The sequence below is a fragment of the Mobula hypostoma genome, chromosome 22, assembly GCF_963921235.1.
Source record: "Mobula hypostoma chromosome 22, sMobHyp1.1, whole genome shotgun sequence".
In the NCBI taxonomy this organism is placed as follows: domain Eukaryota; kingdom Metazoa; phylum Chordata; class Chondrichthyes; order Myliobatiformes; family Myliobatidae; genus Mobula; species Mobula hypostoma.
In genome coordinates, this window is record NC_086118.1 from 37,233,260 (window position 1) to 37,303,043 (window position 69,784).

The 69,784-nt window shown below is 40.6% G+C and overlaps 1 protein-coding gene across 1 annotated transcript; it reads left to right on the forward strand.

Annotated features, from left to right (window-relative positions):
* Window positions 1-30,441: 30,441 nt before the first annotated feature.
* LOC134336479 (putative cleavage and polyadenylation specificity factor subunit 4-like protein) lies at window positions 30,442-52,178 on the forward strand. The gene is made up of 8 exons (XM_063030744.1): window positions 30,442-30,544; window positions 31,773-31,823; window positions 35,062-35,214; window positions 35,873-35,968; window positions 39,920-40,013; window positions 47,386-47,425; window positions 51,525-51,620; window positions 52,107-52,178. Exons 1-8 carry the CDS (start codon window positions 30,442-30,444, stop codon window positions 52,176-52,178), a joined length of 705 nt encoding a protein of 234 aa, XP_062886814.1.
* The last annotated feature ends 17,606 nt before the right edge of the window (window positions 52,179-69,784 follow it).

Sequence of the window (69,784 nt, forward strand, 5' to 3'; positions counted from 1 at the left end):
AGCCTTGGTAATGCCCCTTTTCGATCTGAGAACTGGTATCGCTGACTCCATCACTGCAGTTTTAAACAAGTTTTGTCTTGTGCTTCCAGTGAGAGGTTCATAGAACGTCAGCTTGTCATCGAGGCTGGCTGCAAATTGCTCACAGTGTTCAATTTCCTTCAGCTTCCCGATGTTAAAAGATTTTCTGATTACTTTTGGCTTCCTGTGATGCAATGGAATCATCTGTAGTTTGAGAACTGATCTGTCTGGTCGATGATCAGACCTGCACTCCCCACCATGCTGATCCCTGGTGATCTTGAGGTCATGGATGCCCTGCCTACGACTGGTGATAAAGTTGATCGAGTGCCATTGTGTTGACCTGCGGTGCATCCACGTTATTTTGTATTTGTCAGTTTGCCTGAAAAGTGTGATCATGATGGAGAGGCTATTTTCAGAACTAAAGCTCAGCAATATTCCTGAATGTTAAAAGGCCTGAACAGATTAGATATGGCAAAGTTATTTCCCATGGTAGGGGAGTCTAGGACAAGAGGGCACGACTTCGGGATTGAAGGATGTCCATTCAGAATAGAGGTGCGGAGAAATTACTTTAGTCAGAGGGTGGCAAGTCCATGGAATTTGTTGCCACGAGCAGCTGTGGAGGCCAAGTCATTGGGTGCATTTAAGGCAGAGATAGATAGGTTCTTGATTAGCCAGGACATCAAAGGGTATGGGGAGAAGGCAGGGGAGTGGGGATGACTGGAAGAATTGGATCAACCATGATTGAATGGCAGAGCAGACTCAATGGGCCAAATAGCCTACTTCTGCACCTATATCTTATGGTTTTATGATCAATAGCATTCAGTAGGTGTTCGTCTTACCAGCACCATGATGTCCTGGTGCCCCACTCCAATCTCTGAAGTTATTTCCAACTCTGGCATTAAAGTCATCTGCAAGGAGATGTTTGTCACCAGGAGGTATTGCTTTCACAATGCTATCAAGATCGCTGTAGAAGTTTTCTTTAGCTTCATCGCAGCAGGTCATAGTAGGTGCTTAAGCACTGATGATTGTCTTTTGGTGAGAGGAATTGAGGGGAGTGTGAAGATTAGTTAGCCATTCATAAATGCAGGCTGGAAGGTATTGAAGAAGTAGCAAGTTTTTTTTATAGCAGGATCTACTCTATCAGTTCAGACCTCGTTCTTTGTTTTGCCCTTCGAGAAAAAGAGTACGGGCACCTTCTGGCTCAGAAATGGATCCTCCTTCTGCGAGTCTGGTCTCACACAGTGCAGCAATGTCCATGTTGTGTCCTGCTAGTGCTCATTACCAGAGAGCTGTTCTTCCTAAGGTCTCGTACTGTTATCACTGTCCATGAGGATTTGAATGTTCCACGCTCCAAAAAAAATAATTTTCACAAGTGTTCAACCGCTGGAGGGGGAACCAGCAGCTGCAGCACGCTGGCCAGTTGTTCCAGGTAACGCAATGGTTAATATACCTTTTCTCATCCTTGGCCTGGACAGAGAGCAAGAGTGCTGATCCTAAAAGGTATTGCTCAGTCTCCTGGGATATGCTGAACACGTCTGGTGTCGTGGGATCAGAGTTAGATGGCCGATGTCTACAGACCACGCATGTGCAGGTTTGCAGCTGCAACTGCCTGTGGTCACCTCCACCTGTTGTTCCACCCCTCTCCCACCACTGCAGGACTTGAGGAAATTAGGTGATGGCTACACAAGACCACCTATGCTGGAGAGCTTTTAAAGTGGTGTAGCCCCCCAGTAAGCCTCAGGCTCGCTCAACTCGCTGTCGTCTAGGGGGAGCAGCCTTCGGCCCCGCCAAACTGGGTAATCAAGTTTGTGTGGATGCTGTGTGATGTACCCCACCCCGCCAAATAACAGACAAAACTCCATATACGATTAATTGATTACAATTTGTAGATATTACTGGAACTATATAATAGAGATAAAATATAAAAGGAAAATAAAAGGCGCCAAACCTATCAAAGTTCAATCTCTTCATGCGCAAACAGTTGGAGCTCTAGTAACGATCCTCTCTTCACCATTCGATCCCCTCTGACCATGTTGACCGGCCGCCTGGGACCAACCACGGTGGTCGACCAGACGCTCCATGTGAGTCTGTCTCCGTCTCCTCTCCTCACTGAAAACCCTGGACCTCAGACTCCTGCTCGGGGTCCGACCCCGTTAGCCAGCTCACAGCACTGCATCGACTCTCTCTCTCCCCATCGTGCCTTCTGCCCAAAAACCCACGCATCACAATAGCTTACAGACACACTAGAAAGAATAACATCTATCCCAATTGGTTCGTTGGTCCTCTTATCAATAATATAACCCAAACAAAATACTAGCGAGAGAACTTTCTCAGCAGTCAACATAACAAAGAAGCCATTTTAATTAACCGACACAGTAACATAGAAGAAGAAACCCCTTACAGTGGAAATACCTTTGCTCCGGGACAGTCCTGCTCTGTTGAGCTCAGAAGCCATGATCCAGTGGTACAAAGAGCCATTAATGTAAAGGGACTACAAATGAGTGAAGTACAGAGGGATCCAAGTGCTCTGATGCTGGAATCACAAGTTAACAGTGCAGCAACTGGAGAAGGTGGAAAAGGGAAAAGTATCCCTTCATGCAAAAGGGTTTAAGTTTTGTTATAGTTGTAGAGGTGTTGAAGTCACAGTTGGAATACCGTGCACAGTTCTGTTCCCCTTCCTCAAGGAAGGGTATGGTCACATTAGATTAGATTAGATTATGAGGACACGCAGTCCTCTTTTATTGTCATTTAGTAATGCATGCATTAAGAAATGATACAATGTTCCTCCAGAATGATAGCACAGAAACACAAGTCAAACCAAGATTTAAAAAAACTGACAAAAACCACATAATTGTAACATATAGTTAAAACAGTGCAAAGCAATACCGTAATTTGATAAAGAACAGACCATGGGCACGGTAAAAAAAAGTCTCAAAGTCTCTCGAAAGTCCCATCATCTCACGCAGACGGTAGAAGGAAGAAAAACTCTCCCTGTCATGAGCTTCCAGCGCCGCAAACTTGCCGATGCAGCACCCTGGAAGCACTTGACCACAGCTGACTCTTGAGTCCATCCGAAAACTTCAAGCCTCCGACCAGCCCTCTGACACTGAGCACCATCTCTGCTGAGTGCTTCGACCCCGGCCCTGGCAACAGGCAGTAGGCAAGGCCAAGGATTTGGGGCCTTACCTTCCAGAGATTCTCGATCGCACAGTAGCAGCGGCAGCAAAGCAGGCATTTCAGAAGTTTCTCCAGGTGTTCCTCTGTGCTTCTCACGTCTGTCTCCATCAAATCAGGATTGTGTACGGCATCCTACTTACAAATACGATATCATTATCCAAAGAAGATTCACCAGGACAATTCCAGGGATGAGAGAATTGTCCTAATAAGAAATGGCCAGATGGGGTGGGTCTGTACTCCTTGGAATTTAGAAGAATTGGAGGTAATTTTGTTGAAACATTCAGAATCCCAAGATGGTATAACTGGGTAGATGTTGAGACATTGTCATTGACAGGAGAATCTTAAAAGAGGGGCCAGTTTCAAGATAAGAGACTGGTCACTTAATATTGAGTTGCATAGAATTTTACCTCCTACACCCCCCCCCCCCCCACCACATTGTGGAGAGTTAAAAGCCTCCGGAATTCTCTTCGCCAAGGGGCTCGCACATTATAAGTATTTTTAAAAGTATTTAAAAGATAGAAGCAGATACTGTTTTCAAAGATCAGGGAATTGATAGATAAGGGGATCTGATACAGAGAAGCTGTAGCCTATGGAAGTGAAGCCACAATGATATCAAATGTGTGAAGCAGACTCAATTTTCTTGTGTTCTTGGATCATTTGCTCTGCTCTGGGGAGTTCGACCTACTGAAATCCTTGATTAATGTAACTCAACTGCTATGTCAAAGTGAGGCAGCGTAAGTTTCCTGTATTTACGCTGGTTCTGACTGGATGCAAACTTGCAGACAGGCTTTAAGTACAGTGGAACCTAAAGAGACTATTTCACAGCAAAAGAATATTCTGACTAAAAGGAAAATATTTTTTAAATCATCAATCAACTAGGCTAATGAGCATTTGAAAATTTTAATTTCCATATTAATAATATAGAGGGCCCTAAAGGCATATTGTGCATGTTTTACATATACATGGTTGGTTGCTATAGTAGTCTCATTTGATTGACAGGATACCTCAGAACAATAGTCAAGGTCAGAGTGGAAATTCAGGCCAGTTTAGACATAATGTTGGCTCAAATCAGTACAAAGTCACTATTCCACCATTTCCGTCACAACAGCAATATTCCGAAAATCTGAAATAAATCTAGAAAATGTTGGAATTGCTCAGCAGGTCAGGCAGCAACCACTGGAGCGAGAAGCAATTTAAGATTCAAGATTCAAGTTTATTAATTACATGTACGTTAAAACATACTGTGGAATGCATCATTTATGTTAACAATCACAACATACTAGGGCGTACAGGAGGCAGCTGCAAGTGTTGCCACACATTCTGGCACCAACATAGCAAGCCCACAATGCTTGGGCAGAATAAAACAAGCAACAAAACAGCAGCAAAACAAGTCCCATTCTTCCCTACCTCCCATGAACGTAACCCCGAGACAGGCCCTCTTCGTCAGCCTCCAGCAAGGTCTGATTTGGACTCGGATGTAGACACCGGGCTTTGGACTGCCCCAGCAGTGTCGCAGACATTCGCAGGTTGGTGACCTTGAATTGAGCTAAAAAGTAAATAAAGATAACATGAATGAAGATGAGGTGAAAGAATGGGGATGATGAAGCATAAAGAGCAAAAGGAATAGACCATGACAACCAGGACAATGCAGTAAGAATAGTGAAGAGAGGAATAAAGGTTGGGCACGAAACATCTCCAGATGGGATTTGCAGAATTAGTACCAAAAACCAATGGTTGTGTGTTGCAAGCTATAACTCATCAAGTCCAAAATGAACTGCAGTTACTCAAGGACAGCTATATTAGAATGGGACAAAGAAATAAAAGTGACAGAGGTTTAGTGCCATCCCTGTAGACCAATCTGTAGGGATTGTGCAAATTGGTCACCTCATTTGTGTTTGTTGTTCAGTGTAAGGGGATCATATACAAGTGGTGAAAACAATTAAATTGGAAGGAATACAAGTGTATTGCATGCTTGGGAAATGAGGCTCTGACTAATTGGAAGGGAGGAGATAAAAGTAGAGCTATTCAGGAAACGGCCAAGGGATGGAGAAAGGAATTAGTTGTGAAAGAGTGAGGCAAAAGAAACAGAAAACTATGTTGGAGATACAGGGCTCAGCGAAGGATGATTCCCAGGAGGTGGAAACAAGTAGGGAGAAAGGAATTACAAAGAGCTCTCACCTATTCCCTTCCCTCACTGAAGGGTGAGCATAGGAATTAGAAGACAGAATGGTGTTTCTGAATGAGACATCGGAATTTACACTGCTGGTCGCCTTAGAAGAGAATAAAACTTTCTTTAATTGCTGTAATGTAGTGATACTTTTTGACATTGACCTTTCACAGCTCTTGTAAGAACTGTTAACAATACAAACTGCTATTGAATGGAACAGATGTAGCAACACACGGGAAGACATTTTAATCAATTGCATTGATTTTTATTCTGGAATTTAGTCAATGATCTACACCACTGATTTGACAAGCAAGATATGGGAGCTGCCAACTGACCTTGCAACAATGAGTGCATTTATAGTATAGAGGTGCTAAATATGGTTGCATCGTCATGAAATTGCCTTCTGGTAACATCTCTTGCATCTTTGTCAGGATAAACAATCACATAAGGTGTCCAATTGATTCTGACTAATTACCTTTTACAAGTGTGCTTCTTAGTAATATAGTTAAATTGCTAAAGTTTAACTCTAGAAGGTTATTGTCACTTCCTGTAAATTCATGGCATTGAAATGGTCTTGATTCTTGATCAAATAACCAATTTCAAAAAATTGTGAAGTACAGTACTGTGCTAAAATCTAAGTGATGATAAACATGATTCTGATATAGTTCTCTACTGTAGACAGAGTAGGAAGGGTCCAGGGAGAGGTAAATCATGGTTGGGAAAAGGGGAAGGGAGAGTGGAGGGAGCAGGATGCACCAGAGAGACATTCTGTAATGATTAATAAACCAATTGTTTGTAATCAAATGACCTTGCCTGGTGTCTCAGCGCTGGGTGTGTCTGCACCCACACCAACCTCTGCCCCAGCACGCCTTCTCTGAGACCCGTCCCACACCCCTCCCGTGGTGGTCTATCCTTGCCATTCCCAACATCCTTTGCTAAATTGCAAACTTTATCGCCATTCCATACTGACAAATACAGTACTGTGTAAAAGTCTTAGTCATCCTATCTATATATATGTATGTCCAAGACTTTTGCACAATGCTGTACATCTCAGCCCCATTCAGTTTCCATTCAAACTATATTTGCTAGATTTTCATTCATCTTCCTTTGAAAAACAAAGGCTGACTGAGGGGTGACATAATGGAGGTGTTTAAGATATTGCAAGGATTTCATGGGTGGATGCAGATAATTTTTCTCACTTTGAAGAACTCTAATCAAAAGGACAATTAATATTAAAACTTTTGGCAAGTTCAGGAAAGATTTTTGAAAATATAGGAAGAACGTAGGAGCCTTTTCAACATTTGTCCACAGAACAAGAACACAGACAAGGATGAGATTTATTGTCCATGTTCTATTGTGCCTGAACTCGTGTGTCACTAGGGAATCTCAGAGGGAAGAGTCAATTATATTAGTGTGGATCTGGAGCCATAACATGCATAGAAATGCAGTAAATAATCAAAAGACATGTCTAGAGAAGGATAAGCATACCAGTTCTTTACCCGAGAGATATTTGTAAATATTGCTTTCTCCGACAATGCCATAATCACACAGACTGATCCAAGTGTTATTTAAAATGATGTACCTATTAGCAAAATTTTGCAAATCTATCCAAATGATTGGGGCCACACTTAATGCACCATTTACAGCCCTGGGAACTGCTAGCCATCTGCCACAATAATCTAGGCTTGTTTTCTAAATTTTCATGGTAGATCCATTGAAATTGTAAAGTACCTGACCCAACCAAATAAGCAAAGTTACAAACTGAAACAGCCAAACAAAGCAAAGCATTTGCACTTTCACTTCTCTTTCAGGAATGTAGATTCAAATCCTAGAGTATATAACATATAGAACACATAATGCAGACCCACACTCCACTGCAGTAAAGAGAGAGAGTACATTGTCAGAGAATTTGCCTTCTAGATAAATATTAAACTTTGACCCTGTCTCCGTTCCAAAGTTGATGTAAGAGATCACTTGCACTATTTTAAACAGTAGGGATTAGTGCAGAAACGTGGCAGTGAGGTGGAAGATCATCTTTAGTGACAGAAAAGGTCCAGGAGGATAACTAATGTTTTTCTGCTGTTTAAGAAAGGCTCTAAGAATAAAGCAGGAAATTATAGGCTGGTGAACCAGACACCAGTGGTGGGAAAGTTATTGACAGATATTCTAAGGGACCAGATATATGAGCATTTGGATAGATGGACTAATTAGGGATAGTCAGCATGGCTGAGCGTATTATAAGTCATGTCTAACCAATCATACAAAGTTTTCCAAGGAAGATACCAGGAAGGTTGATGAAGGCAGGCAGTGGATGTTGTCTACATGGACTTCAGCAAGGCTTTGACAAAATCCCACATTGATTGGTCAAGAAAGTTCAGTTGCTTGACATTCAAGATGAGGTAGCAAATTGGACTAAACAATGGCTTTGTGGGAGAAGCCAGAGAGTGGTAGTAAATGGATGTCTCTTTGACCTGAGGCCTCTGACTAGTAGAATGCCTCAGGGATCAGTGCTGGTTCTGTTGGTGTTTGTCTCTATATCAATGATCTGGATGATAATGTGATCAACTGGATCAGCAAATCTGCAATGACCCCAAGATTGGGGGTGTAGTGGACACCAAGGAAGACTTATCAAAATTTGCAGTGCTATCTGGACCAGCTGGAAAAATGGCAGATGAATTTAATGCCGACAAGGGAGGACCAACCAGGGTAGGTATTCCACAGTGGACAGTAGGGCACTGAGGATTATGGTAGAACAAAGGGATCTGGAAATACAGGTCCATATTTCATTGAAAGTGGCATCACAGGTAGATTGGGTCATAAAGAAAGCTTTTGGCACATTGGCCTTCATAGATCAAGGTATTGGGTACAGGAGTTGGGATGTTATGTTGAAGTTGTACAAGACCTAGCTGAGACCTAATTTGGAGTATTGTGTGCAGCTTTGTGACCTACTTACAGGAAAGATGTAAATAACATTGAAAGGATACCGAGAAAATTTACGAGGATGATGCCAGGACTGAAGGACCTGAGTTATAAGGAAAGATTGAACATGTTGGAACTTTATTCCCCAGAACGTATAAGATTGAGAGGAGATTTGATGGAGATATACAATATTATGATGAGTGTAGATAAGGTAAATGCAAACAGGCTTTTTCCACTGAGATTAGGTGAGATGACCACTAGAGATCATGGGTTAAGGGTGAAAGGCAAAATGTTTAAGGGAAACACAAGGGAAAACTTCTTCACTCAGAGCATTGTGAGAGAGTGGATCAAGCTTCCAATGCAAGTAGTAGTTGCAATTTTGACTTTGATATTGAAGATTGGGTACATGGATGGTAGGGATATGGAGGTCTATGATCTGGGGGCAGTTCGATTTCACTAGGCAGTTTAAATGGTTCAGCATTAACTAGATGGGCTGAAGGGATTGTTTCTGTGCTATAGTTTTCTATGATTATCAGTTTCAAGCCTATTGAATGATGAGTATCTGCAAACAACCAAATAGACTAACCTATTTCTATTTCTGATTACTCCCACGTATCTTGTCCAATATTTCCAACTGACATCATTGAAAAGAATGCTTTAATTATTTTCACGCTGATGTTTAATGGAATTTTCTATGCTTGGCTGTCATGTCTTCTACGTTACCAGAGTGCCTAAGCATGTGCAAACTGCTGAAAGTGTATGGCAATGACTTCACTTCATGCAGGATGCTTCACAAAAACAAGTGTTTGCTTGCAAATAAATCTTTCTTCACTTGCCATTGTCACAATAACAATTAGCAAGACCCCAACACGACTATCCCAAAGCTTTATTAACATTTTCAGAATTCTGGTTTGATCGTACTGCTCCAGGAAAGTACCCAAATGTACAATATTGTCAAACTCAGCGTAATCAGCAGCCACTTTATTAGGCTACCTACTTATTAATGCAGATATCTATCATCCAACTCAATGTGTAAAAGCATGCAGATTCAGTTGTTGTTCAGACCAAACATCAGAATGGGGAAGAAATATGATCTAAGTGACTTTGATCATGAAATGACTGTTAGTGCCCAGACAGGGTGGTTTGAATATCTGAGAAACTGCTGATAGCCCAGGATTATTATGCACAATAGTCTCTAGAGCCAGGGCTCCCAAAGCTAGTGGTTTGACTCCCCCGCCTCCCCTGAGGGCAGTGGGAGTTACTAAGGGAGGAATTAAGGTAAAGGGGCTTGGGGGGTGCGATTGGTAGCAAAGGGGAAGCTGAGGGATTACGCACTTCATTTAAGAAATGAATTACTTGTTATAAACTTATGATCTTCAGTGCCTCGTAATTGATTACAAAGATTACATCCCTTACTAACCCTTCTGTTCTCAAAGTGCATTATAGTTGCTGAAAAGCAATGTTGTACTTCTGTGTTCAGCATATCATGAGAAATATGGACTGAGGAAGAAATATTATTTCTGGGCCCAACCTGTACATTGTTGCCATTCACTACCATAGTAAGGCGTCAGCTAGTATGATTTCCATACTCGTATCACACAGTGATGCAGTTCCTGTGAATTAGAGTATGGCATTTAATAGGGTAAAGCGCAGAATCCACCCTTCCAAATGGTCTTGTTTGTATTTCTCCAGTCCATGGTCCAACTGAGATATCACTGCCCAACTTTATCTACCTTCAAGCAGAGAGTCGAGTTTTGCCTGAGCTACGATGACATCATAGCCAGCCAGTGGCATGATAGCATCCACACCGGACTTTGAAGCAAGTGGTCCCAGGTTCGAATCCTGTCAGCTCCCTTCCCGTTTTCCATCCATGCAGGGTTGAGTGTCGAGCTAGCAACACTGCCTCGTTTAAAAAAAGAGACAAAAATGCTGAAAGAAACAGCAAGGTTGCCACCCAATGTGCCACAAGGCATGGGAAGGAACAGACAATGATGATGTCATAACTTCCCCTTCATTGATTGCCATGTTTGAGGTTGGACTTAAACAACAGATGATTGACCTTGGTCATTAATCCATAACAAAAATGGCAGAATCAAACCAAACAAAACAAATGTAGACATGGAGTGTGGAGCATCTGAAATATGGGTTTATACCAGCACCAGGCAACCAACAGCAGCCAATCTCTGTTGTGCTAAAAAGGCATTTTTTAAAATTTAAATGAGGCAGTGAAACTGTCCAGGCTGCTTGAACGTTTGAAGAGAATAAACATTGGAACTCTGATAAAGCAAACAAGAACTTGGTTTATTTTCAGTCACTTTAAGAAAGTTTTCAGAAAAGGAAAACACTTCAAAATATTTTTGCCAACATTTCACAACAAAACAGGGATGGTATGTGCGCTTCATACAACATTTCATTGCTCATTGCTAAATCTGGTAAAACCCATACAATTGGAGAAGTACTTGTTCTGCCAGCAGTAAAGGAGGTTCTGAATTTGGTTTTGCATAATTCACCAGGCCAAATAATTAAAGCTATTCCGTTCAGAGACAACTCTGTTCAAGGACTAGTAGATGAAATATCTGAGAATGTGGAAGACACACTTAGGACAACAGAATTTACTCTGCATTTGGAGGAGTTCAGTTTGCCAGGCAAAAAAAATCTGTATCTCCTGGTTGTGTCTGCTTCACAAAAAAAAATGAAAGCATGTTTCAAGAGTTGTCATTTTCAAGGGGACTAGAAGCCAATATGAAGGTAGAGTCAATATTTCAGGTTGCTGAGCAATTTTTCAAAGAGAAGGACATTCTGCTCACCAACATTCTTGCTTGTACAACAGATGGGGCACCATCAATGAGAGGATGCCTCCATGGGGTTATTACCTTCTTGAAAAAAAAAATCTGTACCTATCATATTCACCATTAACTTTTTAATTCACAGATAAAATCTTGTCACAAAAACTAAGTGATTAGTGGCACAAATCATTAATTACTGTTATCAGTGCGGTAAATAAGATCAAATCCCATCCTCCCAATTCTTGTCTATTTCGAGAGCTTTGTATGATGAACAGTTTGAACATTTGCTGCTCCACACAGTAGTCAGACAGCTCTCAAAAAGAAACGGCCTGAAACACCTTTATGTACTTTCTGAAACTGATAAGATTCTTTGAAAGCCCAAATAGTTCATTCAGTAACCAACTCAAGAATGCAAGACATGACATTACTTACTTGACAGAATTATTCACAAAGTTTAATGAAATCAGTCTTCAGTTGCAAGGGAATTTTGTGAATCTTATCAAAATCAAATCCGTTTGTCTCCACATTTGCATCAAAATTAAACCTATTTAAGTGCAACGTTGGCTTTTGCAATCTTTTCCAATTTCTGAGCCTCTGAATCAGAAGGGAAAGGAAAAATACCATGATGATCTTCAAGTATACAGAACTCAACTGGGTGAGCTACATAAAGACATTTTAGAGAGATTCTCGGATCTTCTTTCAATCCAAATTCCAGATTAGGTAATAAATCCATTCCTGAACACTTGTAATAAGGAATTAACTGGAAGGATGGAGGAAGAACTGATCTCACTACAAAATGACTTTGAGCTGAAGTTTAAAAGAAAATCATACCAAGACTATTGGTTGCGGAAAGAAATATCTGAATGCTATCCTGCACTGTGGAAAAAGGTCCAGATGTTCTTTATTGCCTTTTCAACAACATACTTAGCGGAACATGGTTTCAGTACAGAAATTTTTGCCCAACTTATTACAAAGCAACCAAGCAGACTGCAAACTACTGAATGTGGGCATTTGAGATTCCTTCTGAGTGACATTCAGCCTGATGTTGAAAGCTGATATCACTGTACCAAGGTGAAAAAGCTCTCTCCCTCTGGCTATCCATCCTATAGGATGATGATGATGGTGGTTCCTTCCAGTCAGTTAGTGGGGTTTGAGGATACCCCACTCCTCAGAAAAAGGAACAGCATATGCGTGAATGGATCTAGGTGAGTAGGGGGTTGCACAGGTCCAGACCCACCCTCTCGACATCCCCTCCCGGATCCGGCGGCATGGTGGAGTCCAAGATGGCTGGGGGAAGTATTGGTGAAAAAGCACTGAAGTATTGAATAGATGGACTACTGATAGGAAAGGAAAGGTATGTCGCATCCGGAATTTCTCCGGTTAGCGGACGATTTCCCTCCACGCCTCTCTGACGTGGTGGGGAACCGCATATGAGGCAAGTTACAGCAGTGGTTTGCCATTGAGTTTCTGCCAGGTGAGTTTCCAAAGAGATCACCGGATGGAAAGCATGCGGGGGAGCCAGCTGGATTCGAACTCAGGACCTTTTGTACTAAAGTCAGACACTGATGCCACTACACCACCAGCCGGGTCTACTGATATGCACTCTAAAATTGTTGACGGAATTGTTTACACTGTAATTAAAAAAATATTTTATTTGTAGTTTTAAATAGATTTGAATAATTTTTGCTATTATTTGTCACTGCTTTGAATTTGCAGTTTCTATTTTATTTCTCTGCACCGTAAATCAAAATTCTTTATAGCTTTTAGGTAACAGCCTGAAAGGGAGAGGGACTGTTGGGGATGTGGTTTGGAAGCCAAGGGGACAGTAACCCAAAAATGTTTGCGAACCACTGCTCTAATACATACAGAGGATTGTGCAAAAAATCAAAGAAAAACTTCCAGTGAGCAGCAGTTTTGTGGGCGAAAATGCTTTGTTAATGAGAGGTCAGAGAAGTATAGCCAGACTGGTCCAAGCTGACAGGAGGGTGACAGTAACTCACGTAACCAGTGGTGTGCAGAAGAACATCTCTGAATGCACGTCAAACCTTGAAATGGATGGGCTACAGCAGAAGATAATGAGCATTCACACAGTGGCTAGTTTATTAGGTACAAGGTACCTCATGAAGTAGACACTGAGCGCGTGTCTCACATACAATGGATAGGACAACATTAAAAGATTGCAGGAAGAGATTTACATGAATGTTTTCCAGGGCTATAGAAGTCTAGGTTACAACAAGTGTTTGTTTTATTTAGAAGAAAATGACTGAGCAATGTACTTAAAATAATAGAGCTAGAAAAGCTGAGGCTAACAAGATTTTTCTTTAATGTACGCAGCACTGGTATAACAGGCTGAAACATTACCCAGTTGCCCTGTAATACTAGGCAATTTACATCTGCATTCCATGCTCACATCCCTGCCAATTAAAGTTTAAAACAAGACAATACAAGTCATAAAAGTTAGCTGCTTTGTAAATAAGGAAAGGTGGTCAAGGAAAACGCCATGGGATTTAGTCACTCATGTAGATATTTCGGTGGAGAGATATTCCCAGGCAAGCGGACTTTGAGGAATGTAGTCTCTCCAAAGCTAGTTTCACGTTACCAGAAGTGAATACTAACTAGGCTATCCTCTGCAGACAGTGTTCAACTTAATTTTGGGGAACTTAGATCAGTCTGGATTATTTAACTCTGAATCTACAAAATACTCTAAAACAAATGAATGCTTGTTGTTAAATCAAGGCTAAAATCAAGGAGAATAGTTGCAGATTTAATCCAATCCAAACCAAATCAGCAGAATATGACATCACAATCAGGTGGTACAGTTAACTAAGAGAAGCCCTAATAGGTCAGGCTTACACCTCTTGTGCGATACTGTGACCTTACCAACATTTGGCAGATACATATATTCCCAACATTCAGATTGCCTTTTGTTACCACCCCCATGAGGTGAAGCATGAGGCAAGTAATAGCTAGGCCACAGGCAATGGAAAGCAACCAGGCCACACATGCTGTCAGGTGGCCATTTCCAATGCTTCTAAATGTCTTCAATCCCATTAAAAATTTAACAAAATAATAAATTTTAAATCACATTCAATTAGTGTTAATTGAAACATCAATATTAATTTGAAACAAAACAAAAATGAATTAAATTATTATTAGTTAAGATTGAAAGCCCCAATCAAAGAATAAGGCTTCGCTGGTTACACCAGCTATGATGATGAACTACTTATAAAGTGCCCTTCAGCTCAGTCTATTTCAGAACCAACACGGGCTATGTGGCAAGTCCAGGGGTGATGCAGGTCAGCTATGCTGCCACTCATGTCTAGTAGAGTGCCAAGAAAAAGTATTCACCTCTCCTCCCGCGCCCCCCCCCCCACCCCGGAAGTTTTCATGTTTTATTGTTTTACAACACTGAATCACAGTGGATTTAGTTTGGCTTTTTTTGACACTGATCAACAAAAAACTCATATCAAAGTGAAAACAGATCTCACTAAATGATTTACAAATAAGAACACAAAACTGATTGCATGAGTATTCACCTGCTTCAAGTCATTATTTAGTAAATGCACCTTTGGCAGCAACTACAGCCTTGAATCTGTGTGGCTGGGTCTCCATCAGCTTTGCACATCGGTACAGGAACTTTCCGCATTCTTCTTTACAAAACTGCACAAGCTCTGTCAGATTGCACGGGGATCGTGAGTGAACAGCCCTTTTCAAGTCGAGTCACAAATTCTCAATTGAATTGAGCTTTGGACCCTTATTTGGCCACTCTAGACCATTAAACTTGCTGTTTTTAAACTATTCCTGTGTAGCTTTGGCTTTATGCTTGGGGTCATCGTCTTGCTGGAAAACAAATCTTCTCCCAAGTCACAGTTGTCTTGCAGACAACATCAGGTTTTCCACCAGGATTTCCCTGTATTTGTTTTATCCTCTACCTTCACAGTGCCTGCTGCAGTGAAGCATGTTTCACGGTAGGGATGGTGTGTTTTTGATATGTGATGTTTAGCATTTAGACTGATGACCAGAAAGCTCAATTTGGTTTTATCAGACCACAGAACCTTCTTCCAGCCGACTTCAGAGTCTCCCACCTGCCTTCTGGCAAACTCTAGCTGAGATGTCATGTGAGATTTTTTTTTCCAACAGTGGCTTTCTCTTTGCCACTCTCCCGTAAAGCCAAGATTGATGAAGCCATCTCGACAACAGTTGTTGTATGTGCAGTCTCTCCCGTCTCAGCCACTGAAGCTAGTCCCCTTCTTGCACGGTCACTCAGTTTTTGAGGACAGCCTGCTCTAGGCAGATTTACAGCTGTGCCATATTCTTTCCATTTGTTGATGATCGACTTAACTGTACTCCAATGGATATTCAGTGACTTGAAAATGTTCTTGTATGCATCTCCTGATGTGCTTTCCAATAACATTATCGCAGTATTGCTTGGAGTGCTCTTTTGTCATCATGGTGTAGTTTTTGCCAGGATGCTGACTCACCAGCAAATGGACCTTCCAGATATAGGTATATTTTACAGGTACAATCAATTGAAACACCTTGTCTGCACACAGGTCTCCAAAAATAATTCTCCATTATCTAATTATGTGACTTCTAAAACCTATTGGCTGTGCCAGTAATGATTTGGTGTCATATTAAAGGGGGGGGGGGTGAATACTTATGCAATCAATTATTTTGAGTTTTATATTTGTGATTATTTTTGATCAGTTTGTAGAGATCTGTTTTCACTTTGATATGAGAGAATCTTTTTCTGTTGATCAGTATCAAAAAAGCCAAATTAAATCCATTGTGATTTATTGTTGTTGTTACGTACCCCGTAACTGGGTTGCCAAACCAGCAGAAATGGATCACTCAGTTGGAGTCTGGATTACTGGAACTAAGAAAGTTTTCTTAAAGAAATAAGCAACACAGTACTCTAATCAAAAGGATAATAAATGCAACAGTTCAGCAATGATAAACACACATGTACACAGAATTAAGATAACAGGATCAATCAAGCTCTACCGTCGTCTAGGGGTAAATGACCAGTTTCAAAGTGACGCAAAGTTCAGTTCAATTGAGTTCAGTTCAGTTCACAGTAATCACTGCCGTGGCAATGGACGGGGAGGCGGGAAGGAGAGAGAGAGAGCAAAAGCGAATGAATATTCAAACGGCTTCCACACAGACCTTTGGTATTCTTCGCAGTCAGCTTTCGGGCGAGCCCTTTGTAATATCTTCTGAGGTCACCGACTGTGACCCCTCCATTTTCAGATACGATCGCTCCTCTGCAGTGAACCTGGCACCCAGGCAAGGGCAGACACACACCAGGTTCCTGCTGATCGTACCTTTCCACCCTGTGCGTCTATGGCTTGGTCCCACGATCAGCCCCCCAAAACTCGCACCGACTTGTGGGAGGTGCACCGCTTCCAGGGTCTCGTTACCTCGTGATGTCGTGTGTGTTGCCTTAGCGAACCTGTCCCTTTTTATCCCCCTGCTGGGGTATCCCCTGTCCATCACTTCAAACAGTTCAGGGTTCAAATGGAGCCGATCTTGACAGCTCTCAGACCGTGTCTCTTTCCGTTAAACTCTCCCATCCCTTCATTAACATCTCCAAATGCTGCTCCATTGTTTTCCTTATCTCTCTTTCTCCTGAAGACAGGTGGCAGACCAACTGCTGATCCCACTGGTGCCAGCACAGGACAGTTAACATCTTGGTCTATGTGTACTTTCGTCACACCCCTCACCTTTAAGGATTTTTACCGGGGTAAAAATTACAAACATGAATACATTATTTGATACACACAAATATACATCTTCATCAGCTATTTGGCTAATACAGTGAATTTTAAGTTGTCAACACCTGACAGTCAGCCATCACATTTCCTGTTCCTTTTATATGTGTTATTAATAATCCCTTAAACCAGGCTCCAACTTAGCAAACTTCATAGTGGCTAAAAACACTGATAAATTGCGATCAATGTAACCTCTCATTGGGTTTCGTCCCGGACCACAATAACAAGGGTCGTTCCATCCCAACTTAGTTTTCTTTCGCAAGGGCTTAGTAGGAGGGGGAGGGGTAGTAACCGCAGAGTTATTGCAAAACTTCCTACAGTACTCCACCATCTCCAAGAGCCTTCTGAGGGCCCTCTTGTCTGTCAGGGTTGGGATGTCAGGGATAGCCCACCCTTAGCTTGCATCGCTGCCAGCTGCCCGTGTCACCACAATTCCCAGATAAGTGACCTTCATGTGGCCGAACTCATTTTTTTTCCAAGATTCACTATCAAGCTGGCTTCAGACAGCCGTATTACATCGCCAATACACACTTCTGTGTTCGTTAGCCCTTTCGTCACTGAATTACTCATTCTATAGGGCTGTTGCTCACTAGGCTAACCTAGCGTAATAAACACCACCCAACGTCCCAGTTCTTTGCATCGCCTCGGGACAATCAAACACACGTGTGTGAGCCGTTTAATTACTTCTCCTAAAGAGTCGCTTTGTTCGGGGATTAAGGGAGAGACCTTATCAGCAGAGCTGGCCAAAACAATAGCCTTCTCCCATTTGGTTGATACCATACTCACCTTTTCAGAATGGTTTTTTTCTCTTATCAGGGGGACCCTAGCTTCATTGATTTCCGCGCTAACATCGACTAGGTTTGTTAGCATATCAAAAGCCTGTGACCGTCTCAGTTCGCGTCTGCCATAATCAATAACATCCTTCCTCCTGTGCAGCTGGTAAACCTCTTTCATGATTCCACCAACTGCTTCCTCCAGCACCTCAAAATGTCCACCAAGGGGTACCTTGTGGGCCAGGTTAAAAATCTCATCCCCATAACTCTTTTGCACCACCCCCCATTCCTCATCTGCGGGTACGGTACTTGGTCTCCCTTTCTTCCTTAGCACTTCCTCCTCCACACAATAGCCTACTGGCTCCCTTCTTAATTCTGCGTCAGAGAGAGCTGTCTCCGCCGAAACCATCAGCCCCTTGTCTCGCTCCTACGCCTGCACAAATTCTTTCCTGGCTAATGCTAAGTCTGTCTCAGCTCCCTCACTACCTCCTGTTTCACTACACTCCTTCTTTTCACTTTCTACCTCCTCCTGGTACGTCTCAGCTAAATTTACTTCAGCAGTCCCAGGATGAACCTGTGAGTCCATGGGCGGGGCCTCAATGCTGGCAGGCTGACCTGTCAATCTCACGGCTGGGAACATGATTCCCCCGGCAACGTCATTACCGAGCAAGACTTCCACGCCTTTCATCGGTAATTCGGGCCTCACCCCGATCGTGACTAGTCCAGAGACCAGGTTGCTTTGTAGGTGTATCTGGTGCAAAGGGACTGCCTCTGTCCCTTCCCCAATACCTTTGACCTTGACCTCCCCAGTCTGAGTCTCTGAACTAAACTCTAATACACTCTTCAATATCAATGACTGACACGCTCCCGTGTCTCTCCAGATCTACACTGGAACTGGGTTTAACCCCTCCTTCACCCACACCAATCCGGCCAAGATAAACCTCTCGCGCCCTTCCTGAACTTTGGCAGACCTTTCCTCTCCTAGCGGTTTGTTCACCAGCTCAATAAAGCTAGTCGAAATCGCCGTTTTTCCTTTCCCCGTCTCCTTCTTTGGGGCAAAGCACCTGGACACAAAGTGTCCGACTTTCCCACAATTATAACAGACGACCCCAGGAGACTTCCTACCAGACTGCTCCCGGTCTACCTTATCCTTCTCACTAGTCCCCGGCTTACTTTCTGACTTTTCTGGTGGACTCTCCCCGCCGTCCTGACTACCCTTCTGGTAGCCTTTACTTGGGGCAAACTTCATTTTATGCGTCAACGCGTACTCATCCGCTAACTTAGCAGTTGCGGCTAACGTGGCTGCCTCTTTCTCATCTAGGTAGGGTCTTATACCCTCAGGGACACAACCTTTAAACTGCTCAATCAGGATCAGCTGTAGCAGTCTGTCATAATCCCCATCTACCCCCTTCGAGGCGCACCAACGCTCACAATACGTCTGCATCTCACGGGCAAACTCTAAATACGTGCGGTCCCACTGCTTCCTCGCATTCCGGAACCTCTGCCGGTATGCCTCCGGGACCAACTCATAAATCCCGAGGATGGCCTCTTTCACCACCTCATACCTCTGGGCATCTTCCGCGGACAAAGCTGAGTAAGCTTGTTGTGCTTTCCCTTTAAGTACACTCTGAAGCAAAACAGCCCACTTATCCCTCGGCCAGTCCTGACTTGTAGCAACTTTTTTTGAAATGGAGAAAGTACCGATCCACATCGGTATCGTCAAATGGGGGAACCAGCCTAACCTCCTGGGTTGCCCTGAACCCTCCACCTTGGTTCGGCATGGGCCCCTGCGCTGCCATCATCTTTAACTTCTCCAGCTCAAATTCCCTTTCCCTCTGTTTCTCCAACTGCCTCTCTTCTCACTCCAATTGTCTCTCTCTCTCTCCCCCCCCCCCCGCCTTTCTAACTGTTTCTCTTTCTCCTGCCTTTCTAACTGCTTCTCTTCATGTTCTAACTGCCGTACCCGGAACTCGTGCTCGAGTCTCAGTTTTTCAAGCTGTACCGCGTCTCCAGCAGGTTTTTCAATAGACACCACCTCCAGCTCCCCTTGGGGAAACACACCTTTAGATACATAGTGCTCTACGATAGCTCTGTGTATCTCCTCTCTCCTCATTGTTGACTTGCCCTTAACAAGATTCAACCGTTTGGCCACAGCTGCCAATTCCGCTTTCCTGGCATCCTCTAATGCCTTCAAGGTCGGCGCCTTTAGAAATTCCTCAATCTCCATTTCTGCTGTTTGCCTTTTCTTTCTTTCGGGAATTTTAACCCAATCAATTTACCCCGTCCCAAATTTAGCGTTCAAAATCCCGGACAAGAACCCCACTTATGTTACGTACCCCGTAACTGGGTTGCCAAACCAGCAGAAATGGATCACTCAGTTGGAGTCTGGATTACTGGAACTAAGAAAATTTTATTAAAGAAATAAGCAACACAGTACTCTAATCAAAAGGATAATAAATGCAACAGTTCAGCAATGATAAACACACATGTACACAGAATTAGGATAACAGGATCAATCAAGCTCTATTGTCGTCTAGGGGTAAATGACCAGTTTCAAAGTGACGCAAAGTTCAGTTCAGTTCACAGTAATCACTGCTGTGGCGATGGACGGGGGTGGGGGGGGCAGGGGGAAGGAGAGAGAGAGCAAAGCGAATGAATATTCAAACGGCTTCCACACAGACCTTCGATATTCTTCGCAGTCAGCTTTCGGGCAAGCCCTTTGTAATGTCTTCTGAGGTCACCGACTGTGACCCCCTCCGTTTTCAGATACGATCACTCCCTCTGCAGTGAACCTGGCACCCAGGCAAGGTGGACACACACCAGGTTCCCGCCGATCATACCTTTCCACCCTGTGCGTCTATGGCTTGGTCCCGCGATCAGCCCTCCAAAACTCCCACCGACTTGTGGGAGGCGCACCGCTTCCAGGGTCTCGTTACCTCGTGATGTCGTGTGTGTTGCCTTAGCGAACCTGTCCCTTTTTATCCCCCTGCTGGGGTATCGCCTGTCCATCACTTCAAACAGTTCAGGGTTCAAAGAGGAGCCAATCTTGACAGCTCTCAGACCGTGTCTCCTTCCGCTAAACTCTCCCGTCCCTTCATTAACATCTCCAAATGCTGCTCCATTGTTTTCCTTATCTCTTTTTCTCCTGAAGACAGGTGGCAGACCAACGGCTGATCCCACTGGTGCCAGCACAGGACAGCTAACATCTTAGTCTATGTGTACTTTTGTCACATTGTAAAATATGAAAACTTCCAGGAGGGTTGAATGCTTTTTATAGGCACTGTATATCCTCAGTTCAGTGCTACATCCATGGAAGTCTAGAACTGATTTGCATACTGCAAACAATCAGCATTTCAGTGTGTAATAATTTACAAGCCATAAGTGAAATTTGACTCAATCATATTAACTTGTCTGCTATACCACATCCAGCAGTCCATACTATACAAATGTAGGAGGCAATTCCATCCATCAAATCCTTGTTGGCTTCAAGGAAAAATCTCATTCCCCTCTTAATTTCCTTGTCACCCATTACTAATGGAACAGACAAAGGTCATGTTGTCTGCCAGTACTCAATGTCCAAGCTTCAGATAAAAGCCAGTAAGTATATTAGCAGAGAATTTATACTTTCAATGGTGACTGCAAAATTCACTTTCAAGCACATTCTTAGAACAAAGTCAAAATAAAATTTCTGTTCATTGATTTTTTAAACCCATGCTCTTTAAAAAAATATTTGTATATTTCTGCAGTGCTTTTTTACATACTCAGTGATTTATTGTTGGTACGTATGGCAGCTACTTTGCTCAAGTTAACAATTCACCCTGACATGACAACCAAAACCTAAGAACTTCCAAGGAGACCTTTCAATTGTCAGATGGATCAGAGGAGCCAGCCACTCTATGTTGTACTCAACTACTAACCCAAGTCATGCATTCCCTTGGCCCAAGAGGTGATGATGCTAGTTATGGTATATGTATTGCACTCAAGATTTGCTCCGCGTTGGCATATGACAGGCTACAAATACTGTTTGTTTAAAGAATATCTAAAATCAGAAACAACTTAAGCAATTGCCAAAGGTAAATTTGATTTTTTTTTTTAAGTTTTCCACAATTCCTTCAAAAATTTGAGCTACTTCGTATTCACAATTTTATTTCGTGTTTTGCCCCTATTAAATATTTACCCAAAACCAACCCCTAACTCAACTTTTTATCTTGGAGCCTGTCATCACAGCAAGCAAATCTGAAATTTCTTAAATCCACCCTTGAACTTTGAGAATCTTCTATTCAGTGTAGCTTCCAGTCATCTTAATTGGCCAGGTTTATCAGGTCAGTAACAAAGTCAGAGAGCTTACTTCTGACCTCCAAGAAAGCTACCCACAACAATCTAGCAAGTTCTGGCATTTGAGTACTGCCAAGCATTAGTCACAAGGGATATCCAGAGACCACCAACTGCAATGTCATACTGCTTGGACCTGATGTGACAGGTCAAAACCTTTTCAAGTGTTTCACACAATTCATAAGTGGACAATATTTCAGGTATTTAATTAACACCTCAATTACATAGAGAATATCACAAAACTGAAAGTTTATGGAACAGAGCTGAGTTAATGATTTTTCATGATCTGAAGTGGAATTAACCTTGATAGTTCAATACTACATCAACAAATGAGCAAAAATTCCAAAACTGCTATCAATTTAATGATGCAATAATAGTAACTGCCAAGTCTCATCATTAAAACTGCAAATTTTGACCTCTCAGTTCACCTACTGTCAATGTGCCTTGTAGCTTCTTTTTTTGCTTTAAATATTAAAAAGCTACTGAATAAATGCTGAAGTTTATATCGTACACCTATTGTGCAGCAATTAAGTTAATTGCTGGTATACAAGGTTTAGTCCTTTTGCAAAATTTGGTATTTCTGGGGATGAAAACATGATACAAAAATTGTGCATCTTCCTCTCAGCTTTGAGTGCAATACCAAAGAATAGATTTAATATACAGTACTAGAACAAAAAAACTTTTGTTTAATTGTACTTCAAAATTAAGTGTCAATAAAAAGCCACTGGTAACCTTGGTCTGATCTTTTTTTTAAATTAGGATATATGGAGCATTTCGCTATCTCAGATATTTTCCTGTCCATTCCTCAGACACCCTCACTGTAACTTAAAACTAACTCATTTCCTCTTAACCTGTTATATAAACAGATCTTTGACCTAAAAGGTTAACTTTTTCCTTACAGATGCTGATTGACCTCCCAAGTTATCCAGCAGTTTCTGTGTATTTCTCCTCACCAAATCTGCTGATGTTACAAAGTAGAGTGCAGTTAGAAGCTCAGAACAAGTCTGCAATTCTAGTACTGTGCATATTTATATATCTTTTAAAAATCAGCACACATTCAGCTCACAACTCAGTCCGGTTTCCATATCACAACTTGTCACGACAGTCTCAGATGGTGGGGGTTCCATGAATATTTTGCAACATTAGTCACTAAAGCTTTATGGGAAGTCAACTATTAACTGTATTAATATGGTAAAGGAGTCAATGTCATTGATGGCACAAACATTAATAAATTTATTGTTTCTTCCCATCTTTATTTAACAAAAAATGCAATGACTTCAAGTTTTAAGTTCATTTTAAAACGCATATAGAGAGCATTACTGTCATCTAGTGGTGACAGATATATTTGCTTTAGATTATTTCATTCACTATCTGAGGCAGGTATAGAAAACATTTCTTATCTCAGTTAACTTTGCAAGACAATAACAGGAACATAACAGAAGTATTCAAATATCATAATCAAATTCTGTGGTCATACAGTGGCTTGACAGTATGGGCTTTATTTAATTAGACACAATTGTCAACATTGTTCAATCTACAAACGTATTTCTCAGAAGCATACAAAGGAAGTTGTTCTTAACACCATAATGGCCGATAACAATAGGCCATAATAGACATACAACTAGAAAACATTAGATTTTAACCATACACACTTGAGAGGATAGCAGTTAACTGAAGATGTTCAAATCAGTGGCACACTTAAAACCAGACCTATAGAGCACAGTATTCTGAAACATTAAGAAAATGCTGAGAAGTTTAGCAGGTCAGGCAGGGTCTGTGCAAAGCGAAAGAGTCAGTGTTTCACGCCTACAATCTTTTATCAGAATTCAGAGTAAATCAAGTATTAAAACAAATGTTATACTGGAAGGCCAAGGCCCAAATCTCACATTATTAATCGTTACCCAAGATAACTTCCTTCTCATCAAGAGATTTAAAATGGAACATATCTGTAGAGGCACAGTGTATAAATATCTAAAGAAATGAGGAAGAATTACTGAGTACATTAACGTCCAGAAGCAGCTGTAGAAAGCTGTGATTAGAACTTGGATATATTGACAACAATGGGGGGCACTGAATTAGCAACCAGACATGAAGCCCCAATTCAGGGGTGCCACGATAGCGTGGCAATTGTCATGACTCTATTATTGCTCAGGGCAGCAAAGCTCAGAGTTCAATCCCATCATCCGCTAATAAGTTTGTACATTCTTTCCTCAAGCGTGTGGATTTCTTCCAGTGCTTCAGATTCCACCCGCAGTCTAAAGGAGGACTAGTTAGTAGGTTAATTGGCCATTAAAATTGTCTGTGATGAGGCTGGGGTTAACTACAGTGGTTGTTGGGCTGTGCGGCATTTTGGGCCAGAAGGGCCTGTTCAGTAAATAAATAAATAAATAAATAAATAAATAAATAAATAATAGATTTCCAAGCGCTCAGCTCACCACAGCAGCTGGAGATTTAAATAAAACTCAACTCGTCTTAATATTATTACAGAGGCAGTTTAACAGCAAGGATACAGCACCAAACTCTCAAGCTGCCAGGCCTCTGGCAGAGGACCCAAGATTGAGGGAAAAATATACATACGCACCACCCATAAGGGAAGAGAGAAAAAAATATATACATACACAAAATAATTAAAAATAATAAATTTTGCTACATGCTGAGGTTCTATAATGAACATGATATTGCAACAAGTCTGGCTCTTCTTTGGAAATTTCCAATCCGTTTGACCAAGCTGTGCTGTACAACCTTTCCTTCAGAACAGTTTGTACAGTTTAATCAGGCGGCATGGAATGCCTTTATGATATCATGGAAAAAGATGACAGATCCAACAGGTAGTTCCCCAAGTAGAGTGTCGAAGTCATTTTGCAGACTGGCTCAGCGGAAGAACCTTCAGCTGAGCGGCAATAGCCTGTCTAGCTGGTGCTGAAAAGGGCTTTGCCCAGCAGATCCTACAGATGCAGGCAGAGTCTCACACCACCTCCCATGGCCCGCCGTTCATCAGTGGTGCGAATGAGACTGTCAGCGATCTCCTTTTCTAAGGTGCATTGGATCAAGGGGTCCAGAAAAGGTGCAAGGGTGTCTGTTGAACATTGCCCCAAGTAACAACATGGCAGAGGACTCCAACCTCTTTGGCGTGCTCTAAGAGAGAGACACAGTGAGACAAATATTGACTGCTGATGAAAGGCAGTGAATTTGGTGGAAGATGCCTTCTGTCTCCACAAAACTTGCCGATCTTCTCCGGGGCTGTCTATGACAAAATCTGGTAAACTTGCATATTGGAAGGTCGAGGACAGGTGCTGAGGGGTATGCTGAAGCTAGATGCAACCAGTGAAATCGCTGTGATTGGAAAGGCCAGTTTGGAGATGCCGGGCAGGACTGTTGAATGCTCCTCTTGCAGGATGTGGGAAGACAGGGAGACCTCCAATTTCCCCGATGGATACACCTGCAAGAAATTCATCCAGCTGCAGCTTCCGAAGACTTTGTCAAATGTGTTCAGGAAAGTTTCATTAATCAGTACATAGAAGTCCCAATCAGAGAGTGCGATACTAAATTTCCTGTTAGGGAATGAGACAGGACAGGAGGCAGAGGGTTTGTGTAGGGGAACATGTGGCATGTGGTGATCACAATGCCTTTATTTTCAAGATAATTATGGAAAAAGATACATCTGAGGAGGAGCTTAGGAGGAGAAAGTGGCGCCTAATGGCTACTCCTCTGCTTGCATCTTCAGAAACAGCTTTATTTCCATCTTTAACATCTCTATTTTTCCCTTTCAGGATTCTTTTGAAGACCCTGACCTGGAGTTACACATTGACTTCGGTTGTTTGCGGGAATGGGGTCTGCTCTCGGGGTTTCACAACTGGCCGTTATTCGATGTGCCAAGGGCACAGCCTAAGAGCTCAGCTCACCTTCACAGGGCTGAGATCTCGTGGCTCTGGAGACGGGCGGATCAAAGGTCGGCCTCACGGCAGATCGGTGTGTCGTGGGAATTGGAAGATCTATAGCTGTGTGCCCAGAGCTCGGAAAAAGCGATGCAACAGGCTTTTAACATGGTAAACCAGCAAGTTGTTTGTTATGTCTCCCCTCTCACTGTGAAATGGAAACACCTCGTGCTCCCTTAAGGACAGAGAGAGACAGAGGTATGCTGAATACCGGGTGAACAAGTAGTCTTTGGGGTACTGCAAGTCTGTGTCTTTGCTGTTGCTTTGCTCACGCTTGGGTGCTCGGTGGTGGGTGCCAATGCTTTTATTTTTGCTGGTGAGGGGAAGGGGGATTGTTGCTTGCTGCCACTTGCGCGCAGGAGGGAAGGGAGCCGGGGGGCGGAGGGGCTCGGGAGGACTTCGGGTTTCTAAGACTTAACTGTCATTCATTCTCTGGGAGCACCCCTCTGTTTTCGTGAATGGTTGCGAAGAAAAAACATTTCAGGATGTATATTGTATACATTTCTCTGACATTAAATGTACCTTTGAAACCTTTGATCCTCAATCCTGAATTGGAGAAAAGACAATTTTGATGGTATCAAAAAGGATCTGGCAAGTGTGGATTGGGACAGGCTGTTTGCTGGCACAGGTGTATTTGGTAAGTGGGAGGCCCTCAAAAGTAATTTTATTTTAAAAAAGGAGTAGAGTTGTTTGTTCCTGCCAGAATGAAAGACAAGGATTACAAGAGATACAGAGGCCCTGGCTAAGAACAAAGAGGTACATAGCAGGTATAGGCAGGGAGGAACAAGTGAAGTACTTGAGTAATACAAGGAATGAAAGAGCACTTAAGGAGGAAATCAGGAGTGCTAACAGAAGGCATGAGTTTGCCCTAGCAGACAAGGTGAAGGAGAATCCTAAGGGATTCTATAGATATATCTAAGAGCTAAAGGATTGCAAGGGACAAAGTTGATCCTCTGGAAGATGAGAGTGGTAACCTACGCAGGGAGTTGAAAGTGATGGGAGAGATCTTAAAAGAATTTTTACATCTGTATTTACTCGGTAAACAGACAGAGCCAATGGACAAGAGGCAAAACTGCGAAGTTGTGAACCCTATGGAGGTGGTTGCTGTCTGAAGGCAAATTAGGGTGGATAAATCCCCAGGCCCTGACAAGGTTTTCCCTTGGACCCTTTGGGAGGGGAAGTGCAGACATTGCAGGGGCCTTAGCAGAGATGGCTAAAACATCCTTTGCCGTGGGTGAGTTGTCAGAGGATTTAAGTATAGCTTGTGTTGTTCTGTTGTTTAAGAAAGGCTCTGAGAATAAGCCAGAAAATTATGGGCCAGTGAAGCTGACGTCAGCAGTGGAAAAGTTATTGGAAGCTATACTAAGAGATTGGATAAACAAGTATTTAGATAGACAGGAACTAATTAGGGATAGTCAACATGGCTTTGTACATGGTAGGTTATGGTCAAACCAATCTTGAGTTTTTCCAAGGAAGATACCAGTGAAGTTGATAAAGGCAAGGTAGTGGATGCTATCTACGTGGGATTCAGAAAGGCCTTTGTAAAGGTCCTGCATGGGAGGTTGGTCAAGAAGGTTCAGAATGTACTCCTCCCTCCCCCAATGTCGTGATGATTACATGATTCATTCTATCAACTTAAAGTATGGTAATGAGTCATTGGGATAATGGGCAGTTAAAATTCAAACATTACTTTGAACAAACCACCTAGTGGGGAAGCCAATAATAAAATCCAAGGGCTATATCCACAGTATGAATCTACCAACCAGCATTTTAATTAACCCAAGAAATTTCATTTGAACATTTCGGATTGATATCAAATAAACAGTGTCTACAGAGATTGGAAATAGTGAACAAATAAATTCAGACTACGCACATTTAATTTCAAAAGCAAAGTGGTTCAGATGTTGGAAGTATGAAGCAAAATTAGCACAGACTACAAACGCTCAGAACTATCATAGAGAAAATCAGTTGCTATTTCAGGTCAGTGACTAAAGGTCTTTAAATGTGCTGCCGAATCTACTGAACTCAATGGACAGATAAAAGCATTCCACTTCATTCTTACCAATGTTTGATCCATTCTTTAGGATTCTTCTTCTAGACTGTCCTGTAAACATCAGCTCCACAAGTTCTACACTGCCAACTATACTTCATACAACTATGATAAAATTACAAGGACACATTGACACAAATATTAGAACTATTCACTTCTGCTTTGCAGAGATAAAAATTTAAATATTCTTTGGCAGCCTCTTGTTACAGCAATTATTTTTCCCACAAAACTCAAGAAACAAACTTCAACACCCCTTCATACAAAAACACCTGTCTGTATCTTGTTTTACAGCGGTTGGCATCCAGCTTAATGGTGCATTACCGCCACCCTCTGCTCCAGAATGTGCACTAGACATACATTCTAAATCCCTTCACCCAATTATATATATACACACACACACACACACAAACCTACACTTCACCCTCCCATCTTTGACCATCCTAGTATCCTATTCCTGTTTATTCATCATATTCTATAAAAAACCCCTGTACCCCCTAAAAATACCTGGACTTGAGCTCTCTCACCCTTGCCCAGCAACCCTTTTAGTGTGAATTCCTGCATCCCCAACTCCCTTAATTTAATTCTCATCATCTCTCTCTGTATCCCATACTTCCTGCAACTCAGAACTACATGTTCTACTGACTCCGCTTCCTGATATTCCTCACACAATCCTGTCTGGTGTTTCCCTATCATTTTCAATGTTTTGTTTAATGCACAGTGTCCCAGCCTTAACCTAGTCCATACAGTTTCCTCTCTTCTGTTTCCATTACCTACCCTAGTAACTGCAACACTCTTTTGTATTTGATATAAATACCTCCCTTTCCCCTCCCTGTCCCATCTTTCTTGCCACATTCGGTTGACTTTTTCCCAGATTACACACTTAACCTCTGCTTTACTGATACTAATGTGCATTTCCACATTTTCTTTAACACACTCTTTGCCAACTCATCCACCCTCTCATTCCCCTTCACCCCTACATGTGCTGGAACCCATAGAAATTTTACCTGACCTCCCTGATTTGCAATTCTTGTAACTAACTGAAGGACTTCATAAAGTACATCTTGCTGACTGTTTGTGTGAAAAGACCTTAAACTTGCTAGAACTGAGGATGAATCTGAACATATCAATGCTTTGGCTTGTCTGGCTTTCTGCATCCATTGCAACACAACCAACACTGCCAGCATCACCACTGTAAACACCCCTAACTTATTAGATGTTCTTCTGCTGATCCCAATTTCTTTTGCTGGTATTACCACCCCAAACTCTGTCACTCCTGTTTCAGGTTCCTTCGCACCATCCGTATAAATGTGAGTATAATCACTATACTTTTCCATCACATGACAGTTAAATGCATTTACCAAATCTGTTTTATATCTTTCTTTCCTTTTTACCTCTAACAAATGCCAGTCTATGTCAGGCCATACAAGCTTCCATGGAGCTACAACCGGATAAACTACTGAAGGACTTATCCTCAGATCAAACACTCCACATTCTTTCGCGATATCATTCCCTGCCCGACTAAAGGTATCCCTCTGAAACCTCCCATTTTCCCAGCACTCCTGCAACACTCCTTTAGTAGGATGAGAATCATTGTGCCCCTGCAAGTTAGCCCAGTAGTTTGCCATCAGTTGCATCCTTCTTAGTTCCAAAGGTATTATTCCCATTTCTACCTGTAGTGCTGACACTGGTGACGTTTTAAAAGCCCCACTGCACACTCGCAAGGCCTGAGCCTGAATCACATCCAGTTTCCTTATAAGAGACCTAGCTGCTGATCCATATACTACATTTCCATAATCCAATACAGATCTTACTAAAGCCACATACATTCTCTTCAAAGCTGAACAACTTGCTCCCCATTCCCTACCAGTCAAACATCTCATCACATTTATTACTTTTTTACATTTCTCCTCAACTTTCCTGATATGGTCTGCCCATGTTAATCATGAATCAAATATAACTCCCAGAAATTTAAATGATACAACCCTTTCTAATTCAACCCCATACATCCTTAACTTCTTCCCTACCTCAGCCCTTTTCCTGGTAAAAAAAATACAGTTTAAGTTTTATCTACTGAAAATCTACATCCCCAATCATAACCCCACTCCACCACTTCATCAATTGCTTCTTGTAGTTTCCTGATTATATGGTCCATGTTCCTGCCTCTTTTCCACAAGGCCCCATCATCCACAAACAGTAACCTACCTATATCCACTGGTACCTTTGTGAAGACATCATTGAACAAAAACACCTCTCACAGAAGAACTAATTAAGTATCAGTAACTATTGAATCAGGGCATGTGACCACAACAAACCTGAAAGTAATTCAGTTAAACTGGTACTCAGCTGATGTGTATTTGTACTTTAATCTGTGACATTAGAAAAAATCATTTTAAAGTATATTTTTTAAAGTCCCAACATTCCTTGGTCACTGGTGTGGTTATAAAGTTTGCCAAGCAGTATGGTTGTTTTCTTCACCTAACTGAAAAAAAGAATTTTTTTTTTCCAACTGAAAAATGCAGGAATTGATAGCTGGCTTGCAAACAATGAGGTTTGATTTTGAGAATATTCTGGAGCAACAAAGAGGGATTCTGGATTTGCCATTTTCAGGCATGGACAGTAAGGGACAAATTACAGTGCAGAGCTAAAACTGGTTAAAATTAAGTACATCTTTCAATGATTCATTGTTATTTTAGGGATTTAAAAGGATTTTATTTACTCCAAAGTAATTGAATCCAAATATACTGAAACTGATTTCATTTCCTAAGGTTCCTATTATCAACTTTGTTAATATTTAAACGCACTGAAAACAATTAATTTTTTTGGAGTAGTTCAAGGAAATATTTCTCAAGCCTTATACTCTCACTGAAAATGATGCTGCAAATAATCCATTTGTCCCATTATTCATTTTTCACGCAATACTTTGAAGTATGAGTTTCAGATGTTTTCAATGGAAAATGATGTCATAATAACACCATAAAACTAAAGCCACAATGTTTCAATTGATATTGGTGTGAGCCTTCTATCGGTTTTGTGTTTTGCTGTCAGCATTATTCCTTTTTTTGTAGTAACTGTCCTATTTTTATCTAATCCTAGCACCTGTAAATTGAGTCTTTTAATACTAATTTTTGATCCTGGGGTTTTATCATCTTGTAATAGTAATAGGTAATGTATACTGTTTAATCATTTGACTCATTTAGGTGCATATGCTTTTTTTTTGTCCTCCGTTAGAAATAGAGATTGAACAGCTGAGCATTTGGTGGACTGGATAGATGAGCCTAAATCTAGATAACTAAACCCATCAAAACTTAACAAGTTCAATTTGCAAGAAATAAACCACAGAGGTCCACAGTATGTCAGGGCACAATTCAGTTCATCTGCCTTCCTAAACCATCTGTTTAGACCCCCTGAAATCTGCAATTGAATATCGTGATTTGTTCTTTATCAGACTCTTATACTTGGCTTGTGCTTTAGACTATAAAAATATTCATTTTCCTAATTGTAATGAGATGCATTTCAATCAAAGCAAATGGAACATCACTTCCCTGCTTTCAAGTGCCCAGGGTGCAGTTATAACATTTTCATTATGCAATCAGATGGTTTACAATGACTTATTTACAGATCATTTCGTAGGTAAGATGCTGCATCTGTAATCCAGTGAATGGATTATGGTAGTGTGTATTGCTATTGGATACAGGGGATAATGGATAACTTGTGAAAAATCTATTAACTGAAGTACAAAATAGTATATATAACTGAATAAACGAGCTTAATGTCTAACCAAGAGGCTGGATGATCCTAATAAGAGAGCAGGACCAAATGCTGTGTGCTTTCTTTTTTCCTGCAGAATCTGCTTCAGCAGTTTGCGAGTTTTTTATTAAAGGTGAATGCTTAAAAGGTAAGATACTGATCAATACCAAACCCCAGAATATGACTTGTTTATTTGCAAACAGAAATGTGTGATTTTTTTTTAAGCATGGTAAAGTTTTGAAAGGAAACACTCCTTGCCTGAGGTGTGGTATGCTTTCTGGTATTGCCTTTAGCATATTACCTTGGGAAAGTAAGGTGATTTGAAGCTGCTTAATGCTATGCCTGGTGTAAAACTGAACTAGGTTTAATTTTTTAAGCAATTTTGCATATCATTCGCCAAGTTATTTGCTGTATTTTGAATACTTAACATCAGTAAGCAAAACCAAAAACAAAATTTTCGAGCTATGAAAAATAATACATGTAGTGTTTAAAGTTGGAGTTGGACCATGTTTGGATTCTAAATTTAATCTAATGGGCTTGTTCTTATGATAAATAAGTTCAGTTCAAAATTTTATTTAAACATTGGCTGTAATTGCAAAACAGTTTGCATTTTCATTCAGTGTAATTGATACTACATTAGAGTCTTATGACATAGTCAAGATTTGAACTATCTTGGCTCATATTTTTCTGATAATAACTCAATTCATTTTTCTAAATGGTACAGTCTTCTTGCCCAACCCTGCTAAGTGATTGCTAGCATTTTGCTGTACTGTTGCTGCTGAAGATTAGTAACTTTCCATAAGACATAGGAACAGAATTAGGCCACTTGGTCCATCATGTCTGCTCCATCATTTCATCATGGCTGATCCATTTTCCTTCCCACCCCTAAACTCCTGCCTTTCACCTATATCCCTTCATCCCATGACCAATCAAGAATCAACCTCCACAGCCTCCACTTTTCAATAAATAAATAGGTCTGCACCTCAGCAATCAACTTGCACTCTGAAACTGTCTGTGTAGGGATATAATTAGCATGAGCCTGTATGAACAATCCCTGGCAACAATAATCATTGTTGAATATGCAGATTGTTGATTTTGTTTGTTCTGAACATGCTGAGCTTGTGAGAACTGAAATTTCTTCTTTAATGTTTGCGCCCATTTGGAGGTTGTGTGTTGGACGCAGATGATTTTTGTTCCTTCACAACAGTTTGCTGTACATGCATTTAAAAAGTAGCTAGAAAGGTATTCAAAACCAACCTTAATGGCTAACATTACTGTGTAAGATGGCCAATTAACTATAATCAACAAATGGGGAATTCAAGCAACACACATCAGAGTTGTTGGTGAATGCAGCAGGCCAGGCAGCATTTCTAGGAAGAGGTACAGTCGACGTTTCGGGCTGAGACCCTTTGTCAGGACTAAATGAAAGAAGAGCTAGTAAGAGATTTGAAAGTGGGAGGGGGAAGGGGAGATCCGGAATGATAGGAGAAACTTCTTCAGTGTAGGCATCACCAGAAGAGGCTTCGCAGTAGTGAATTTAAAAACGCAATCTCTAGGAATTCGTTTTGTATGATTCACAGTATATATCATGGCCAATGGGTTTTGTGCTTGTGCAATGAGTTTTACTTTCAAATATCTTTTTCCTCAATTGACCGAAAGTTGTGCTGGTTCAATGAATGTCTCACCATGTTTGGGGAGGTTGATAAAGGACTCTGGTCTGATTTTTGTTTTATTTATTCAGAGATACAGAGATACAGCCTATCCGGCCCTTGTGCTACACCACCCAACAGCCCCCGATTTAACCCTGGCCCAATCACGGGACAATTTACAATGGCCAGTTAACCCACTAACCGGTCCCTCTTTGAACTGTGCAAGGAAACCAGAGAGGATGTACAGACTCCTTAGAGATGATGTCAGAATTGAATTGAATTCCTGGCGCCTGACCTTTGGGAAGGAATACAGTTTAGAGAACTTTGATCTCCAGTACTATTGTCACATCATGAAGGGGCTGAGCCCGGTGTAACAACTCTAATGCCTCACAGGTGCATTGTTTAAGGAGGAAACATACAGTAAGCAGCATTGAACATTGCAAAGTAATGTATTGATTTGATGCTACAATAAAAATAGACATATAAGCTTCTAAGATCCGGGCTTTCTACAGTGAGCATCTCAAGGCACTGGAAGCATATCAATACTGTCTCCTGGGGTGGTAAGTCTTAGGGCCATTCACCAGAACTGTGTAACAGTGAAAAGGGTGCATAACCTCATACTAAATACTTGAGGCCAACCTAATCCCCATTTTCTGCCATCTACCACCTGTCACAACTACGGAAGAGATTGTAATCCCTAGATTGGCCTATTTAGTCACTTCAGAGCTCATTGAAGTAGTAGCAAGTTATCCTTAAACCCAAAAGGGAGGATGAATGCCTTATTATAAGAGCTTTGACCAAGCCTTACAATGATTGCAGACGTTAATTCTTATTTTGATAAATGGAATTTAATAGGCCAAGTAAACTGGATCTCCTGTCTTTTCTCAAACTTGTCCCCAAGCCCTATCGGTATCTCATTTCCCCCACTCACTCCCCACTTTTGTGGCCATGCAACAGCAGTCAATTGTGGTCTCAACTCACAGCCATCCTAATGGCAGAGCCAAGTACTTAGTAACTAGGCCTTGGTTGCTGACTCTGAGATCCCACATCCAGTTCTTTGTTATGGCCTTAAAACATGCAGTTCTCAGTTAAGATCTTTTAATTATTTATGATTATTGGAGATATTTAAAGATGAATTTAAATAAATTTTTAAAATAAATGTATTTTTAAATGCCATAAATTAAGAGCATAAAAATAAATCATAGTTTGAGCTGAAATTGCAGATATTTATAATTTTAATCCAGGTTTTAATCCTCAATCAACTAAATGCTGTCATACAGCCTAGATCGCAATTGCAGGTTTTAGTGCTGAGAAACTGGAGGCAAAGTCCATCCAGCCCCTTGGCTCAGAAGATTTACTTCACCACTCAAGATCTGGTGGTGAGTCTAGTGGTTCGGTGGGAAGTCGGATGCACCAGCATCCACTCTCCAACCTGTCTTCGACTTCTGTGTTTCGATGCAACCTGGCACCTGAAGAAGAGGTTGCTAGCATTTTAGAACTGCCCGGTGGGGTGTGCTTTAACCCCATCCATTCGATAGGTTTGGAGTATTTTCTTCCATTTTTGCAGCAAGACCACAAATGAATGGCATTCCTATGACATCCCCTGGGTGATGGCCTCACAGCTGTCTTAATCAGGTTCCATTTCCTTTCATTTTCTGTCTGCACAGCTTCACAGAAGATCTGTAAAATTTAGTCATGCTTTGGTTGTCTATAATCCAGCCCTTTTGACTGTTACAGAAAATTTGTGCCCCTTTCGTCATAGCTATGGTGAAAAATCTGTTGTGTGCAAACATTGGCTGCGAGGTCTGTGCAAAAGAGGGGATCAGTGCGAATTTTTGCATGAATATGACATGACAAAAATGCCACAGTGCTACTTCTACACAAAATATGGTAAGGTCTATTATTAAACATATAAATGTAGATTTCTACAATTGGTACTTAAAGCCAGTTGTATTAGCTTAAGCTGTTTTAAATATCATGGTAGAAATGTTCATGTTAAATCATGTAAAATGCTGGAGGAACTCAGCAGGTCAGGCAGCAGCATCTTGTGTGTGTTGCATTAGATTTACATTATCTGCAGACTTTTTTGTGTTTATATTAAATCATGTAGTTTTTCATTAGAGGCATTCTTAAGAGTCTCATTAGTTGTACTGGCAAAGTGGTTGGTACAGAACATTGCTTTTTAAATTAAAACAAAATCATCTGGATAAAGAATGAAATGTCGATGCCACCAAAATTGTTACTTCTCTTTAAAACTAAATAGCAATGTGCTTATTGAAGTGATTCATATCTAGGGTTAACATGTCTTCATTCTTCTAATATTTCTTGAGCTTGGCTAAAGTCAGGACCAAAATGTACTGGGAATTGAAATCGCAATCCGTTCTGCATATCAACTGGATGAGATCTGATTTTTAAAAAGTCACCGATCTGCGATATTAATTCCATCCATCGATGCTGTCTTAACTGCTGTGTATTTTCAGCATTTACTGTTGAATGTCAGTGTCCGACATCCACATTATTTTCCTTCCCTAACTTCATTGTTTTGCAGGGGAATGCAGTAAGAAAGAGTGCTCTTTCTTACACATTGATGCAGAAGTGAAAACTCAAGACTGCCCTTGGTATGAGCAGGGATTCTGTAAAAATGGTAATCACTTTGCCTTTCTTTGTAAGTGATGCTACATTCCTTAATACGTTCTTTTTGCAAGAACCATAAGCTTGCAAAAATTATTTTCTTTTAAGAAAATGAACAAATACATGATATAATCAGAATTTATTAGCAGATCAATCAGAGAGGGATTCATCTCCTTCTGTTCTGCTTTTGATCTCAATTCCAGAGATGCAACAAAATGAACCATTTTAGTTATTTTTGATTCTCAGTAAAACAAACTTGTAGAATTGGAATTTTTAACTAAATGATCTAACATTATCACCCTGGAGTTCAATTTCCATAAAAAGAAGGTTGTGATAAAATTGGTTACGAATACATGTAATAGAATAACAATGATAACAGGACCAAGGAATAACATTATCACCTACTATTTGTTGAGAATTGATTAAGTCAAATCAGTAGCTGCATAGTCAAATGACATTCATTTAAATATAACTATTCAATGCAGCAGGTCATTCTGACTTTTTACAAGAGCTATTCACAATTAATGTTGTGAGACTGTTCCTACTGACTACTTCATGGGTTAGCTTCATGGAAAGTTTTTTTTTGACACTGCGCACGTTGAAAACCAGTTATCAGTTAGTTTCCTAATCCAACACGGATAAAAGTCAGAGTAATTGAAATTCGAAATCACGCCACTAATCATTCCATATCAGGTCATATCCAAGTTACTATACATTTGCATGGTATCTTTCAGTAGAGTATTATGGTGCTGAGACTCCCTAAAGCTTGGGTTGGGGATTTACCTCATAGACCCTGAACCAGGTTAAACTTGCTGCGAGATCAGAGCCAATTTATTTCAATGGATGCTTTAATACCAAGAAGATGGAAAGAAAGAATAAGTTGCCACTTTAATTGCTTGTTTGCAGCCAGGTTTTTTTTTTAAGTATTCCAGTTGTCTTTGGTGATGAAATATTTGAAGTTTAAATATCTTAAGCTTTTAAATATTTTCAGCAATGTTGGAAAAACTTCCATGTCTTTGATAAAAGGCAAAGCTGGAGGTGGGAATTCTGAATTAATCAAAGGTTCCTTCTGTAGTTTGAGAGCAAACAAATCATACTCAACCGTCCCACTACTGAAGGTCCTTGTAGATGGGTTCGGGACTCTCGTGGCTGGCAAATTTGGCCTTTCAGATCCAAGGGGAAGTGTGAAGCAATAAAGAATTGAGTTTTGAGCCACAGTCAGCAAAACATGAATCATAATACTGTATCTGTTGGAAAAGTTTCACAAGGCATTTCTGATTACTACTTTTTCTTTGCATTTGCATCGCTGAATTTTTTTATTCTGAACATCTTTATTATTATTTGGTCTATCTGTCAAATGCAAGAAACTGTCAGAGGCAATATGGAAGTGAGACTAGCAATCTAAAATACTGAACATGGTGATTTAGGAAAGAAGAGTTCAGATCCTTGCTACTTCAGACTGCAGTGAATTTGAAGTGCTACTGTGCCAGCACATATACTGGAGTGTATCACTGGCCTTTCCTTGTGTATTACTATCACTCATTTACTTAATACTACTTAATATAAATTCCTTGATATCATCATTAGCTTCATTAGGATTCTGAGTACACATTGGGTACACAGTACCTATAAAAAGTATTCGCCCTTCCCCACCCCCCTTGGAATTTTTCATGCTTTATTGTTTTACAACATTAAATCTCAGTGGACGTAATTTGGCTTTTTGACACTGATCAACAGAAAAAAAAAGACACTTTCATGTCAAAGTGAAAACAGATATCTACAAAACACAAATAGAAAACACAAAATAATTGATTGCACAAGTATTCGCCCCCCCCCTTTAATATGACACACCAAATCATCACTGGTGCAGCCAATTGGTTTTAGAAGTCACATAGTTAGTTAAATGGAGATCACCATGTACAGACAAGGTGTTTCAATTGATTGTAGTAAAAATAAACCAGCACCTGGAAGGTCCAACTGGTGGTGAGTCAGTATTCTGGCAAAAACTACACCAAGACGACAAAAGAACACCCCAAGCAACTCCACGTAAAGGTTATTGAAAAGCACCTCAGGGGTTGGATACAAGAAAACTTCTAAGTCACTGAATATCCCTTAAAGTACAGTTAAGTCAACCAACAATAAATGGAAAGAATACAGCACAGCTGTAAATCTGCCTAGAGCAGGCTTTCCTCAAAAACTGAGTGATTGTGCAAGAAGGGGACTAGTGAGGGAGGACCAAGAGACCTGTGACAATACTGCAGGAGTTACAAGCTTCAGTGACCGAGATGGGAGAGACTGCACATACAATAACTATTGCCCAGGTGCTTCACCAGTCCAGCTTTATGGGAGAATGGCAAAGAGAAAGCCACTGTTGGGAAACAAATCTCACATGACATCTCAGCTAGAGTTTGCCAGAAGGCAAGTGGGAGACTCTGAAGTCAGCTGGAAGAAGGTTCTGTGGTCTGATGAAACCAACATTGAGCTTTTGGCCATCAGACTAAACACTACACATCGTCAAACACACACCATCCCTACCGTGAAGCATGGTGGTGGCTGCATCATGTTGTGGGGATGCTTCACTGCAGCAGGCCCTGGAAGAGTTGTGAAGGTAGAGGGTAAAATGAATGCAGCAAATTACAGGGAATTCCTGGAGGAAAACCTGATGCAGTCTGCAAGAGAACTGCATCTTGGGAGAAATTTGTTTTCCAGCAAGACAATGACCCCCAAGAATGCAGCCAAAGCTACATAGAACTGGCTTAGAAACAGCAAAGTCAATGTCCTGGAGTGGCCAAGTCAGAGTCCAGACCTCAATCCAATTGAGAATTTGTGGCTGGACTTGAAAAGGGCTGTTCACTCACGATCCTCATGCAATCTGACAGCCTGAGCAGTTTTGTAAAGAAAAATGGGAAAAAAATTGCAGTGTCCAGATATGCAAAGCTGATAGAGACTTATCCACACAGACTCAAGGCTGTAATTGCTGCCAAAGATGCATGCATTAAATACTGACTTGGAGCAGGTGAATACTTATGTAATCAATTATTTTGTGTTTTTGTGTGTAATTAATTTAGATCACTTTGTCGAGATCCATTTTTACTTTGACAGGAAAGTGTATTTTTCTGTTGATCAGTGTCCAAAAAACCAAATTAAATCCACTGTGATTCAATGTTGTAAAACAATAAAACATGAAATCTTCCAAGGGGGGCGAATAGCTTTTGTAGGCACTGTACTTCTTTGAGTCTGCACTAAGTATGGGCTGCAATCCTCTGCAATTGATTGCTTCTGCAAATAGGTGCCAGGTGTCCGACCAACAGCTATAAAAATGGACTGCCTTAATTGGCAGACAGAGCTGCAGGTTTCTCTAACATCAGCAAAGTGCCCTCCTGCATTTTGCAGTCATGTGATTCCTGAATTTCCTGCTTCTTTCCTGAGATTAGTTTCCTGAAGTGGTTCTTCCACAGCCAGAGCTGATGTCCTTTTTGCTTTGCCCATTAGTTTTACATCTGCTCTTTATCATTCATTGTGAATGTGAATTAAAAAAAATAACAAATTTAATTTGCTCCTTTTGTATTTTAATTAATTCCCGTTGCATTCAGTGATTGTTCTGGTTTCCTGGTTGTAAATTCTCTGAGAAACAAGGAGAATTTCTATCAGTCAGAGTTGAATGGTTGAACTACATAGCTCCTGGACTAACCTTGAACAGGACAGGTATTTTGTCTTTGTTTCAGTAAATAGCTTGTCATCTGTATATCAACGAGTTTATTCAATACCCATTGCAGTAAAGCAAGAGATGACGTGTGCATATTCAGATATGGGCTTAATTAAATGTGTTTCTCTTTAAAATGATAAATGGGAATTGACAAATGGGAACTTTGTCAATTGATGCATGTGTTAAATTTAAATTTTACAAAAGTAATGAGAACTCACAATAAATCCATATCTTTCTACATTTTGTTCTCTGTGACAGGCCCTCTGTGCAAAAATAAACACACCAGGAAGGTAATATGTGTTAATTATCTCGCTGGGTTTTGCCCTGAAGGAACTGAATGCAAATTTTCACAGTAGGTATTACACAGTTGTACTGAATAGTGTTCTGCTTGATTTGTTGAAACATCAAATTGTATGATTGTCTTTACTACAAATGGTGTGGAGTACAGGAGTTAGGAAGTTTGAGATTAGGCAGCGCTTTGTTAGACTTTTCTCTGGAGTATCTGTGCAATGTTCATCTTTGTCCAAGATATTCTTGCCTTTGAATCAGTGATAGATCCCCTATATTTATTTCTGCATAGAGAAAAGAGTGAATAAAATTGACCTAAATTCACCAGATAAAATCTGATACTTTTGAGACATACAGGATTATTAAGAGGCCTAATAGATTGATAAATAAGAAGCAGTTTCCTCTAGTTGGAGAATCTAGAACCATATAAAATAATTTCTGTATAACAGTTCAGCCATTTTGGACTGAGATGAAGAACAAATTCTCTGGAGAAGGTTGTAAATTTTGTAATTTCTAGATAGCTGAAGTGTGCTTGAAGGTGATAGAGATGGGTATTTGGGCATTAGGGAATCAAGAAATTACTTACTGCCTGCAATGCCACTGGTTATTAAAGCAGTAATGAAGGTCTTTCATCTCTGGTGATGTTCAGGGCTTCCTTCATCATGCCAGTAACTTCCTTCTGGTTTTCACTTCTGACAGTCATACAAGTCCCAAGCTGAGACTCAGGAATATCATCGAAATCAGATAAGGATTCATTGCTGTTTCCACAACTATTTTCTTTTACCAGTCAGGGTTGTTCGCCCTGAGCTGAACCCCGGATCCTGGAGGACCGGTGGACCACTCTTAGTCTGGCTTCTACCCTTTGACCTGGTTGGCATGGGTGACCCTACCAAGACTCAAAGCATAAAGCCCTGCCTCCAGCCAGCATAGCTCTCCGGGTAAGCCTCCGAACCAAGGCAAGGTGTGGTCCTCTTGGAGGGAATCGAGCAATGCTGAGGAGAAAAGCTGGATGAAGCACAGGATCAACCACGACCTTATTGTGAAGTAAAAGTAAATTCAGTATCAACATATGTATACTGTATGTCAAAATATACTACATTGAGATTCATTTTCTTGCAGGCATTCACAGTGGAACAATGGAATACAACAGAATCAGTGAAACACTACACACAAAGATTGACAAACAACCAACATGCAAAAGACAAACAGTACAAATACAAAAAAAAAGTAATAAATAAATAATACTGAGAATATGAGTTGCTGAGTACTTAAAAGTGAGCCCGTAGGTTGCACAATTATTTCGGAGTTGAATTGAGTGTGATTATCCACACTGGATCAGGAGCCAGATGGTTGAAGGATAATAACTGTTCCTGGACCTGGTGTTGTGAAACCTAATGCTCCTGTACCTCCTGTGAGAAGAGAGCATGGCCTGGATGATGGAGGTCCTTGATGATGGATTACTGCTTTCTTGTGGAAGTGCTCCCTGCAGATGTGCTCAGAGAAGGTGTAGGCTTCAGTGGATTTATAACCCATGCTTTCTTCTATTTCTTCTGCCATCTGCTGGAAAATTAGATTATGAAGACACGTAGTCCCCTTTTATTGTCATTTAGTAATGCATGCATTAAGAAATGATACATTATTTCCTCCGGTGTGATATCACAAAACACAGGACAAACCAAGACTGAAAAAACTGACAAAACCACATAATTATACATATAGCTACAAACAGTGTAACAATACCATAACTTGATGAAGAAAGTCCGTGAGCACAGTAAAGTTCAAAGTTTCTCAAATGTCCCACATCTCACGCAGACGGGAGAAGGAAGAAAAACTCTCCCTGCCATGCCGACCACAATCTGACTCTGAGTCATCCGAAAACTTCGAGCTCTGATCAGCTCTCCGACACCGAGTACTGAGCGGCATCTCTGCTGAACAATTCAACCTCCTTCTCGGTTGCCAAAAGCAGGCAAGGCCGGGGATTTTGAGGCCTACCTTCCAAAAGATTCCCGACCACACAGTAACGACAGCAGTGGACGGGCATTTCAGAAATTTCTCCAGATGTTCCTCTGTGCTTTCACGTCCATTCTCTATCAAATCAGAATTATCCACGGCCCCTGTTTAACAAATACGATATCATTTTTCACCGGAGAGCTGGCGGCACGCTGCTATCTTCTCCTCCCGCCGTCTAATATTAAGGTCAAATATTTCAGATTATATGAGACAATGTAGGAAAGCTGTTGAATTTCAGGTAACATTAATTAAAAATTCTAAGAATGTAATAGAGACGTCTTCTAAGTTCATGAGCAACACTCACAGATGCTCAAAGTTAATCACTGCTTCCACTTCATTAGTCAAGATACCACTTCAGGACAGCAGTGATGAACATACGTTTCATTGCTGGAAATGCTGCTCTTCAATTGATATGTCAAACTATAATACTATCTTGTTCATGTCAGGTTCCATGACATTTTAAATCAGGGAGTCCTCCCTCTTAGTGTTGTTTAAAATGAGAGCACAGGAGATTATTTGGCCTATTGTGTCCATGCCAACTGAGTAAGAGTAATCCTGCCTCATCCCACTGTAGAATTCTTGATCTGTTGATAGCAGCACAGCACATCCTCCAACTTATGGTTCCTGCCATTCAGGCAAGGAGCTTCTGGGCAACAAAAAGTCCTGCTCAAACTTCTATTAATCGTTTCACTATTTAACTTTCAATCTAAAGCCATAAAAGGAAAGTGCTGCTTTATATCCACTCTATTGAAACTGGAATCTTTCTGCACCTCACCCTCTTTTCAAAAATCAATCTATTTCCAAAAATAATATGCAAAAGTAACTTTCTTCATTACTAAAAATTCCTTTAATTTGATTCATCTTGGGTAACTCTCTGCTTCCTCTGGTGTAGTCACGTTCTCTCTGCTTTGTGACAATCATAACCATATCTATTTCTATAATTGAGACCAAATCAATGCTTTAAACTGTTTTAACATCACATTGCAATACAGCTGCAGTATTCTATACCCTGGTCAATAAAAGAGCCTATCCTGTGCCACAATAACCATCCGCCAGTCCAGCTATTTTAAGCCGTCTGTGGACTTGTACTTAAATATATAAATGACTTCCATCCTGTAACTGAATTGGTTTCCAATCAAATTCAAACAAGAGAAAATCTGCAGGTGTTGGAAATCCAAGTAAAACACACACAATGCTGGAGGAACTCAGCAGGTCAGGCAGGATCTATGGAAAAGAGTAAACAGTCGATGTTTCGGGCCGAGACCCTTCATTACGACATCATCAAAGTATTGCTTTTCTGAGCAGCCTGTTAATTGAGCATTGGCAAAAGTCCTGCTAATGTCCATGGAGATGCCATCAAATATCCTAGACTTCTGTTTGGGCACACAATGCACACCAGTTGGCACTGCTACCCAACCACTCAGGCAATGTTGGTGCAATCCTGATCCTAGGAGTCTGAGTGGAGTTTGCACGTTCTACCTGCAACTCTGTCTTTCCACCAGCCGCTCCAGTTCTGTCTCAAACCCCAAAAATATGCCAGTTGTTAAGTGACTGGTGTAAAAGACCCATTGGTATAGGTAAATCACAAAAAATAATCAAGAGAGTTGATAGATCCGAGAGAAAGCAAGATACAGAGCTGCAGGAAATTAAGGTGGTGATAGGATTGTTCATTTGGGAACAGGCATGGATCAGATGGACTAAATGGCCTCCTTTTGTGTTAAAAGAAAAAAATATTAATTAGACATGATCTTTCTAAATTGACTGTCTTTGTTTTATCTGTATTGCTGTAAACAATTAATAATATTGCTTAGAACTTTCTCCAATAGATTGACTGGTCTTTAATTACTTGGTCTGATCCTTTCTCACTTCAAACAATTAAAATGTAGCCTTCAGGCATCACAATTGTAGCCAGAAACAATCAGGAAATGTAGGTTGGGCTTCAGCTGTTTGATCATTTACTTCTCTTTCCAGCCTGCTGTACATTTGCTCTGTCATTTACCTATTTTCAAAGATATTAAATGCCTTATATATTCACAACGTTCTTTAATTCTCTTTGAGACCAGTCTCCCTGACCATCAGCTCTACCTTGTAAAAGCTTGTGAAGGTATGAATATAAAACCATAAGTACATTTGCTTCCATGCCCCATTTATTTTGTGATAATTTATTCACCTTACTGTCTTTAAATATTCATAGTCTTTGTCTTGTCCCATATTAATGCTATTTTTTGCTTTTCACTTTAATCCCTGTGATTTTATCCCTAAAACTTACTGCAAAACTGAGGTTTTTATATTCTTTGTTAACTACTTTTCTGCTCTCTTATACTTTGTATAGTCTTTGATATCATGATAGTCCTGGATTCTGAAGTCCTGCCCCTGGAGCTATGCACACAATGCTGGATGAACTCAGCAGGTCAGGCAGCATCCATGGAAGTGAATCAACAGTCGATGTTTCGGGCTGAGACTCTTCATCAGGATTGGGGAGAAAAGCAGGAAGATGAAAAAGTAAAGCTTGGGGGGGGGGAGGGAAGGAGCACAAGCTAGAAGGTGATAGGCAAAGCCGGGTAGATGGGGGAGGGGTGAAGGAGGAAGCTGGGAAGTAATAGGAGGAAAAGGCAAAGGGCTAGAGAAGGAATCTGAAAGGAGAGAAGATTGGACCATAGGAGAAAGGGAAAGTGAAGGGGCACAAGGTGGAGGTGATAGGCAGGTGAGAGGGTCAGAGTGGGGAAATAAAGAAGAGGGAAGGCAGAGAGGGGAAAAATATCAGAAGCTGGAGAAATCGATATTCATGTCATCAGGTTGGAGACTACCTTGACGTAATATAAGGTGTTGCTCCTCCAACATGAGAGTGGACTCATCATGGCTGAAGAGGTGGCCACAGACCGACATGTTGGAATGGGGATTGGGAATGGTTGGTCAACGGGAAGTCGTGCTTTTTGCAGATGGAGCTAAGATGCTCAACAAAGTAGTCCCTCAATCTACGTCAGATCTCACTGATATAGAGGAGGCCAGATCAGGAGCACTGGACACAGTAGACAATCCCAACAGATTTGCAGGTGAAATGTTGCCTCAGTTGGAAGGACTTTTTGAGGCCTGAATGGAGGTGAGAGAGGAGGTGAATGGGCAAGTGTAGCACTTCTTGCACTTGCAGGGATAAGTGCCAGGAGGGAGATAAGTGAGGAGGGAAGAATGGACAAAGGAGTTATGTAGGGAGTCATCTCTGCAGAAAGCAGAGAATGGGGGGAGAGGTAGAGATGTGGTTGGGTCCCATTGGATATGGCAGAAGTGCAGGGAATAATGTGTTGGACATGGAGACTCATGGGCGATAGGTGAGGACGAGTGGAACTATTTTCCTGTTAAGATGGTGGAAAGAGTGAACGTGGATGTCCAGGGAATGGAGGACATCCCTGGATCTACTTTGTTTGGCCAAATTTGCTCTAGACCCTTATCATTTACTTCTGATTTCCTCCCCCACCCCCATCACTCCAGCAATGATTTACCTTCAAGAAGATGTTTGAAGTTCTGTCTCTACCCTTCAATAAACCATGTTAGCACTAACGCTATCATACTCGCAAGTGCACACTTGCACACCACACTAGATTCTTTAACTGCTGCTAAATTCCTTTGCCATCTGATATCTGGTGAACACTCTGCATTCCTTCCAGTGCTATCATGTCTTTCCTATTATATGACAACCTATTATATTATAATATATATTATATGAATATAGAGTACACAATGCTCCCAGCTGAGGTCTGATCGATCTCTTATAAGTTTGAAATATAACCTCCCTTTAATTAGGGCACTAAATATTGCCCTGATTAATGAAGGCCAGTATCCCTTAATCTTACTTAGCCATCTTAACTTCCTGTGTTGCTCCCTTCAGAGATCTCCGGACTTGTACACCTAGGTTCCTCTGTTTGTTGATTCTCCCTTGGACCTTACCATTCAAGATGAGTCCTAGCCTCAATAGTACTCCCAAAATGAATTGCTCACATTTATCACAATCAAGCTATCTGCCATTTCTCAATCCATTTCACCAGTTCATCCATGTCACCCTGCAGCCTATAACTACCCTCCCTACTGTCAGCAACTCTACCAGTCAACTGATCATGCCACCAATATCCACAAGAAAATCATTCACACATATTAGGAATACAGGGGTCCCAGCGACGATCCCAACAGGCATCCAATCATGAAACCAACCCTCTATCATCGCCCTCTTATTGCAAATCGAATTTGCCAACTTAGACCAGAACCCATCAGCCCCAGGCTTTTGGACTAGTTTCCACGCGGGACCTTGTCAAAGGTCTTACTGAGCCTTTGCAACATCCAAAGCGGCAGAAACACTGCAGAACTCTCTAAGTATTAATACCCTTTGACACTTACCTGGCATTACAGCTCTGAGCTGCTTATTGCATCCAGACGAGAGTCTCAAGCTCACCAGTATTCAGAGCACAGGTCCTGTTGGAGCACAAGATGCCTTTGGGGAAATCCTCCACTGGTTGTGTTCAACTGTCGCCTACTCCCCCTACCTGGCCATATAGCTCTTGTTTGCTAACCAAAAAGCTCTCGGGGTTATGGACACATGCTCAGCAATTTGGAGCTCAAGCTCCTCCAGGATATGAGCAGCATCTTGGAGTTCCCACAAGATCAGTGGGAGTAAGGTGCCCTGCAATGCCTCCTTTTAATATAGAGAAATAATTGAGACTTGGAGGCATAAAGAAGAAAGCACACATTAACAACTTTCCAATAGGCTCCTTGCTTTGTGCAATCATTGCTTTATGCAGTTTATGTTGTCCTTTCTTCCTGATTCCCACAGTGCCTACCACTGGCTTTCCTGAGCCAGAAAGCTTGGTTCATTTATCTCATCTGTTCACTGCAGAATCCTGCTATAAACAAATTTGTGCCTGTTAATTGCCCATAGGAATGATCGCACTTCAAAAGTAATCAAGATATGTGTTGTTTTTAAGTGTGATGCAAGTTCTCCCTTCGCACACTGTCTGCAGAGGGACTTTCCAGCTCTAATAACCATTGGAATGTACAGCGTTCTTCCCTTTGCTGGAGCGTAGCACTTGGACTAAACGCTATTACAGCGCTCGCGACCCGGGTTCAATTCCGCTGCTGTCTGTAAGGAGTACATATGTTCTCCCCGTGACCGCGAGGGTTTTCTCTGGATGCCCCAATTTCTGTCCACGTTCCAAAGACGTACGGGTTGGTAGATTAATTAGTCACGTGAGTGTAATGGGCGGTGCATGCTCGTGCTCTATGCTATAAAAGGAAGTAAATAACTGAACACACGTTTATTCTTTCAACTGCTGAAAACAGTATGAAATCCAAAGCAGACAAATAAACTTTTCAGTTTGCCAAATGTAAAAGGTGCATGGGAGAAAATGCTTTCACGTAATAATGGCCACTTTCTTTTCTAGCCCAAACAATGAATTTACTGAATGGAACATGGAATCAAAGGTAGCTATCAAAAAATTTCAGTAATATCAGTTGGAGTTCCAATGGATTGCTTATTGTTGATACTCTAATCAGGTTTAATGTCTGAGTATTAATTTGTTATTACACTCAAACTCAGACAATCAACCTAGCAATGAAATGTCTTAATAATTCAGAATTTTTAGCAAACATGAACTAGTCATAAACAACAGGAATTCGGCTAGTCATGTTATTTTGGGAATCTTAATGGTGAAGTCCCAGTGACTAAATGCTCCTCATTGTAAACAGTACATAAAACTGAGAATGTATAGAGAGTAGATATATTAGCTGTTAAACTTGCACAATGTCATTTATTCTGTGCAAAAGTCAAGGACAAGAGCCAGCAGTTTCTTCAACCCTCGCAGACTTTCAGAGCATTTATCACTGTTTCTAATGTGCTTTATAATTAGGTCCCACTAGTTTTTAAATTTATTTTTCTATCTTAATTTGAAAACTTTAAATTCTCTTTCTAATTTCAATCTAGTACAAATGTACCAATCCAATTATCTCAAGGACAGATCTCGCAACATAATTCAACTCTGTTAAATTACACCACAGTCATCCCAACTGAGAAATGCATTCTGTCTGTCGTACTGAATTTAAAATAAAAGATGGTAAAAGAGAATTGACAACAACCCTCAAATATCAATTGGAAACATGATGAGGAAGAATTTTATCTTTGTTTACTATTATTAAATTCATGTGAGCACAAGTCATAGGAGCAGAATTAGGCCATTTTGCCCATTGAGTCTGCTCTCAATGCTCTCAACCCCATGCTCTTGCCTTTTCCCCGCAACATTTTTTTACGCTTTTACTAAACAAGAACCTATAAACTTCCACTTTCAATTTTCACCAATGACTTGGCCTCCACAGCCATCTGTGGCAATGAAATCCACAGATTCACCACCCTCTGTTTTTTTAAAAAAAAAAAATTCCCCTTCTTTCTGTTCTAAAGGGACATCCTTGTATTCTGAGGTTGTGTCTTCTGGTCCTGGATTCTTCCCCCCCCCCCCGCCCCCCCCACACTACAGGAAACATCTATTACACTCTCTCTAGGCCTTTCAATATTCGATAGATTTCAATGAGATCCCTTTCATTATTCGAGACTGACAAGTTCATTAACCCTTCTATTCTCAGGATCATTTTCGTGAACCTCCTCAGGACGTTCTCCATTCAGTTCCTGTTCTACTCTACTCCCTTCCATTCCACAACCAGCTCTCAAGCTCAGTACATCTGCCATTAAATACTTTTTCACATTCAATGCTACTATCCAATGCTGAATAATTTCCTCCACATGTTCAGAAAGGAATTGAGAAATGGGCAGAGGGATGAGGGGAAAATAACCAATCAAATTCAATACATCAGTGAAGTAATAATGTACAGACAATATATATGCAAATTTAGATGCTACAAAATTAAAGTACTGCTGTCAATAGAGATCCAAAATCAGACAGAAAATTCTGGAAACACATCAGCTCAGGCTGCATCTGGGGGAGAGAGAAACAGGAGTTAATGTCTTGAAATATTAACTTTTTTTTTCAAATGTTGTCTCAACTTTTGAATGTTTCCGGGAATTGTTTTTAATTACAGTTTTATAAATGATTAATAACAAAAGCAGTGTCCGGTGTGAGGAAATCTGTGCTAGAGGTTGGAGAGAAACTACTTTTGAGAGAGAGCAAGTCCATTGGAGAAAATGAATTGAGTAAGGAGAGGCTTTGATTGTGATTTGAGACTGGAGTTTTGCAAGAAAGCTAACGATATTTTTTTTAAATCTTTCTCTCCGTCCTGACTGACAGGTGTGCTTATTGTGAGGATAGCTATTGAATCAGACACGTGGATGAGATGGAGGACTCTTGCTCTTCTGTCCAAGGTTTAGTTCAGTTCAGTTCATTTCAGCAGAGGGAATAAACAAGGATCTGAACTTTCCGCACATGCACTGTTTAGGACAGACTATTCATCCTGTGCATTTAATAATGAATCCCTGTGTCTGAGAATCCCAATAGTAGACAGCTGCAGGAGGTAAAAGTTCTGGGGCAAGGAAGAGAGGAGAACAAAGCTTTCGAGTACAGTTCATTCCATGCTGTCTTGCTGCAGGAGCTGGCCTTTGAGAATAAGTTTTCATCGTTATGTGCCCGCCACTCTCTCCTACAATTTAAAGTGGTCCATAGAGCCCATATGACCAAGGATAAGTTGTCTTGTTTTTATTTAGATACATCTCCGTATTGTGATACATGTAATAATGGAGAAGCTTCACTCATTCATATGTTTTGGACATGTCCAAGTCTTGGAAAATATTGGAAAGAAGTATTTCAAACTTTCTCTGTACTTTTCAAAGTAAACTTTAAGCCTAATCCTTTGACCGCTTTATTTGATATTGTTGGAGGAAAGGATATTATTTTGGAGCCATCTGACTTGCACATTTTGGCTTTTATTTCTCTTATGGCCAGAAGGGCACTCTTGCTTAAATGGAAAGATGCGGCCCCTCCCATTTACACCCGATGGTTACGTGATGTGATGTCATGTTTAAATTTAGAGAGGATTTGATGTTCAATCTCTGAATCTAGTCAAGACTTCCAAACATTGTGGGGACCTTTTCTGAATTATTTTCAAAACCTTTGATTTATTGTTAAAGCACAGATGATGACTAATTTTTTTTCCTTTTTTTCCTTTACTAATCAGCTTCGGTCTTGGTAGTGGGTTAGATTTTTTCTGTTGGAATTCTTTGAAGAAAAAACAAGTAGGATAGACAAAGGAGAATTGTTGGATGTTGTGAATTGGATTTTCAGAAGACCTTTGACAAGGTGCCAATCATAAAGCTATTCATAAGAGACCATGGTATTACAGGAAAGATACTAGCATGGGTAGAGCATTGGCTGATTGGCAGGATGCAAAGAGTGGGAATCGAGGGATCTTTGCTGATTGTCTGGCACTGACCTAGTAGTGTTCCACAGGGGTCTGTGTAGGACGACTTTGTCTTGTGTTATATGTCAATGATTTGGATGATGGATTTGATGGGTTTGTGGCCAAGTTTGCAAACGATACAAAGATAGGTGGAGGGATGTAGTTTTGAGGAAGTGGAGAGGCTACAGAAGGACTTAGATTAGGAAAAAGGGCAAAGAAGTGGCAGATGGAATATAGTATCAGGAAGTGTATGCTCATGCACTTTGATAGAAGAAATAAAAGTGTAGACTATTTTCAAAATGGAGAGAAAATTCAAAAATCTGAGGTGCAAAAGGACTTGGGAGTACTCGTGCAGGATTCACTAAAAGTTAATTTGCAGGTTGAGACTGTGGTGAGGAAGGCAAATGGGATGTTAGCATTCATTTCAGGAGGATATCAGAGCCATGATGTAATGTTAAGACTTTGTAAAGCAATGGTGAGGTCCGACTTGGAGTATTGAGTAGTTATGGGTCCTTGGGCCTGGAAAGATAGTGCTGACATTGGAGAGAGTGCAAAAGATGTTCATGGGAATGATTCTGGGATTGAAAGGCTTGTCACATGAGGAGTATTTGGCTCTGGGCCTGTATTCACTTGAATTCAGAAGAATGAGGGGTGACCTCATTGAAACCTATTGATTGAAAGGCCTTGATAGAGTGGATGTGGAGAGGCTGTTTCCTCCTCTGGTGGGGGAGTCTAAAACCAGAGGGGACGGCCTCAGAATAGAGGGACATACTTTCAGAATGAAGATGAGGAAGAATATTTTTAGCCAGAGAATGCAACTTCTTCCCACAGGTGGCTATGGAGGCCAATCATTACATATATTTAAGGCAGAGATTCTCGATAAGTCAGAGCATGAAGGGATACAGGGAGAAGGCGAGAGGTTGGAACTGAGAGGGAAAATAATCATCCATGATGAAATGGTGGGGAAGACTCAATGTGCCAAATTGCCTAATTCTGCTCCTATATCTTATAGTTTTATAATCTATGGGAATCATTAGAAAAGTGCACCAGTAATTCATGTTGTATTGTGAATCCTGCTGCTGGGTCTAAATCTGAGTTTGAAATATGGCTTCTAACAATTTAAATAAAATGGAAATGATGTTTGTTAATTGCACCAATTTAGACAGAAGTTGCTCTCTTGCAGGAAACGAATATGCTCTATCAGTACCCTTCAGTCAGTAACCGAAAGACAAAACTCCACCAAGGCTACAAAGCTCTTGACAAGGTCATGTGCTTCAAGGTATATCTCATTATTTGATATGTAGGGTATGCACTCCCATTGACTGGATTCTGGCTGTTTGAAATTGGTATTGCTATTCATTTTACTCTTTGCTGGTGGAATTACCGACTGATCTGCTCCATTCAGAGATTCCCAAAGTTAAATACAAACTCGTGATGCATCTGCAATTCTACCTGTCTGAGGATCTGGGAAAATACTCAAAATGCTCTCAAGTAGCACTTGTCTTCTACCTTTATTCTAACTAACCATTCTTAATTACATGACTTTTGGGACATGCTGGTACTACAAGAGATTAATTACTGAGAGGAAAACAAAAGTTTTCTCATTTATTTTAAAATATGGTATATTTGAGTTCTTATTGCAATTTAGAAGTGAATGCAATTCATTAATATTAGATTTAAAGACTGGTGCTAAGATAATCATAGAAAATAGTGCTGCTCAACTCAAAACATGCTTTCTCATTTCTCATATATTCTATTTCTTTAGTGCAGGGAGAAAGGCCACTATGCAAATAAATGCAGCAACCAGAACCAAGACAACAGACACTTGACACGTTAACCAGAGCAACTGTAAATAGAAATGAAACCCAACACTCACAGGAATAGGACTTTCTTCTTTAACCAATATTATAAAAGTTCAAAAAAAATTATCTACTGTGCTTGCATTGTTTGCATCTTTGAGCAAAAATAGATTAAAAGTATATTCAAAATAATTGCACTTGATCATTGTTTCCATGCAATTCCCTACCACAATTTTTATTTGCTACTACATGATAATCAAAGGAGTCATTTTTCATGTATGAACTATGACAAAGTTGCCAAGCCATGCAAAGAAATAGACATGAGCACATAGCATCTTGCTGATGCTGGTTGAATCAAAGGTGGTGGAAAAAATCAGCATATAGGATGGAGAATGAAAAGTCTGGTTGAGTGGTGCTATGATAACAACCTCTCTTTCTACATCAGCAAAACAAAAGAACTGATTATTGGTTACAGGAGAAGAAAAGCTGGAGCTCCATCAGCCAGTCCTCATCGTGGTAACTGATGTGGAGAGGGTCAGTAGCTTTAAATTCATGGGTATAAACATATCAGAGGAGCTGTCAAGGGACCAGTACACAAGTAAGCAGAATGGCACTCTTACATTCATAGAACTTTGTGAACAAAAACTTTGGCAAACTTCCATTTCTTTAAAAACAACAACAACATAGTGGGGAGTATGCTAACAGGTTGCATCATGGCCTGGTGTGGAAACATCAATGCCCAAAAATGGAAAAGTCAACAGACAGTAAGGGATACAGCCAAACCTTCACAGGCAAAGCTCTCCCCACCATTGAGTACATTTCCATAGCACTGCCACAAGAAAGCAGCATCCATCATCAAAGCCCCCCACCATCCAGGTTAAGCCCTTTTCTCACTACTACCCTTGGGCGGGAGGTGCAGAAGGCTTGGATCCAACACCACCAGGTTCATGAACAGCTATTGCCCTACAACCATCCGGCTCCTGAGATAGTGTGGATAACTTCATTTGCTACTACTCTAAACCAGCGGTCCCCAACCACCGGGCCGCAAAGCATGTGCTACCGGGCCGCGAGGAAACGATATGATTTGGCGATATGAGTCGGCTGCACCTTTCCTCATTTCCTGTCACGCCCACTGTTGAGCTTGAACACACGCGAGGTCATTATGCACGCGTCATCCATGTCAGCGTGGGAAGAAGATCAACTCCTCGAGCTTGCAAATGACGGCGGGCTGAAAAGTATGTTTGACATAACATCTCTGATGGCATTCTGGATCAAAGTCAAGGATAAATATCCTGAGATAGCCACGAAAGCACTGAAAACGTTGCTTCTATTTCCAACGTATCTCTGCAATGAATGCAACGAAAACTAAATCGCGGAATAGACTGGATATAAGGAACCCCATTCGAGTATCACTGTCTCCCATAACCCTTCGATAGGACTACCTTGTTGCAGGAAAACAAGTATTCAGCCCAGGGCTCCTGCTGATTCAGCGATATCGGTGTGTTGCAATGATTTTATATGTTCATTCGGGGAAAATGTGCACTGTGTGGTTAATATCCAAACTTTACTTAAAATGTTATGTTACTGACTTATAAGTGACTTGTATAACCATATAACAATTACAGCACGGAAACAGGCCCTCTCTGCCCTTCTAGTCCGTGCCGAATGCTATGCTCACCTTGTCCCATCGACCTGCACTCAGCCCATAACCCTCCATTCCTTTCCTGTCCATATACCTATCCAATTTTTCTTTAAATGATAATATCAAACCTGCCTCTACCACTTCTACTGGAAGTTCATTCAACACTTACTTCAAGCTCCCCTGATAATTGACTTATCACTATATTCATGTGAGGAAAATATGCGGTGTGTTTAACATTAAATTCGTTAGATAAACCTTTTTAGAAATGAAATAGAGTATATTAGCCACTTATCACCTATATTCCGGTTGTGATTAACAACCCCCTCCTCTCCCACCCCCCCCCACAGAATCGCCAAAAACGATTTGTAGAAAAAAATCGGCGCACACACGCATGCGCACACAGGTGCCCGCGCAAGGCTTCATGGTCATTGTAGTCTTTCTCTGGGTAAACATAATGTATTCGACTGCTCCTCTTGTCCATTGACAACCTTACAACGCACACCTCCCCCCCCCCCCCACCAGTCGTCCAGTCCGCAAGAATATTGTCAATAATAAACCGGTCCACAGTGTAAAAAAGGTTGGGGACCCTTGCTCTAAACTGATTCGACAACATGCAGACAGTTTTGGTCACTCTCTCCAACTCATATTCTCAATATTATTTTCATTTGCATTCTGCCATCTTTTGCACGTAGGTTCTCAGTCCTTGTTTGTGTAGATTTTCATAAAATTCTGTTGTTTCTATTTTTCTATGAATGCCTTCAAGAAAATGAATTTTAAGGTAGTATATGTTAAGATATACTTTTATTTTGAATATTATAATATAGTCAGACATATGCATGGGATAAACCTGGAAACTACCAAGCTTACTATGAAATGCATTTTGAATCCAAAGTGTTTTGCAAAACCCATAGTAACAAAGAAAACAAAATCAGCTGAGAAAAGTATCAACTGTAAATATTGTAATTTGAAATATTAATTTGCACAATCTTTTGTAAAAATAACAAGATTTGTGATAGTTACTTTTTTAAACCAATTCTTTCCTCCAGAACTTTATTTTCTCGACAATGCTTGTTTTTTCTTTAATTGTCAGATGTTCCAAATGGACATTTTAAAAATTATCAGATCTGGAAAGATGTTAACAAAAGCCTGAAATAACCTTTTGAAATGTGTTAAAGATTTATAATAGCCCTTCACAATTTACTTAAACAACTCAGATGATGGGGCAGTCAGGTGAACTCTTTTCTCCTTCTAGACAGTTGATTCCAGTGACTACACAGTAAACACGGAGTACGGTAAAATGTGATTGTAGTGCCATATTAGGAAGCCTTCGATTTCATGCATCTGCAGAATTTCTCGTGTTTATAATAAATAACGCTCGCTCCGAATTCAATTATAGCCAAGTTTTCAAATGTGGCAGTGCGGAAAATAGAACAAAGAAAGCTTCTCAGCTGGCAGATCAAAAGCTGATCTGAACCTAAAGTAGTTAAGAAAATGAAATGGGTTTTAGAGGCAGATAAATTCAGAGTTGCCACCACCAGTTGATCAATAATTGATGGTGATCGGTCTCAGAAGGCAGTTGAAATCATCCATCATATTAATCAGATGTCATTGTCATGTGCAGTCTCAGAAGGCATTTGCAGTCTATGGCCCGGTCAAACGCAATTTATAACATGTCTTCTCTTCACTATGCTCTGCCAATAACTTTTTAAATGGGACTACTGCATTTATTTCTAGACCAATGGTCTAATGATGAATCTGGTTTTGCTCCACGATCCTTGTGTTCACAGTTACCAAAGTTCTGTTTCTGAGAAACAAGGTGCATCGTAGGCTTAGCATATTGGGGGATTTCGGCCTGTCAGAAACCTTAGAGCAATATAAATTTAAGAAAAAAATCAAATACACTTAATTAACCAAGAGGATTTTGAATGAAATCAGAAAATGCTAGAAAAACCTATTGGGTCAGCATCTGTGGAAAACATACAGAGTTGATGTAAATTCAGACAGGGACTGGAAACATTAACTCAGCATCTTTAGAAAGGGAAACTGTCTGGCCTGCTGAGTGTTCAGCACACTATGTTTTCAGTTGAGTCTTTCAGCATCTACTATTTTGATTTTTGTGAAGAATATTTGCTTCTTAGGCCAGGGGGGGGGCCACATGCATTTGCCAGCTTGGCTAAACACAGCAGCTGCTACTTGTAAGATCAAACAGTGCAAGTTAAACTTCCAACTGTATCCTTTGTTTAGCTTCTGGTCATAAATGGGAGCCAGTCTTCAGTTCTTAAAATGTAAATGGAAAGCAGTAATCAATTTAAAGTTAAAACAAAGCACTGTCTATAGAGCAATTTTGCAGACAAGCTTGGTATATAGCAGAGGCATCGACTGTAGAAAGTAGGATGTTGATTACTGCACTTGGTTTATTGTTGCTCAAGAGGTGCAGTATAAGACAATGAGTTATTTAATTTGGCATGTTTCAAAATGAACAATGCTGGCTCAGTTGCTTAATTTAAAGCATCTTATGGACCAGATGGAAACAAACTTTAAGCATATTAATAACTGATCTATTAATATTGGACGGTTTATGTACTCAAGGAAGATAGCTTCATAGCATTGATTGTGGATAGCTAGGATATCTCTAAAACCTTTTAGACCCTTTGTGTATAAAGGGTATCTGAGGAAATGTCATTTACACATGAAGTCACCTAAGTGGCAAAGAAGCTGTACAGATGTAGAGAGCAGTTCAGGTTTATTAAGAATGGGGTAAGGTACATCAAGAAGCATGAAAGAAACACGGGGTGAACTAGAATCCATTTCCCTAGCTTCAATTTCTGCAAAAGACTATTTGTCGGTATGTCTTTAGTTTATAGGAATTGTACCTGTATTTTGGAAACCCTTTGTTTTAGGAATGATTTGTAATTTAGAAATGTTTAAGATAGAAATCCTCTGAGTTTTAAGAATGGTGTTTCTATTTAAATATGCATCTCTGAAAGTAAAGAACAGTGTTTTAAACTACTTTGTTAGCTGGAAGTGTCTTGTCCTTGGTAGAAAGGGGGTGACCTACCAGTCAAATAATAGGTATTGGCAGCTAAACTCGCTGTGAAGAATAAACCAGGAAGTAAGCTCTTCTTTCAAGATTAGGTTGTTACAGTATCGTCTCCCTTAGTGATAGCACTCATAGTTATTTCTGTCCAGTAGGGCTTAGGGTCTTCATCTGAGTTTAGAACTTCGAAATCAGCAAACGTGATGTCATCACATTTTCATTTGAATCAGTACCTCCATTTTCGTGACAACTGGCACCAACAATTCAGTGTACTATAACTTAAGTCTGATTAAATGTCTTAAGATTTTATAAGACACTGATAAAGATCCTCAGCCAAGTCCATGATAAATTTGCACATGCAGTGCCAGGTTATATTTTGATAGTATTTTTCTATGTCCAATTTCAACTACGTACCCAATATTATACCAAAACAGTGTCAAAAGGCTGATTTTCTAATGTCTGGAAATAAAAGACAACTCAAGCCTAATGTTATAGCAGCAAAAATCACAAAAGAAATGCAAATCCATCAGCAAACAGTCTAATGACTTCACTTTAACTTAATCATCTAGTGTGCATTTGATAAAAGCACAGATAATTTTCACCAGTATGTTTCAAAACTAAATCATCTCCAAAGTGCTTCAGAAACAATTTTAAACCTTTTTACTGTTATGCAAATTTCCTATTCTCTGCAAAATGTTGATTGTTTTTTCCCAGCCGAAGTATAGGAAAGTGATGAGTTGTTGAAAGCTTAGAAGATTGCCTGCTGCCATTTCTCTAGTTGACACTTGCATTCAACTTCACATTTATTTTTAAGTAATATTTTAAAAGGCTTTTGGCTGCAGGACAGAGAAATATATTTTCAAATTGCTTTATATGTACAACCAAAATTGCAATCTATGATGAAACTTTGATAAAATGTAACACTTACAATTAAAACATTTTATTCCAGTTTCAATTTTATCCATCGAAAATTGGTTTCATTCTGAAACAATACAACACTTATATTTTTCTGTCCACTCTACCTAGAGAGAGGAACATTAATGAAAATCCATTGGAAAATATGTTGGATTTTCTTTTTGAAGTAATTCCTCTTGTTTCTGACTTCCCAGTCAGAAACAGAAATTTGATTGTCTGAGTTCTCAAGGGTCTTTTCTCCAGTGTTCATGATCTGAAAACAAATTTTATTAAACTGGTTAAACACTAGTAGCTTTTAACAAGGACTTCCTTACCAGATTCTTTATGTTTTCTTCTTTCGCTTTTCAAACAAACGATGGTTTGCAAATATTCACCCATGTCATGTTTTAAAAATTCTCTCAGCCCTTGAATTGTTCAGGAATGTAATTAGCATAAGAAAGTTGGGTATTCAAATTACAATAGTATGGGTTAATAGTACAAAATGTTACTAATTCTGACAATGTGTAACAATACTCACTGACAGAGTCATAATTCCAGATGTAGCTGTATGTTGTATATCCCACAAGTAAGGCGATCACACTTCTGGCTCTATGCTTTAGATGCATTTATTGAAATATTTACTGTAACCTGCAAGAATTAAGTTTAAATAAAATTCTCCTCTCAATTCTTGATATTTGCATCAGGTGCTTTTCGTTTGTCCCATCAATGACCTTTTAAATATGAAAGTAGAACATTTCTAATTTTGCAGTTCTCGTCATCAGTCGTTGACCTGGGCTCAATGCCAGAAATTTAACCAACCTGACCTAAATTAGAATATTATGGATTCAAGTGCTATTCCAGAAATTGAAGGATTTCTTTAGAGGTTTTATAAATGAAATATTAAACCAAGGTCCCATCTCCCTTTTTGTGTGGACCAAGAAATCCCTTCATACAATTATGGATCAGGGAGATCCGATCTGTAATCTTTCAAACATTTATTCCTCAAACACGTTAAATCAGATTAACCAATCCCAGTTTTGAGAGTTTCCTTTGAACTATCTGGCCATTGTTTTTAATTGTGGTTATAATTCAACTGATAAATTGGCTGTAAACTATCTTGAAATCCACTTGTCTCTAAAATTTCAATGTTTATTCATTCATGAGCGCTTTAATACAAGATTTCAAGATCTCAACAAATCCTCCAGCAGGATTATTTTGTTGGGGCTGAGAAAATCAAACCTAACATATTATAAGTTATTTAATCCACAAAGCTGTTTGTCTATGTTTCTATTTCCTCACTCTAACATCAATAACAGCTATTGATGTTCTGCAGAAATTATCTTTTATGTGATGCCACACACTCGTTTTAATGCTGTTCTTTGAACTTTTTCACAAAATGTTCCTTCTATGGCTTCATTCTGGTTAATATTATATGCTTTGTTTACCATGGAAGCCATAGTCTCTTGTCCTGTTCGCCAGAGAAAGCAGGATCTCCCAGTGGCCACGCATTTTAATTCCACATCCCATTCCCATTCTGATATGTCTATCCACGGCCTCCTCTACTGTAAAGATGAAGTCACACTCAGGTTGGAGGAACAACACCTTATATTCCGTCTGGGTAGCCTCCAACCTGATGGCATGAACATTGACTTCTCTAACTTCTGCTAATGCCCCACCTCCCCCTTGTACCCCATCCGTTATTTATTTATATACACACATTCTTTCTCTCTCTCTCTCCTTTCTCTCCCTCTGTCCCTCTGACTATACCCCTTGCCCATCCTCTGGGTTTCCCCCCTTCCCCCTTTTCCTTCTCCCTGGGCCTCCTGTCCCATGATCCTCTCATACCCCTTTTGCCAATCACCTGTCCAGCTCTTGGCTCCATCCCTCCCCCTCCTGTCTTCTCCTATCATTTCAGATCTCCCCCTCCCCCACCCACTTTCAAATCTCTTACTAGCTCTTCCTTCAGTTAGTCCTGACGAAGAGTCTCGGCCTGAATCGTCGACTGTACCTCTTCCTAGAGATGCTGCCTGGCCTGCTGCGTTCACCAGCAACTTCGATGTGCGTCTCTTGTCTTATGGACTTCAGTAAATTTGCTCTGACAGTAGTAGATGACTGAGGTACCATGAGATGCTTCTGCAAGTCCCAGAGAGCTGGTTGCTTTACAACTGACTTCAGTTGAGGAGAAAATTTTTTTTCTGCACTTTCAAATTCACTTTGTGAACAATCCTCAATATTCTTTTGTACTTTGTTTACAAAGTTACTGTTTGTGATTCTATTAACACTTCTCTTTTTTTCTGGTCATTGCACTTTTGCCTTCTACTTCGTCTTGTTCTTGTTTGAAAGAATTATCAATTGACTCTATATTTTTACAGCTTTGATTTACGCCTCTTTTGGCCAACCAGCTGGCTGCTGATATTTTTCTCATTGGCTCCCCCTTGTTCAGTTCTTCTGGATTTAATTGTGTTACGTCCTTACCTTTAATCCAAACAGAATGTTCATGAGCACATGATTCATTCCCCACGCTTAAATTATTTGATTGTCTTGTTCATCCTTTTTGCTTTCTGCATTAATGCTTTTGGTTTAAACTTTTTTGTGTTAGACAGAGCTGCAGTTTCCACTAATTCTGGCTATTGAATTTCAATTAGTATTTCCGATTTTTAAAAATTTAATTTTTTTTTTATTCATGCTTCTGATAAATTTACAATGAGGAAGATGAGTTTTTAACCACTGAAAGTGCTCACCACAAAGTGGACACTCTTGCATTCCTGGAAATGCATTCTCCATTTTTAGACTGAAGAGAGAGATAAGTCTTAAAGTTGTTATGTGCATGAAAGGATCTAAATAAAGAAATTGCTTTAATTTTGTTTCAATATTGTTGATCTCAGTGTCTGCCTCTTTACCTGCCGTTTTCATTAACATAGATAGATAGATACTTAACTGATCCCAGTGGAAATTACTGTGTCACAGTGGCGGTACAAGTGCACAGATATACAAACATTAGCAGAGAAATAAGAAGGAATAACAAATTAGTGACGTCAAACAGCCTAACAGGAGAGGGTCATCACTTTCCTGGGCTATATGTTGACCCAGTAATGGCCAAGGGTAAGAATGACCTTTGAGCACACTCGTTGGAGCAGCGCTGTAGTCTTAGTCTATTCCTAATAGTGCTCCTCTGTTCAGCCAAGGTGGCATGCAGAGGGTGAGAAACATTGTCCAGTATTGCCAGGATTTTCCATGGGTTCCTTTGTTCATCCACAACCTTCACTGTGTCCAGTTTGTCTCCAAAAATAGAGCCAGCCTTTCTAATCAGTTTATGGAGCCTGTTGGCATCACCCGTGTTGATGCCGTTGCCCCAGCACACCACTGCATTGAAGATTGTACTGGTGACAACAGACTGGTAGAACATGTGGAGGACAGGCCTGTATACTCTGGCCCTTCTTGTAAACAGACTTTGTGTTGGTGCTCCACTCAAGTCTGTCATCCACGTGCACCCCCAGGTATTTGTAGGTCCTCACCACATCCACATGCTCGCTATCAATATTAACAGGAAGCAGTGCAGGTTTAGTCTTCCTAAAGTCCATCACCGTCTCTTTCCTCTTACTGATGTTGAGCTGCAGTTTGCACCATTTGACAAAGTCCTCTACCAAGGCCCTGCATTCTTCCTCCTGTCCTCCTTTTATACACCCAACTATTGCCGAATCATCAGAATTTCTGCAGATGACGTGTCTCAGTGTTGTATCTAAAGCCTGAGGTATACAGGGCAAACAGGACCTTCTTCAAAGTTCAGACCTTCTATTATTTCTTCATCACAAATTGCTAGTTTTTGGATCAGCACTATTATCCAGTAGCACTCACATCTACAGCAATGAAGTACTTTGAGGGGTTGGTCAGGGCTAGAATTAACTCCTGACTCAGCAGGAACCTGGACCCACTGCAATTTGCCTCATGCCACAATAGGTGGACGACAGACTCGATTTCATTGGCTCTTCATGCCGCCTTCAATCACCTGGACAAAACAAAAACCTACGTCAGGATGCTGTTTATGAGTATGGCTCAGCGCTTAATACAATCATTCCTATAGTTCTGATCAAAAAGCGCCAGAACCCGGGCCTCTGTACCTCCCTCTGCAACTGGAACCTCAAATTCCTAACCAGAAGACCACAATCTGTGCAGATCTGAAATAACATCTCCACCTTGCTGACAATCAACTCTGGCACACCTCAGGGATGTGTGCTTAGGCCACTGCTCTACCCTCTCTACACCCATCACTCTGTGGCTAGACACAGCTCAAATGCCATCTATAAATTTGCTGATGATATAACCATTGTTGGCAGAGTTTCAGGTGGTGACAAGAGGGCGTACAGGAGCAAAATATATCAGCTAGTTGAGTGGTGTTACAGCAATAACCTTGCACTCAACGTCAGTAAGACCAAAGTACAGATTGTGAACCTGATGCACCTTCAATTACTCCAAAAGACTGGAAGTAGGGTAAAGACTGAAAGGCTTTTATTCGCAGTAAAATGTAACCTCCTGCTGAGTGTCTGCCCTTGGACTGAGGAGGAGGAGCAATAGAGAAATCGCCTTTATTCAGGGATCTGTGGGAGGAGCCACAGGGGCAGTCAGCAGAGGGGTGTGTCCGGACAGGTAACCCAGTTACAACATATATATATGGTTTACCACAGAACTAGAAAGGAAAAGATGAGAGAACACACACCACTTCTCAGTGAGGGATCAGAAGTGAAAAGAGACAGCAATTTCATTTTCCTGGGTGTCAATATCTCTGAGGATCTGCGCTGGACCAACATATTGGTGCATCTATAAAAAAGACATCACAGCAGCTATATTTCAATAGGAGTTTGGTGAGGTTTGGCATGTCACCACAAACACTCTTAAATTTCTACATTTGTGCCATGGAGAGCATTCTGACTGGCTGCATCACTGTCTGGTATGGGTGGGGATGGTACAGGATTGAATTAAGCTGCAGACTGTTGTAAACTTAGTCAGCCCCATCACAGGCACTAGCCAGGACACCTTCAAGGAGCAATGCCTCAAAAAGGTGCCGTCCATCAGAAGCAATTATAAAGCCTTTTACACAGACTGGTCTCTAAACGGCTCCATTCAGTCATTTCTTCTCTTACAGGTGGTATTTGCTAGTCCAGTTTTTGTCTTAAAACAATGTTCTGTATATTAGAATTACCTTGATTTTTTTTCTCAGAATGTAATTTCCTTTCTGCTTTCAAATGCTATACAAAATGGAACAATATTTTAACAATACAGAACTCTCAAATAATCTAAAGCAATTATTTTCAGTTACATCAGCCAGGCTCATCTGGTAGTCACTTGTTTCAACATCCCCAGCTGGAAGGTTTAATCTCACTTTCGATTCCAAAGACTCGTGGATTTATGGAATTCGTTGCCACATACAGCCGTGGAGGTCCGGTCACTGAGGGTATTTAAGGAGGAGATTGATAGGTATCTAACTAGTCAGGGTATCAAGGGATATGGGGAAAAATCCAGAAATTGGAACTAGATGGGAGAATAGTTTAGCTCATGGTGGAGTGGCTGAGCAGATTCGATGGGCCGAAGGGCCTACTTCTGCTCCTTTGTCTTGTGATCTTGTGAATCGAATGCAAAAGTCTAGGTGAACATTCCAGAGCTCTATCAGGGAAAAGCGTCATCCTTGAGGAACCACCCTTCAAGCGAGACTTTCAAACGAGTTCCAGATTTGTTCTGATCCCCAAAGAGCACCATTAAGGAAAATGTTAGTGTCTTGTCCAATCCTTGAGATCACTGAGAAGAAAAAAAAAATTATTGGTCACTACACCCAGTGATCACTTTATTAGGTACAATATATCTGCTTGATAATGCAATTATCTAATCAGCCAGTGATGTGGCAGCAACTCATCGCATAAAAGCATGCAGACATGTTCAAGAGATTCAGTTGTTTCTCAGGCCAGACATTAGAATGGTGGAAGAAACGTGATTTTGACTGTGGAATGACGGTTGGTACCATACAGGTGGTTTGAGTAGCTCAAAATTAGCTGATCTTCTCGGATTTTCATGCACAATGAGAGTTTACAGAGAATGGTGCAAAAAAAAAACAAAAATAAAAATCCAGTGAACGGCGGTTCTGTGGGTGCAGTTGCCAAGAGAGGTCAGCAGAGAATGGTCAGACTAGCTCAAGCTGACAGGAAGATGTAGTTAACTTAAATGACCACGTTACAACAGCGGTGTGCAGAAGAGCATCTCTGAATGTGCCACACATTGAACCTTGAAGTGGACGGTCTACAGCAGCAGAAGACCACAAATATACACTCAATGGCCACTTTATTAGGTATAGGTGGTACCAAAATAGATTGCAGCTAATAAATGAAGAACAAAGTCAGAGGATTGGAAAGATTTGGCTCTTTTGTGTTATTGAGTCATTTAGATATTTGCTAAAAAGCTGCTGGAATAAGGAAGCTAACCCTACAAATTAAACAATCCCGCTGTACAAAAAGGATTAAATTAAGTGGAGCAAAGATAGAAAGATTACTAAATACATTTCTCTCGGCCAAGAGTGTGGCATTATGTTTCATAAGGAAGACTGAAATAAAAGAATGAAAACTTGGGAGCACAGTTCTGAAAGGAAGTAAAAGATGTATTTCAAGGCATATGTGAATGTTTGATTTAAGGTGTCATGCCAAGTTGACAAAGTGCATAAAAATGTATTTTGGATCTGGGCAAGAGTACACAAGCTGGATACAAATGCTTGATTAATAATCAATTCTTTTGTTAATGTGGTTTAAGCTGATTCTAGGTGTCTCATATCTGTGGTAATCATAAAATTCTAAAATAGCAGCACACTAGTGTAGTGGTTAGCATAATGTTTTACACTGCCAGCGATTGAAAGATCAAGGTTCAATTCCTGCTGCTATCTGTACATTCTCCCCATTACTGCGTGGGTTTCTTCCAGGTTCTCTGGTTCCCTCCACATTCCAAAAGACATACTGGTTAAGTTTTTGTAGTTGTGGGTATGCTATGTTGCCACCCGGAAGCTTGGTAACATTTGTGGGCTGCACAATATAATCCAAAATATAATCCATTTATTTTAAAAATAATTCAAAACCAAATACACACTGCCTGGCCCATTATATATTCCCAACATTTTGTGCATCATTCTAGAGCGAATACAGGTTTTCAAATCAAGAAACTGGGTGGAGACCATAATCAAATAAAAACGTGGCAAATACTTGGCAGATAAGGCAGCCTCTGAGGAGAGATTAAAGAAGTTTCATTTCAATGATCATCGGGTTCTGCTTCTTTCCGCAGATGCCCCTCCAGCAGTTTTTAAATCTTATTTCCAACGTCTGCCCTATTTTTTGCTTTTGACTTAACAAAGTATTCCTGTATGGTGGAAGGACCCACTTTGCCAGGGCAACTATCGTCTAAAATTTACAAACATCTACTATTTAAAGTTCATTCCACTAGGTGATAGGCATCTCCTCTCTTTTCAGTCGCGTGGTGGCGCTTGAAAGCTTATTTTCAGTTTCACTTTTAACAACCACTGCAACTGTGCATTTTAATTTAAATATAAAAATTTTTTTATTATGTTGCAATGAGCTATTCTGCTTGAGTTGCGGCGCCTGCAGCCCATCCAGCTGTTAAAACCTTAGAGGTAACAGCAGTATCTTTGTCGAAGGCGGAGCAGGTCTAGCCAGCCTAGATGTACATTGCTCCCAATCCCGTTTTGTGGAATTGCTCTTGGAGTAAATGAGTCAGTGAAGAGGAGAGAGGAGGAACAGAGTGATCCCCCCCCCCGCAGGAATGCTGCCCAGCTGAGGGATGCGCGTGCGCAGTGGCGGGACGGCGATCACGTCCCTATTATCGCGTCTGAAGCGCGGCCCCGCCTCTCAGCTGCGCGCCTCCGCCGCCCCGCCCCCTCAGGCCCGAGGGCAGCGCAGACGCAGCGAGCAGCAGCCGGGGTTAGATGTTATCAGACGGCAGGTGAGTACCGGCTCCGTCTCTGTCTCTCCGCAGGCCCTGCCCGTAGTGGGCTGCGTGACCAGCTGGGCTGTGCAGCCGGGGGAATGGGCTGTCAGGGCCGAGCCCGATTTGGGGGCATGTCACTCGGCTGAGGAGGTGGAGGAGAAGGGTTGTCCGAGGTCCCGGGGCCTTGCTGTGCCTTGGGGAAGCGATCTGGTGGGGTATTGACGGTCAGATGAGCTCGAGACAGAACGGGGCTCCTCGGATGTGGGGAAGCTCCCGTTAGAAAGCGACAGGCTGCTGTGTGCGAGTGGCAGTCGCTGTGTCGAGGCCCAGTAGCGTAGGCGGCGGTAGAGCTTGTGTGGAAATACATGTCTTCAGGCGTTTCACTGAAGGATCTGCGCTGGTCTATTACCAGCGCTCGCCTGCTGGGCCATGTGGGATTTTGGAGTGGGTTGGTCTGGAATAAGGGAACAGAGTCACCTTTCAGGCACAGTCTGATTGTTCAGGGTTTTGTTGTCCCAAATAAGGTGGCAGCTCTTGAATTTTGGTTTGATTAACCTGCATGGGTACAGTTACTTCGACTTCGCTTTGGGTTGGTAGAAGTGACTCTTCAGTTGAGCTTTTAAGTCGTGTAATTTTTAAATGAACAGGTTCACAGCCACATTGCCAAGGATTTCCCTCTGCATTTACAGTATATTATCAGTAGTTCATTGTTTTTTCGTTGTTGGCTGAATGAACGACTTTATCCGGTGGTTTCCCTTTAAATAAATGCAAAGTGATCGAATGTGCAAATTAGCTAAATTAAAGCCACGAAGAAGGAAAATTCTGTATCAACACTTTTTCAACATTTTCATAGTTCATTGGCATATCCATGATATCTTGGTGGTATATAATATTCAGTTTGCTTTTTAATCTTCTGAGTAATTTGTTACCTTGGTGCTTTGCAGTTTCTCCCATACAGTAAGGGTTGAGTAATTTCCCACTGATGGTAAACTTGAGCAACTGTTAATCTTGGCAATGTGAACTGGTGTATTTGGTATTCTGATGTTTAATCTGGATTGACAGCAGTTTGTACATACCAAGCTCCTGCATAACCGTTTTCTGGAAACCAGTTAAACTGTTCAGGTGCTGCTGAGTAGGGATAAACGTTGGGCATAGCTTCCTTAGTTTTCAAAGTACTCCCATGGGATATTTAGCCACCTTTGAAAAAACAAGCTAAGTCTTGCTTTGACATCTCATCCAAAAAAGGCATCTCTAAAAGAGGCACTGCCCTGACACAGAACTTGAATGTAACCATATCTATTTGTGCTCAAGGGACTGCAATAGCATTTAACACTCAACCTTCTGTTCATTTTTACCAACTAACTTGAAACAACTGCTCTAAATTTAGCATGTGCGTTGAAATTTATAATGCCAAGATTATCTTTGTTTAACCACCTTAGCTTTTTTGCATTATGATTGGCATTAGGCTCAGTCAGAGCAAATATATTATCAGTTGGTGAGCTCCATTTTTTTTACATTTTAAATACAAACTTGTCATACCTATCACTAAATAGTTTTCCAACAAGATCTGCCTTTATATTTCTTAAGTTTGCTATATTATCTCGTAAGTATTGAGCACTGATGGTTGAGTAATTCTTCACTAGAAAGCCACTCTCCTCCCCCCCCCCCCCCCACCGGACTAAGTTACCAAACCACAAATATTTGGTGAATTGGTTTATTATTGTCTCATGTACTGGGATACAGTACATAATGTCTTGCACACCATTCAAACATCAGTTCAATACAATAGTGCATTGAGGTTGTGCAATTTTAGAAAAGTGCAAAATGGTAATTCTTAGTGACATGAATCTAGATTTAGGAGTAGAATGATTATGATAAAAGTAATGAATAAGTTTTCTGAGAGTATCTCGCAGAGGCACTGCTCTCTGCCAACTTGCTATTCCTTTATTTTGCTTCAAGAAGTTCAAAGTAAATTTATTGTCAGAGTACATATTTATCACCATATACAATCCTGAGATTTATTTTCTTGCAGGCATGCTCAATAAATCCAATAACCATAATAGAATCAATGAAAGACAACCAATGTACAAAAAAGGATATTAATATTATTAAAGAAATAAGCAATAAATATCAACAACATGAGATGAAGAGTTCTTGAAAGTAAATCTTTAGGTTGTGGGAACAGTTCAGTGATGGGGCAAGTGAAGCTAAGTGAAATAATCTCCTCTGGTTTCAGAGCCTGGTGGTTGAGGGATAATAACTGTTCCTGAACTTAGTGGTGTGAGTCCTGAGACTCCTGTACCTTCTTCCTGATGGCAGCAGTGAGAAGAGAGCATGACCTGGGTGGTGGGACTTCCTGATGTTGGATGCTGCTTTCCTGCGATAGTGCTCTGTGTGGATGTGGTCAGTGGTGGGGAGGGCTTTACCTGTGATGGAGGTCTTGCAGTCCCTTGTTGCTTGTTAAGGAAACGAATAAAGAGTCATGTTAAAAAGTATACATTTTCCTTAATGGCTGTACCAATTAAATTGTCATGTCGTGGTAGGAAAATGTGTTCTAATGTATTAAAAGTACTAAATCTCTGAATTAGTCCTCTTATTCAGTAGGATAAGTGGGTGGCATAGAGATAACGAACTCATTCTCGGAACTGGCTGCCTTTCAATCTGAAGTGAGAATCAAAAAGCAGTAGATGCTGAAAGTCTGAAATAAAAGAAAATGCTGGAACTATTCTGCAGGTCAGGCGGCACATGCAAAGAGGGAGGACTAGCATTTCAAGTCTAAGACCCTTCATATTCTTGAAAGCTTTGCTATACAGCATAGGCCATTAAGCAATCATTGTGCCATGGTACATCTCAGATGATTCTCTAAAAGGCAATTTTGCTAAAATGTACGAGTGTTATCATCTCCACACATCCAGGGTAAAATACATTGGCAGTCAAACCTCCATTGTATAGCTTTAAGGGAACAATCAGCTTCTAAATGACTAGTGATGGGGTCTAATTGATCTGTGGCAGATGTAGAGCACAGTTCAACTTTGATGTTGTACAGACAGAAAAATGTGGGGCTGTCAGACGCAACTGGAAAGGTCACTGATCTAGAGGTTATTGTAGGATAAATTATTGAGTGGAAAATGCACATTCAGTGATACATTCTGAGATGCATTTACGTCTATTGTTGTGAGAATTTGTAAACATTGTGTGACCATACATCACAAGGCCTTCCCACTTTGTCTTCCTTACAGAACTCATACCTTCTGTATTAAGCAACATATAAAGACTCTTCAGCCCTTTGATCCTGTTGTCATCCAGTTATATTATGACCAATCTATATCTTTCTCCTAATTGTAGAACTAGTTCCATAACCTTTCATTTATTTGTTTACCATGCAAAATAAGTATAAAATTTCCTTAATGGCTTTTGCCAATTAAATTGCCGTGTCCTGGGGAGCCTCAACAGTATTTTTGTACAGTGGGCTTTGAGGTGGAGTGTAGAGGGCATCATCATTCATCAGAATCAAGTTTATATCACTGGCATATGCCATGACATTTGTTGTTATGCGGCACCACTGCACTGCAATACATAATAAAAACTGAATTACAGGAAATATATATGTTACAGAAGTAGTGGAAAAAAAAAGTAGTGAGCAAGTGTTCATGGGTTCAATGTCCATTTAGAAATCTGATAGTAGAGGGGAAGAAGCTGCTGCTAAATTGTTGAGCGTGTGCCTTCAGGCTCCTGTACCACCTTCCTGATGGTGACAATGAGAAGGCATGCCTTGGCTGATGAGTGGTCTTTTTGAGGCATTTCTTTTTGAAGATGTCTTGGATACTACACAGGTCCATGATGGAGCCAACTGAGATCATAATTTTCTGCATCTTGCAAAATTTCGTTAATATTGCTGTGAAGAAAAGCTGCCTATCACCACCCTATGTGATCCAACTGTAGCTTTATCACTGCACATTTAGTTTCATATATGTGAAAAATCCTGCTCAAGAGAATGTGATTTTGGGATCTGACAGTAAGACGCGATCATAGCTATTATTCAGTTTTGACAATAGGACAAAGAAGATAGTTAATAAAAACTGTAAAATAAAAATCATTGC

What these genes read in the sequence shown, in the direction of transcription:
- LOC134336479 (XM_063030744.1), top strand. Translation starts at nt 30,442, where the DNA reads ATGCAGGAATTGATAGCTGGCTTGCAAACAATGAGGTTTGATTTTGAG. An exon ending in TAAAGGTGAATGCTTAAAAG is followed by an intron (nt 31,824 to 35,061) that starts GTAAGATACTGA and finishes TGACTGTTACAG; the next exon opens with AAAATTTGTGCCCCTTTCGT. An exon ending in GCAGGGATTCTGTAAAAATG is followed by an intron (nt 35,969 to 39,919) that starts GTAATCACTTTG and finishes TCTCTGTGACAG; the next exon opens with GCCCTCTGTGCAAAAATAAA.